This window comes from Adiantum capillus-veneris, chromosome 13, assembly GCF_014529385.1.
Source record: "Adiantum capillus-veneris isolate H3 chromosome 13, ASM1452938v2, whole genome shotgun sequence".
NCBI classification, from domain to species: Eukaryota; Viridiplantae; Streptophyta; class Polypodiopsida; order Polypodiales; family Pteridaceae; genus Adiantum; species Adiantum capillus-veneris.
In genome coordinates, this window is record NC_140943.1 from 159529520 (window position 1) to 159601608 (window position 72089).

A 72089-nucleotide genomic window follows, 5' to 3' on the forward strand; every position below is an offset into this window, starting at 1 on the left:
GCCACTTCGAGTTGTGAGGCTGAGTACAGGGCAATCTTCACAGCTACGGTTGAGTGTGTATGGCTCAGACGCCTTATGGCTGATTTGGGTGTTGGACAGGACACTGCCAACACTATCTACACTGACAGTCAGAGCGCATTGGCAGTTGCGAGGAACCCAGTTTTTCATACTCGCACAAAGCACATTGAGGTGCATTACCACTATGTCAGGGAGAGGCTCTCTGTAGGAGAGATCAGCTTGTCTTATGTGTCAACACAGGACAACCTTGCAGATCTTTTCACAAAGGCATTGTCTCGTGAGAAGCTTGAAGCTTTCCGCAAAGCTTTGGGCTTACTCCCCTTTGTGGACTGATCATGTCCTTAGTGCATGGCACTTCCCTTTACTAATGTGCCAGCTCTCGTTCACCGCATCACTCCAGGGGGGATTTGTTACCATATACATGTGGTAGTGATGTGTGTGAACACACTAGGACTGCCGAGGCATTTTTTCCCTCTTTAGGAGGTTTTTTCCCGCGAGCATTGTATATACTCCCATCACTCTAGGGCTATCTATCTTTCCATTGCACACTAAGTAACACACTCTCTATTGTGTGCCTTGAGCTTCCTTCGTCTTCTCCAAGCTGTATGTGTTTCTCTGCAACCCTAATTCCAACATAATAAAACATTTTCCAGGAAGATAAAAGAAGAGATTGAAAAACTAAAGGAATCCGAATTCATTTACAAAATTGAACACACAGATTGGGTGTCTTCAATTGTGATAGTACCCTAGAAGAATGGAAAATTACGAGTGTGTGTTAATATCAAAAATGTGAATGCATCTACCATTAGAGACAACTTTACTCTTCCGATAACTGAGCATGTTTTGGAACGAGTTGCAGAAAAAGAAGCTTACAGCTTCTTAGACGGCTTTTTGGGATACAATCAACTTTTGGTTGACCCAAAAGATCAGCATAAAACTGCTTTTGCAACAGAATGGGATTTATTTGCCTATCGGGTTATGCCGTTGGGGTTAACTAATGCTCCAACCACATTTCAAAGATTGATGAACCATGCTTTTAAAGGATATCTTAGGAAATTCTTAGAAGTATATATGGATGATCTATGCGTACATTCATCAATCCGGCCTGATCATTTTGAACACCTCAAAAAGGTATTCGGAAAATGTAGACTTTATAGGATTTGCTTAAATCCTGAAAAGTGCACATTCATGGGTAGACAAGGAAAAATTCTTGGACATATAATGTCTAAAAATTGCATAGCTACTGATTTTGAAAAAATTCATGTCATTGCTGATTCGCCTAGACCAACAACAGTCAAGGGGGTACAAGCCTTCATGGGGCATTGTGGATATTACCGACGGTTCATCTACATGTACGCTATAATTACAAAACCCATGTATAGCTTGATTACACACTTTCAGTGGACCGAGGCATGTGAAGAATCCTTCATGAAGCTTAAGCAAGCTCTCACCTCAGCTCCAATAATTAAACCACCATATTGGAATAAGACATTCCACGTACATGTGGATGCTTCCAATCTTGCTATCGATTGTATATTAGCTCAACCAGGAGAAGAAAAAATTGACTTTCCTATTTCTTATGCTAGCCGACAATTGAACATGGTGGAAAAGAATTACATCACCACCAAAAGGGAAGGGTTAGGAATTATCTATGTCGTTAAAAAGTATAGACATTATCTATTAGCCAACAAGTTTGTGTTCTTTGTGGACCACCAAGCTTTGTTGTACTTGGTAAACAAGCCATGCAGCAGAGGAAGAATAGTGAGATGGTTCATCATTCTTTTGGAATTTGATTTCATTGTGGTTGTAAAAAAGGGCACTACACATCAAAGAGCAGATCATTTGTCAAGGATTGTTTCAGGAGAATCACCTAAAGGGGTAGACGATGATCTACCAGATGCCTATCTGTTCTCCGTGGAAATGATACCTCGATGGTCGGAAAACATTGTGTCATTGATGACAATAGCTCAAGTGGATTCACAAATACCACTTCCTATCACGATCAGATTAATCGAGCAATTGGCTATGTATCAAGTACTAGCTGGGAGGCTATACAAAAGAAATCGAGATGAGATATTGCTCTTATGCATTAATCCTAAAGAAAAACAATAGTACCTGAGTCAAGCACATGTTACCATAGTAGGACTTTACTTTGCAGAAGACCAGACTATGCAACAAATCTTGAGACTTGGAGTATTTTGGCCGACTATGAGGAGCGATGTTTGATCTTTTATAAAGGATTGCCCTCAATGTCAAAAACAAACACCCATACCTCATGTAACATTGTTTCAAATGTCACCTATTCCTAAGTGGAGTAACTATCTAGTTACTTACTTATCGAGTCGAACATTTCCTGAGGATATGAGTAAACGCCTTCAAAGAGCAATTGAAACTGAAGCAAGAGACTATGCTCTTATTGGGAACCAATTGTATTGGAGAGGTAAAGATCAACATTTGCGTCTTTGTGAAAATGAAGACGAGTATATTCCAATTATAGAACAAGCACATGCTGGATTAGCTAGAGGTCACACTTTTGGTGAGACCACCACAAAAGCAATCTTGATGGCAGGCATATGGTGGCCAACACTTTTTGCAAATGCTAAAGAATATGTTTGAAGGTGTGATGCTTGTCACAACGAGCAAAAATGCCAACATGTGTAGATAGCATGCCCTTAAGACCAATGATGGGGGCTAGAGCTTTCGTAAAATGGGGTATAGATTTTGTTGGGCCAATACAACCACCTGCTTATAGGACCCAAGCTCAATATATCATTGTAGCTACAGACTATTTGACCAAGTGGACCGAGGCTAAAGCAACTCAAAAGAATGATGCCAGAACCACTGCTACATTCTTATATGAGTACGTATTCACGAGATATGAACTACCAATAGAAATTGTCAGTGATTGGGAAACTCATTCCCTCAATGAGGTAATCGAGTATTTGCGTAATGAGTTTATGGTCATCCATAACAAATCAGCTCCCTATCACCCACAAGCAAACGGACAAGTTGAGCATACAAATAAAATTCTTAGCTCGATGCTGACTAAAGTAGTTAGTTCAGGAAGGACAGACTGGGAAATGAATCTCCATGCTCCTCTATGGGCTTATCGAGTTTCATTCAATATAGCTTTAAATGCTACACCCTTTAATCTTGTTTATGGTCTTGATGCCATACTGGCAATAGAATTTCTATTGCCGTCATTACGGGTAGCAAGAAATATTGAGTGGACTAGACATGAATTGTCAGAAAGACTTGAAGAAATTTGGAAAAGCTAGATGAGAAAAGGCTAACTGCTGTAGCTCATATCTATGGACAAAACCACAAATAAAAACAAATTTTTAATTCCCACTTAATCACAAAAATCTTCAAGAAAGGGGACTTAGTTTTAGTCTATTCCCTTAAGCAACACATTCGCAAGTTCAAGAAAAAGGGAAACGGACCATTTATCATTGAAAATGTATCTCCAAGTGGAGCAGTAAAATTGTCCACCCTAGATGGTGAACCAAGCTAATTGGATTAGTGGATGTCGTTTAAAGAAATACAATTTTCCGCTAATCAATGAATTGCTAGAAAGAATGCATGCAGCCAAGCAAAGAAAAATTAAACGACAGCAGGTTATTGATGAAGCCTAAGAGGAAGCTCGGCTTCGGGTACTCAAAAGGAAAGCTGCTCTCAAGACTCAACAGATATCGATTCCCATCAACACTCTAGAAATAGATGACCGACAATGGGAATTACCTAAGGATGCAGTTTCAATAGATGATGACTGGTTAGACGGAATGGACATGTGCATCAAAGTACATCTCAACAATCATAGCACCAATGCTTTGGTCGTTACAGGAGCTAGAGTAAATGTAGTCAGTTATTCCACATACAAGAAGGCAACAAGTCAAGCATTGATAGCAGGAATAGCCACAATCAAACGATGCAACAAGAACCCAACCCCAACATTGGGAGTAGTCAACTTGAACGTGATAGTACATGGATGTTCATGTCCTCATCAGTTTGTATGCTTACGGATGAGCACATGAATGAGACTATGATTCTTGGAATTCCCTGGATGCGGACATACAAAGCAGTACCAGATTGAGATCAGCTAAAGCTATCACCTAAAGGCGGCCAACTCATTGTTCCAATTGCACCAAGCAGAGAGGAATGGAAAGGAAGCAATCAGTAGACCAAACCGCAAAGTATTCAATCTTCTCCATCCCCTCAACAAGCAAATGCTACAAGTAGCATGCAAGGAGTCATGAAAATTTGGGTACCAAAAGCACAGCTTAAGGATAAGCCGATTTAAATCTGGGTGCCTAAAACTTCATAGAAAAAACAAAAGAAGGTTCCAAGGGTGAAAACATAGAGACGAGCACCTCCGAGCGAGGAACCTAACATGAAATTGGTTTGGAAGAAAAAGGAGCACTTATCTTCTCCACAAACCGTAAAACCAATCAAGCAATGGCGAGTTAAGTCTGAAAAGACTCCACCACACCATACAACACAAAGCAGACCAAGCTACCAATGGCGAGAAAAAGCTCGACAACAAACAAAAGTGCTACCAACAGCTCAAGCAATCAGTGTGCTGAAGCATCCTAATGGTACAATCAAACAGAGAGAACACAAGCTACAAGATTTGCTCTTTAGAAGACATCAGCAACAAACCTCGACATCAAAAACCTTTGAGTTAATTACTCAAGACCCAGCTCTTGCACAGCATAGTGGTTTGAATTGCATTGATCTTCAAAGCATGGTAGAGCCAACCATGGCTATGCATAGACACGATTGTTCAACCCATGCACACAATCGTCCCGGAGTACGCCATCTAGGAGGGTGGAAAGGCACTAAGTACTAAGTAATTAAGAGCAATGTTTGAAGAGGGAGGAAAAAGTTTGATGTTAACATGTGATTTTTTACAAAATACCTAATAATGCCCTTATAATTCATCATCAAGGGAAAATTCATTGATAATATCTTCCCGATGAGTGTAAATAGTGTATATATTATCAAAACATCATCAAAAACTAGCCCTTTTTGGGTATTTTTCATCATTTTACTAATAATGAGACTTAAATAGAAAAATCCAACAAAAAACAATAAAGCTGTGTTTTTCAATGGATTTTCTTAATTATTGGATTTTCAGTTTACTTTTTTAAAGCATTTTGCTATTTTCTTTGAATTTTTCAAATAAACAGGTCAAAAATTAATAATAAATAGCAGGGAAGCTCAGATGGAAAAATGGAAGACACGATGGTGATAAAAAAGACAAGGTGGACAAGTGCAAAAAAATTCAATGAAATCAGAAGATGGAAGCGGGAAGCCTAAATTAGGCGGCCAGGGCTACTTTTGCAAAATTCTTGCAGAATGAGCTACAGGAATCCGATCAAGGAAATTTTTGAGTCTAACATAGATTTCACGGCCTAGTAGGACTAACAAGGAAATCTGGGGGAAATGGGTTCGGGAAGTCCGGGTATAGATATCCAAGGTAGGCTAAAACCACATCATTTCCACTTGCAGCCTTTGCGCGTCTTTTTCGACCTCTTTCGAGCGTCTTTTTTGGAGTCCACAGTTGCCCGTTGTCAGCGCCGTCTCACACGTGACATGAGGGGTAAGTTCTTTACACGTCAATGATCCATTTTGTACGCCGGTAGTTAGTCTAATCCCCTAGAAAAAACCCTAGAAATCGAGTAGTGCACGAAGACCTACGACCAAAAACTGACCCTAGCGGCCTGACAACTCTACCAAATCAGATGGGATTTGAAATGTACCATGCCCTAATATAATAGAACCTTTCTATATCATCAGTGGACCATTTGGCAGGGGTTGAGGGGGTCCTCGGTAGAAAAGCTAGGTTTTTGGCAAATGCCAGAATGTTGATCTGACTCCACAGATAGCTTGCCCACGAGGTTCTTATACAATGTATATGATTGGTTTAGTAAAATCAATCAAGCACAGCCCTCGAAAAGCAAAAAATGGCTCGAAGGCTACAAAGCGTCAAATTCAACATACGGGGTCAAACTGACTCCAAACTGACTCCAAATGAGCCAGAATTGGATGAGTTGCTTCACGACTATGTTGCGGACAAGTCCAAAGCCTCAAAGTTGACTGACCAACCCAACAGGCAGTGTAGTCACATAAAACGGTGATTTCAAAGTCGAAAAAGCACAAAGTGATGTCGGCATGACCAAACTTGACCACATTCAATTTAGGACTTGTTTTAGGTGTATAGAATGTGTCTAGGTCAAAAAAATTGTCCTCACTGTTGTAAATAATCACGATTATTTACTTTTGCACTATATTTGCTTGGAAATTGTCACATCACCTCACCTATCATGTGTACACACCTATTACATGCCAAAAATCAAGTATGAGCCAAAATGAGGACCTATAATTTGGAAAATTGCCAGAAAACACAGAGAAGTCTTTGCAAGCCAATTTTTGGGTTATGGACAACATTTCTTGATCCAAATCACCTCATATCTCATACACAGGGTCTATACAATGCCTAGAACCAAATTGTACCAAAAAATGTTGATTTTGATAGAAAAGTTAATAATCTCGATTATTTACTTTCTAGCCAAAATTGGGAAGTTTTGATATTTTGCCATCATACATCCAAAGTACATGATGTGCTAAGCCCACTAGCCAAATTTGAACCAAATTGCAGCTCAAAATCTCAAATTTCCTTTATATCTACTGTTTCAGAGACCTTAAAGCCAAAATCTGGTACCATTTTCACCCTATGCATCCAAATGAGCCCAGATTTCACTTAGAGTATGTATTTGGTATATACTTCAAGCCTATGAAGCTAAGTTTGCAAAAAGTTGAAAAAAATACTCAGCTGTAAATAATCGCGATTATTTACTTTGGTTGCAAAAATTTGTTTTGACTTTACAATTTTGTTCCTTGCATGTTTTTATGCATCTATGCTTGTTCAAAAATTGATTTGAAGCAAATTGGACCAAAATTGCCAGCATTTCAGACTAAATGACATTTTAGAGAAAATTCCGACCAATCTGCTAACTTTGCACTCTATCCACTGAACAGAAGCCATGCAAGCAGCAAAGAGGGCCAAGAAAAAGCTCAACCAGAAGGAAAAGTTACAGGAACTGCCCGCACATTGTTGTCGGTGTAGTGCGTGTACCGAGTGTGTGCAAGAGAGGGGGAGAAGAGAATGGGGAAGGGGATGATACACAGACAGCCTGTGTTGGGTTAGTGGAGAAGAAAGATAAGAGTCAACTCTATCTCTTTTTCTCCCTATATTGATTAGGTGAAAGTATGAATAGGGGCGGTTTCCCACGGCCACCTGGCCTACACCCCAACAACCTCCCACTTGAAGGTCACGGTGGCCAATAGTGGCATTAGTATAGTTAGTCTATACAAAATTGATGAAGCATTTCCGAGGCTTCATCCTACACCCATAAGTTCTATACAATGTGTAAATCGCTCCGAGGCTAGGCTCTTTGTGAGAGCATCTGCGGGGTTGTCGTCAGTGTGAACCTTGACAAGCTCGATATGCTTGCCAGCCAATGCATCTCGTATGACATGGTATCTGACCTCTATGTGTTTCGACTTTGAGTGAAACACTGGATTCTTTGCCAAAGCAATGGCAATCTGACTATCACAATGTAGTACTGGAACCTCGTGAATGCCCAAATCTCCCACTAGACGAGCCAACCATATGGCTTCCTTGCTGGCGTCAGACACAGCAACATATTCTTCCTCAATGGTAGATGAAGACGTGCAATCTTGGAGACACAATCTCCAAGAGATAGCTGCTCCAGCAAACATGAACACATAGCCAAATGTGGATCTTCTACGATCCACGCAACCCGCATAATCCGCATCTGTGTAACCTACAATAGATGCATCACTGTTTCCAAAGCGTAAACACTTGCTAGCTGTACCTTTCAAATATCTGAGGATTTTCTTCACTGCTTCCCAATGCTTCTTGCCAGGGTTTGCCATGTACCTACTAACCACTCCCACTGCATGTGCAATGTCTGGTCTTGTGGCTACCATAGCGTACATCAAACTACCAACTGCTGAAGAATATGGTACTTTCGCCATTTCCTCTTTCTCAGCCACTGTCTTGGGAGAGTCTTCCTTGCTAGGTTTGGAGTATGCTTGCATTGGGGTACTCAATGACTTCCCCCCCTGCATACTAAAACGTTGCAAGACTTTGTGAATGTACTTTTTTTGAGATAATTAAAGAATTACGTTGTCTGTCTCTCTTGATGTGCATACCAAGAAAGTGATTGGCATCTCCCAAATCTTTCATGGAAAACTGAGTGCTTAGCATCTTTTTCATTTGATTGATCTCATCAATTGATTTGCATGCGATAAGCATATCATCTACATATAAGATCAAGATGATTAAAGAACCATCGTTTAATCTTTTTGTGTATAAGCAGTGATCCTCTTGACTTCTTATGTAACCCTGAGACTGCATGAATTTGTGGAATTTTTGATACCATTGCCTTGAACCTTGCTTGAGGCCATAGAGTGCCTTTTTAAGTCTACAAACCAATTCTGTCCTCGTTGGTTTTTGGGTTTCACATACGAAGCCCTCTGGTTGTTTCATGTAGACATCTTCATCTAGATCCCGTGAAGAAATGTTGTGTTCACATCCATTTGGACAAGTTCCATGTCCTGGATAGCAACCAAGCCAAGCACGGTGCGAAGTGTAGTCATCTTGACTACTGGAGAGAAAATCTCATCAAAATCCACACCTTTTTGTTGCTTGAAACCCTTGGCAACTAGATGAGCCTTGTATCTAGGCTCGGGATCGTCCGCTGTATACTTCTTCTTGTATACCCACTTGCAAGGTAAAGCATTTTTGCCTTTTGGTAATTCAACCAAATCCCATGTCTCATTAGCCACAATCGAATTGTATTCTGATTGCATAGTCTGCTCTCACTTAACGCTATCATCCATTTGTGTAGCTTCTTTGTAGCAGGTTGGCTCTCCACTGTCAGTGACCAAAATGTGGTGTATACCCGCCTCAAACCGCTCGGGCACACGTGATACTCTCTCAGAGCGTCTCAGTTCCTGACTGTTGGACTCTGCTCTCTCCGGTGCAATAGTAGTATCTTTCACTTGAGGAGTAGGTGCAACACTACTGAACTAAGTTGGTTCGAAGGCTACATCCTCAAAACGAACACGTCTATACTCAACATCTTTGATGGGCTTCTTGTGCATTTTTGACTCATTGAAAATCACATGTGAGCTACGAATGACTTTGTTTGATTCTGGGTGCCAGAGATGATATCCCATCTCTCCGTTTGCACCATAGCCAATAAAGATGCATTTGTGTGATCTGGGATCTAACTTCCTACGAAGTTCTTTGGGCACATGTGCATATGCCTCACATCCAAATACACGTAAATGCTCATAGCTTGGCCTTTTGCCAATCCATAATTGCTCTGGAATTTTGAAATTCAAAGGAGAACTAGGTGACCTATTGATGATGTGCACTGCTGTCAGAACAGCTTCCCCCCAAAATTCTGGATCAAGCTTCGCCATAGACATCATAGAGACAACTCGCTCTTGAATCGTACGATTCATTCTTTCAGCTATCCCATTTTGTGCAGGTGTGTATGGAGCAGTAATCTGCCGCCGAATGCCTCTTCTATTGCAAAAATCCTTGAACTCTGTGGAGATGTATTCTCCACCATTGTCCGTACTAAAAGCTTTGAGCTTTGTTCCTGGTTGGTTCTCAACCATGGCAAGGAATTTTTGGAATGTCGAGAAGATTTCTTCCTTACGCTTAAGGAGATACACCCACAACTTTTTGGTAGAATCATCTATGAACGTGAGAAAGTAGTTCGCCCCCCCTAGAGTTTTATGTGGCATTGGATCACACAAATCACTGTGCACCAAGTCTAGAGGTTCGCCTAGTTTCTTATTCAATGGCGAAGATGTCAATCTAGTCTGTTTGCCATATAGACAATGCTCACACAATGGAAATTCCGTGTAATCTAACACAGGTAAGTAGCCAAAACGCTGAAGTGTTTTCATTCCCTTTTGGCTAATATGCCCTAGCGGGCTATGCCACAACTCAGGAGATGGCAGCTCGGCAACATAGATAGAGTGTTCGTCAACACTCGAAACAAACAAAGAGTACAGGGATCCATTTTTATTACCTTTCATCATGATAAGGTTGTTCTTGCGGATCATCCAAGAACAATTGCCAAAAACTGTACTGTAGCCAAGATCATCCAATTGCCCTATAGAAAGCAAGCTTTTTGTAATCTTGGGCACATGTCTGACATTTTGCAGCACAAAAGTAGTGCCATTATTCATCTGAAGTTTCACATCACCAATGCCAATAATGTCAAGCTCATAGGAATCACCAAGCTTGACTATTCCATGCATGGATGCATAAGAGGAAAACCACTCTCTATGCGGTGTGACATGAAAACTTGCACCAGAATCAAGGATCCAATTCTGTGCATAACCCTCATCATGTGCAACCAAAGCCTCTGGAGTGAGATCTGAAGTGAAAATGAGAACATCTGAGGCATCTGCTGTCACCTCGACATGAATCTCTGTGGGCATAATGAGCATCACTGGAGGAGGAGCATCCTCTACTGCAGTGATAGGTATGGGAGACTCAACAATATTGAGCTCCTCAATATTTACTGTACTTTTGCCTTTGCCAGAATTATCCTTTTGCATATTTTTTTGATCTCTTAGGAAACTGCCATAATCCTTTTTGTAATGACCCTTCTTGTGGCAATAGTAACACTCGACATTTCTAGCATTGCGGTCTCTACTTTGGTTCTTGTGTCTGCTAGGACTACGAGGATTTCACTCTCTACTTTTGCTTTTGTATTTGTTCCTATCACGGCCCCTTGCCTTTGTTGAACTACCAGCCATATATGCATCCCCATGACTAGCATTATCGAGAGATTTACGACGAATCTCTTCAGTGAGCAACGCATCTGTGAGACAGCATTGAACTCTAACTTGCCATTCGGAGCTGAATTGCTAATGGCTGTGCAAAAGATATCCCATGAACTGGGTAGAGAGCATAACAAGAAGATAGACTTGAGTTCATCGTCAAACTCCTTAAAGCCCTGAGATGTCAGCTAACTAAACAAGGAATTGAACTCATTTAAGTGACCACAAACTGTGCTATTTTCTTTCATGTTGAACTTCATAAGCTTTTTCATAAGAAAAACTTTGTTGGATACACTTTTGCTCTCCCATGCTGAACATAAGCTGTCCCAAAGTTCCTTGGTTGTTTTCTTCCCTATGATAGTGAAGAAGACTGACTGGGCTAGATGTAGACGTATCGTAGCCATGGCTTTTGCATCCAAAAGCTCCCATTGAGCTTGTGTATAATCATCATCCTATGCGCGCTCTTTCAACGGTTCTGAGAGGCCTTTGTTTATCAAAATATCTTTCATGCGCTCTTTCCACATGGTGAAGTTGCTGCCATCGAACTTCTGAATGAAATACTCCTCCTTTTTTGAAGAAGAAGCCATCACTGATAAGAGGGTTTGAGAGGTGCCAAACTATGGCGAGAAGCTGTAGAAATTTGGGCAGAGTAACCTTTGTATCGGGAGTAAAATCTCAACCAAAATAGACTCAAAAGTGCCAACTATGGAAGTCACGACTCGCGGGAAGTAAATCTGGCAGAATCTCCTTTGTATAAGGAGTCAAAACTCAACTCAAAATGCATATAAATGTGCCAACTGCACTAACTAGGCATCTGCTACACAAAACAACTGCTATGTGAGTGCCAACTCAGCATCAAAAGCATAAATAACCATCCAGATACATATCCTATGGCGAGGGTACCGTAAAGGGGAACTCCATCTACCTGTATCACCGAAGGTGTCTCAACATTCAAGCACACCCCAGATCAAAGAAAACCTCACGCTATCGACCCTCCAAAGGCTAATGCAAACACAAATGGACTAGCCACAGTCTCAGAAAGGGCTCTTCCGGTCCGAGTCTCAGAAACGGCCGGGAAAAACTGCCAAAATAGCCAAAAGATGGCTCCCCACATAGTACAGTGGGCAGTGTCCACAACTCAACGTACATGAGTAAAACCGCGCTCAAACACGCGCCAAGAGCTGCTGCATGCAATGAAAGTGATCCCTGCGGGGATATCTGCTCTCAAAAGAGCTCAGTAGCACTAGGTGTGCTCACAACAAAATGCAAACGACTGCCAAATCGCCTATGAAATCACTGTGTCTGGTAACTTGGAGAATCTCTGAGTGAATGGGTTGAAAAATCCCCCTGTAACATGTAGCCTGCGTGTCGGTGTCGCTATGTGCCGATTTTTGCCGCCGGGCAGAAATATGCTAGTCGAATAGACGCCAAAGGTGTCGTATCCGGAAACTGTGTCATATAGTGCGATCGGTGTGCTCGATGCCGATTCCGGGTGTCACTCCTCTATGACAGAGGTACCTCACCCGCGCATGTCGCAAGCACGGTCGTCGATCGCGGGAACGCGCTCGTCTGGGGAAACGCCCAGTGTGTGGGTCAGATGTCGGAGATTCGCCGCAATGAGCAGTGTCGAGTCTGTGCGCATGAGCGGTGTCGATGTCGATGTCGCCTTCCGCCGCCGGGCGGAAGTGGCTAGCCGAGTAGCCGTGAACGCTTACGCTCGAAGTGGAGAAGGACGTCGAGATCGGACTGATGCCAAATAATGCAGGGCTTACTCGTCCGCACCTATAGACGAGCATAATGTGTCTGTCTCGCTCAAGCTCTCTCTCTCACGCTTGTTTTTGGGACATGTATGTGAGCCGGTCAAGGAGTCGGGGGTCGGAGCATCAAAATGGGGTTTTGTCGAGGGCTTTGTGTGGGATTGAGCCCTTGCACACAAAGAGGTTTTTAAGGCTCAAAGAAAAATTGGATTTTTTATTTTTTACTCTGTTGAGTCTGCTTGTGCCAGCGCTAACGAGCAAGCACACACACAGTGAGCGTGTGTGTGTGTGTGTGTGTGTGTGTGTGTGTGTGTGTGTGTGTGTGTGTGTGTGTGTGTGTGTGTGTGTGTGTGTGTGTGTGTGTGTGTGTGTGTGTGTGTGTGTGTGTGTGTGTGTGTGTGCTGCTTGGCAATGGCTGTTGCCTATTCGACCTTGCTTGTTGTTACACGACCTTACAGCGTGTTGATTTTGACAGTGTGTGTGTGTGTGTATCCACCACCAAGCAATTAATGCTCTCGAGTCTGCTTGGCCACGCTTGCCTGCACACTTGCTTTTCCTTGCTTTTGACTGGTCCAAGTTCCTCCATTATCACAGCGCTGCCCTCGATGCCAAGATTTCAAACTCCAAGCCCTCAATTCGTTGTAGCCCGAATCTAGCACTGCCTCAATTGGCTAAAGCTCGATTCGGTTCTCTGGTTGCCCCAATGTCGAGCCAACTCGAGTGTGTGTTTGCTTGCTTCAAACCAGCTCGCTGCAGCCCCACTCCAATTGCCAGCACTACCTTTCTTGGCCTCACTTTGTAGCCGGCTACTGCTCAATGGATCCCCCACTGAGTGTATGTGTGCAAGCTCTACCGGTCTCAAGGGATCTCCCCCAATCGCCAGGGCCGTTGTTGCTCCTACCTCCTTGCAACAATTTTCCAGCACGCGTATGTGTATTTCCCCCCCCCCACTGCTCTGCTCACGGGACGAGTTCCTGGCTTCAATTGCTTGCCTCAATGTCGACTTGCTCACGGCTCTCTCTCCACCCGATTTGATTGTAGCCAAGGTTTCATTGGCTCCATTATCCTGCAATGGAATGCCTTTGAGCTCTACCTTACTTGGCCATGTTGCCTAGTTGAGCTGCTTAAATATTCCCTCTGTACCGACCTCCTGTTTTTCCTTTTCTTGATTTGCTTGCATCAAGCTTTACCAAAAGCTTGCTCCCACCCCTTGCTCGACTCAGTACCTGCTCAAGTTCCCAAGTTCCAAGATTTTTCAAGCTTTCTTTGAAAAAGAAAAACACGCCTACCAGCGCATCCGACAAGCACAAGGGAAGGACCCAGAGAAATGGGTGCCTAGTGGACTTAAAGTCCCAAGGACAAAGCATCACACGAGAAAGGAGGCTGAAGATCCAACGAAGTCTTTGGAAAAAATGTACCAAGAAGTAGAAGCCCTGAAGCTGAATGAAGCCCAAGAAGAGGCAAGGAAAGCAAAAGAGGCAAAGGACCAGAGAACCAAGGAAACAGCAAGGGAAGATGCACACCACGAACAAGGCTATGAGTCTCCCCGGCCCACTTCACAGTCTACTAAATAGCAAGAAAATCCTATGCCAAGCCCACCACCATCACCTGGAGGAGGTAAAGACACCACTAAAGAAGCTGAGCCTGAGAAAGAGACAGAATCTGAGTCAAAAGAAGCAAAGCTGGAACAAAAGAAATCTGTCAAAGCTACACAAGAGCCTGAACAGCAAAAGGCAGATGAATCTGCACAAGAAGCTACCATTGCGGAAGAGGCTACTGCTACACAAGAGCAACATCAAGAGAAAGAACCCGAGCCAAAAAAGGAATTGAGTCCTGCACCAAAAGAGACCACAAAGTATGAGCAAACACCCTCTACTTCCACACAGCAAGAAACACCCGAGGCATCCACAAACCCTCAGGAAGACAAGGCGGAAAAAAAACAGCCACATCCTCAAAGGCACGAAGAACCAACAGCCACGACACAGGAGAGAGACACACAAGAGGCTGCAGGCACATCAACTCAGCTAGCAAGACAGAAAGATTGGAAGTCTAATGACGAGATAATCCTACAAGTAAACGAATATGCAAGGCAAATGAAAGATATGATGGAGAGACTCCAATCAGCAGCACTTAGCCACAACTCAGAGGCTAAAGAACTCGAGATGGTGATTGACGCTCTCCAAGGAGAGTTAGAAGATAGAATGAACGCCATCACCTTCAAAGGCAAGTGCAGGAAATGAGGGCCAAAGATGAACAACATTAGCTAGCCAGAGATAAACAGCAGAAGGAGATGGAAGAGCTAGGTGATCTGCTCACAAAGTTATCAGATGCTTGCAAAGAAAAATACGAACAGCTGACAGAAGTTACAAACAAACTTCTAACGACAACCTTGTCAACACAAAAAATTCAAGTGCTGTTGGATGTAGACAACGCCTCTTTACAATACTCCGAACAAAGAATAAATGATCAGGCAATCTTCTTACGGCAAATAAGAGAGAATCCAGTCGAAGTCTCAATCAAGGGAACAAATGAGGTCTATAAAGCATTGTAGAAGAATAACAAGGACCTCGAGCTAGAGTTAAAGCTGATCAATCTCAGTGCAAGGACCTGGCTTTGATGCGGGTCCAGATAGAAGAAGAGCTCCTAAAAGAAATAGATGAGCTCAAAAGAGTTAACTAGCTCTTGAGAGACAGAAAGCTGGAAACGCAGGAAGAGGCAAGCACTTCAGAGTCACCGCAAATAAATATACCCTCGGTCTCATTTGCTGAACTGGAGACACAATCCACAGCAGAGCTGAGTGGTGAAGATGATTTCCAGGTAAACATTACAGATGCCGACACAGTGCCCATGGTCCAGCTCTCAAAAGCTGAAGAAGATGCACTAAAAGAAAAGATCACACAAGAGGTGGATGAGCAATGGGAAGTAGCGATGGATTGGGAGTTGAGAGTTCTTCACTCTGTCAATGTCACTCAACTCACTCCCAATCAGATCAATGTGTAATGGCATCAGCAATCCCTGCCATACCCCTTGATAAAGGTAGAGTTACTCCAAGTAAAAGAAAGGTTGTACACGGACATGCAAATAGATGGCGCAGATAAAGACCACCCAAAGTGGAGGTTGAGCTGGTTGAACAAGAATCGGAGGTATTTGATTTTGTTCACAAGAGCACCTACAACCATGCAAAGAGATCTCACTTTTTTTCATGTACCAAGAGTAAGGACTTGGCAAGAGCATGAGGCAGTAACAAAGAAGAGGCCAACCTGGCTGAACTACCCAAGAGTGCCAGCTCAAAAGAAAGGACAAGCCACAGAGTAATACATGGTGAAAACCCTAACGAGTGCCATGTCTTTCTTCAAGAGTCTACCGGATCTCTCCTGTGCAATGTTATATAAAATATGCTGAATGTTGCTCACCTGTATTGAAGTTTTTCATGAGCCAGAGCAAGCAGGCACCTCGTGGATGTCATTCCTTGCGGGAAGTAAAGGGTTATGCAATTATCTCAGTGGTCAGCCTTCTGAAGAAGTCCTCTATGGTTTCTACGCCCGGTGTATGTTCTTACCATCACATAATATGTTGGCATTCGAGGAAGATTTCTACACGGGATTTTTCACTTGGCGAACGAAGATATTTGCGCCAGTGATCAACAACCTCACCTCAAGAATTTTAGGCTACTCAGCGGTGGAGCTGAAGAACGGAGTGACCATGAAGTTTCTGCAAGTGCTAGATAAAGAAAGAAAAATCAGATACCAAAAGGCACTGAATGCGCTTAAAGACCGACTCGCCAGCTGTGAGCCCAAAGACTATTTCAGCCCATAAAGTTGTATCAAGGAACAACACAGGCGAGGAGGGGGGGAATGTTAGCAGCAGCAGCAAGCTAGCACATATACCATTTTTTGGAGTTCTCCTTGTAAAACACTTATTAGTTTGATAAATCGAGAATATTGTAACTCCTACTTTCTCGAATAAACTCTGTAATTAATGAGCTGGGGCTACAAGCTTCCAGATTATATCAACCTGTAATTACCCATCTTTGGTAGAACTCTAGATTATTAGTTTTGACCACCCAAAAACCTTGGCTAAGGTATAAAAGCCAATTTTTTATAAGTTTTGAATAATGAGATACACAGCGTGAGCTAACGGTGCTCACTCCTCTCCTTCTTGCGCTTCCTACTCCCTCCCTGGTTGTCACATTGCAATCGCGTTTGTTGCATTGCAACCGCATGTAAGAGCTCTACGCATTGACGTAAGCACATCACAGTAATTCGTAGCTTTTGGCATCGCCAAACCATGGCCTAATTTCATCATAACTAGGAATTTACACTTTCAAATCAAAAATTAAGCATAGGCGGGGCTTGGGGCATCATTGCTAAGCATTTAGATGCATTCTAGGTCGAAAACAACTAGGTCAAAAATCCACTGCTGTTAATAATCACAATTTTGGAACTTGACCTAATGTGGGGTTTGAGACCATAGGCATGCGTGCTTAGATCTTATAAACATGTCCTAGAAGTTTCGCTACGTTTGAATGCCATTTGATGCTGTAACGGATATGATTTGATTGCCGATGAGCAATTAGCTTTTGGTGATTTCAGTTACTTGAGTGTAGCTTGAGTTAGATGCGAATTGTTAGTTGTTTTCCGAGAGATTGACACCCTTTTGTAGCCTCTATGCACTATTCGAGTCACCTTCATCCCAAGGATTGACAAATTAATTGTGGTTCTAGCTAATACTGCAATAAATTAGCATAGTGAGGTTAGACATGCGTCCCACATTGACTATAGAGCACTAAATAGGATTACTATCAAGAATAGGTTTCCCGTTCCACGGGTAAAAGACCTATTTGATAAGCTACAAGGGTCCACCTACTTCAATAGGATTGACCTAAAAATTGGCTATCATCAAATAAGGATAGTTGATTAAGACATTGTAAAGACCGCATTTCGCACTATGTTTGGTCTTTACGAATACATTGTCATGCTTTTGGCTTGACCAATGCACCAACCACATACAATCGCTTGATGGAGAAGCTATTCAGGCCTCACTGAACCTTTACTGGAGTGTTCTTTGATGATTTCATCATCTACTCTAATTCATAAGACGAACACAAACAACACCTCTACGTAATATTTCAAGTTCTAAGAGAAAATAAACTTTATGTTAATCAAAAGAAAAGTGAATTTTTCTTACAAGAGATTCAGTATTTAGGTCACATTATCTCTCAAGGTGGCATCCAAATGGATCCATCAAAATTAGAGGTAATAAAAGGATGGCCTAAACCAAGGAATCTTCATGAACTAAGAAGCTTTATAGGTATGTGTGCATACTTTAGACGCTTCATAGAAAAGTTCTCACTAATAGCAGGACCATTACATGACCTAACAAAGAAAAACGTTAGGTATACATGGTCTACCAAGGAGAACAATGCTTTCGAAAAGCTTATCTCTCAACCTGTGCTTACACTACCGGATCTCTCAAAGCCATTTGAGGTCCAATGTGATGCTTTGTGGTGATTGCCTTGAAGCTGTTTTGCTCCAAGAAGGGCACGCCATAGGCTATGAAAGGCAAAGGCTCGACCCTGTTGAGCAAGCTCATGGCATATATGAAAAGGTACTCCTCGCAGTTCTACATGCCTTACACTCATGGAAGCACTATTTATTGGGGACTCCTTTCATTCTGCAAACGGATTACCAAAGTCTTACGTACTTCATGACGCAGACCAAACTCTCCGACAAATAAATGAGGTGGGCAAATTTTCTTTCACAATTTCATTTTCATATTGCTCACATTACTGGCAAGCATAATCAAGTAGCTGATGCACTCTCAAGACGATCAAGAGTGAATGCGGTTTCCATACCAACTCACAATGATCTATCTTCAATGATAGATGAGTATGCTATTGATCCCGATTTTAGAGATGTGATTTCAGCCCTTGCATTAGGGAAGAAAGAGGAACCATTCACTTTACAAGATGGTTATCTTCTCTATGGCAATAGACTATGCGTTACTAACTCACTCCGTATGAATCTCATGCTCCTCCTTATGTGGGGCATAGAGGGATTCAGTCTACCTTAAAGGAGATTAAAACATATTTCTACTGGCCTACCATGAAAGCAAACATACAAGAGTATGTTTCTAAATGTGTGGTATGCCAAAAGATGAAGATTCGATAGAGGGAAGCAACCTCGATTGCTTCAACCTTTGCCAATCCCTAATTCAACATGAGCATATCCATGGATTTTATCTTTGGATTGTCTAAGTCTATCCATGGAAATACGAGAATATGGACAATAGTGGATAGGTTTAGTAAACAAGCTCATTTTATACCTGTCAAAAACACTATCAAATCCCATCAAATGGCAACCCTCTTCATATCACAAATCTTCAAGTTCCATGGCTTGCCAATGTCCATAGTGTCGGATAGAGATCCTAGAATGACCAGTAATTTTTGGAAGGGTCTCTTTGAGAATTTAGGAACAAGGCTAAATCTCTCTTCAGCCTATCACCCGCAAACGGCTGGCCAAAGTGAAATAGCTAACCTAACAATTCTCGATCTACTAAAAGCCTATGTAACAGAAGTAGATCAAAGATCCCAATGGGAGAAGTACTTACCCTTAGTGGAGTATGCCTACAATAACACTGTACATACTTCCACGGGAAAAGCACCTTTTGAGGTAATAGAGGGAAGATCAAAAAGTCCCTTACTACTTCAGGTACACGGGAAGATCTTCGTTGCAGATGAGTATAGTAGAGACCTACAAGAATCTTTCCAAAAGATTAAGGATGATATTTCTATCTCAGAGTAAAGGCAAAAGGCTGTTTCTGAGAAGCACATAAGAGCCCAATATTTTAAAGAAAATGATTGGGTCTTACTCAAATTTCCCAAGGCTCAATTAAGGCACAAAACGGGCAAGAATCCTACGGGACACCATAAGTACTATGCTAAGTTATCAAAAAGGTACTATGGTCCCTTTCAGGTTCTTAGGCCAATCAATGAAATGGCCTATCAACTCAAGTTGCCCAGCCATTGGCTCCTACACAATGCTTTCCATGTGAGCCTACTAAAGCCTTACAAAGGAGAGCCACCTCAAGAACCAACTATTGAAGACCCACTGGAGATCGAGGACCAAGAAGAGGTGTTGCAGCCCGAGTCCATTCTCCAACATGAAGACAAGGTACTAAGAGGCGGTAAGACTATCCGACGATATCTTATTGAGTTTCAGAATTATCCTTTTGAAGATGCTAGATGGATGCAAGGCATACAATTAAACGATAACCTAAACCTTGTCAATGCTTACAATGATTCCCAAGAGTAAGCAAATGTACAAATGTTAAAAATGAACAAATTTTATGTCCTATAGGACTCTTTTTCTTTATTATTCACAAAAATGAAGTAGTATGCATGCTTAGATCAATTTTGCGAAGACGACGTCTCCCAAACACCAAGTAGAGCTTGTCACTCTACTATGGAAGATTGATAGGACTAATGTGCAGACATGCTTGCAACAACTTAGACTCTCAAGCACCAAATGGACTAGTCATCCATTCTGGAACGATGTCGTAGGGTAACATAGGGATCCTCTACCCGCTACGAAAAAGGACTAATAATATGATTTATCTTCTCTACCCCATAGTCGAGGACGAATATGATTTCAAGAGAGAGGTAATATCATAATAATCAATATCTAATTCTCCTAAATGATTTTCTCATGTTAAACTGATCATTAAATATGGGAAAGTGCTAAGGGAGAAAAGGCTAGAATATTGGTTAAGCTAGCAGACCAGCCCCACAGTAGGGATCCAAAGGAGGGAAAATAGGGATCCAACGGGGGGGGCATCTGCAAAAGAGCAATGTGGAACAGTGGGCTTAAAATACCCTAAGGTTTAGTCCATTAAGAATTCCAAAATGCTAAGGTTCCAAAATTCAAAGGTTGTGTCCAAAGGTGGAAAGCCTAGGGAAATTGGTTTCTTTGTGCGTGTCCCAAAAGTCTTTGTCAAGCCCTACAAAGGAGGGGGCGAGACCAAGAATTAGGGGGTCAGAGAGAAACTCACACACACATACACAAGCTTCCTTTGTACACAAGGGGAAAGAGGGACACATGTCAGTTCCCTAGCCCAAATGCCCACAAGGTGTACTCAAATCCTATTGGAGGGCCTTGGAAGTGGACCAATGATAATTAGGCTAGAGTAAGTCTAGTTTAATTAATTTAAAAACACTTAATAAAAGAAACAATAAGAATTAAGGTCTCTAGAAGACTATTGGATAGTCTCCCTAGGGGTCCAATGAGCATTCAACAGCCCATTGGCTTGCCTGATTCCTAATGGCCAAGAGACAAAGGGCTACAATGAGGGTTTAGTTGCAATAATTAATTAGCAAAAGCTTTCCCAAAAGAGGAAAGAGGGACACATGTCAGAAGGCTATCACTTATACTGCTTAGTTTCCATTGGTCGAGCCTGGGGAGGTCCAATAGGGAGTGAGCATGAGCAAATAGCAAGAGGGATCAACCAAGAGAGAGAGGAAGGTTATTTCTTAAAGGAATTATTCACTTACACACTCACACAATCTATGTGTGGAGCAAGAAGATTCTCTCTTTCTCCTTCTCAAGCTTTAATGGAAAACTTACCACACCTACTCCAAGCTTGTGAGAAGGGAGGCCTACACCAACAACTCTTGGCTTCGTGATGCAAATCCAGCCAAGAGCCAAGCTTCAGTGCATGCTCATCTCCTCTACCATGCTAATAACTAAGATAATCTATGCTAATATGAGTGATTATGTGAGTGTAAAGAAAGAGGATGCAAGAGAGCTACACAAGACAAGCACAAAGCACACAGAGATGGAAAGATTCTTCTTCTTCTCACAGAAAAGAGAGTACAAAATGACTAAGTGCTAAAGCTGAAAAAGTAGCACATATGTACATGCGGTCACTAAGTGTGAACACGCTAGAAGCGTACTAGGCTGGCACTATAAGTGTAGTCCAACTGTAGAATCACTGGCAGAGATCCTCTGTGTCGGTCACCTAACGCGCCAGTGAGTAAATGCTGTAAGCGGCCAAGACCCGTAGTGGATGCCAGCTCAAGATGTAGAGCTCGACATCTCAACACTCCCCCTCAAGCTCTGCATGTCGCAGAGTCCAAGCATAGTCTGGAAACATCAAATCTTCTCAGCTCTGAGGGCCTTGGTAAAGATATCTGATGGGATGACACCACCAAGCAATAGGTGTAGAGAATATTAAAAAATAGGTTGCCTAGTGCATTGTCACCCACAATAATAAGGTCATCTACACATATGGTAATGACCACAATCCCCACATCACTCTCACGTACATAGAGTGAATGATCAGCATGAGCTCTCCTAAACCCAATACTGACAAGATACTTGGCAATCTTCAAACCATGCTCTAGAGCCCTGCGTCAAACCATACAAAGCTTTGAGAAGTCTGCATACATAATCTGGGAAGCTGGATCGACATAACCAGGTGGCTAATCCATATACACTTCCTCTTGCAACTCACCATTCAAGAAGGCATTCTTTACATCCATTTGATGCATAATCCATCCTCTAGATGCAACCATTGCTATGACAGCTCTCACAGTCGTCATCTTTGCCACTGGAGAAAAGGTCTCCTCATAGTCTATTCCATACGTCTGTGCATAACCCTTTGCGACCAGCCTTGCCTTGTGACGCTCAATGTTACCATCAGCCTTATTCTTGGTTTTATACACCCATTTACAGCCAATAGCTTTCTTGCCACTTGGCAATGGCACCAACTCCCATGTGTCGTTTGCTTCCAATGCAGCCATCTCTTCATTCATTGCATCATCCCAATGCACATTTCCAATTGCATCCTCAAAACATGTGGGCTCCACATCTTGTATCACCTTAGCCATGTAGGCTTGGTGATGCGCTAGATACCCATCATAAGTCAATTTTTGAACTGGATTTCTGACTCTGTTAGATCTACGCGGTCCTGGGTCACTCCTTTGCTCTCTAGCATCTTCTTGTACTTTCCTTACACTAGGTGTCTTGACAGCCAGAATTCCAAATTCCTCATCAAGACTTTGTTCAGAACCATCTGAATCCATGTCTATATGTGAAAAGCCTGATGATGCATCATCCATAAAGGCAGGTTCATCAACCTTTTCCTTTCCTTTTCGTGATACATTCCCTGTACCTGCTGGTGGAGTAACCTGCGTACGTAGTCTACCATTCCATGGCTTCTCAACAGAGCCACGAGAAGAGGACTCTTGTGGTCCACTCAAAACCTGTGACTGTGGCCTCACATTTTGTACAACCCCATCATCTTTTACATCAGCCCCAATAGTGCCATGTGCATAATTGTACCATCTGCTCATCTCATCAAAGACTACATCTCTGCTCACTCATAATTCTCGTGTAGTAGGAGTGTAGCACCTGTACCCCTTTTGTTCAAGGGAATATCCCACAAGAATACATTTCTCTACTTCAGGATCCAATTTCCTACGCAACTCATCTGGTACATGCACGTAAGCTATGCAGCCAAACACTTGCCAAATCAGGCTTTGTACCTGTAAACTTTTTCTCAGGTGTTACATCATGCACCGCAGCTGTAGGTGTCCTGTTCATAATGTACACAGCTGTATTTACAGCTTTAGCCCAGAAATGATGAGGCATGTTCTTCTCATTCATCAATGCACGTGCAACCTCTGCAATGTGCCTGTTTTTCCTTTCTGCGACCCCATTCTGTTGTGGAGTATATATGCATGTAAACTGCCTGTGTATACCATGCATTCGTAGAAAATCTAAAAAATCATTGGAGAAGTACTCTCCCCCTCCATCTGACCTCAATGTCTTGATTTGCATATCTGTCTCCTTCTCAATCATGACTTTGAATTCTTGAAAGTGACCAAACACTTCACTTTTGTTACGCATGAAGTAGACCCATACTTTCCTTGTATGGTCATCAATGAAAGAGACATAATACCTGCAACTATGTATACTTGCAGTATCGGTTGGACCCCAAACATCTGTGTGCACCACCTCAAGTGGCTTTTTACATACATTGCGCTCATGTGGAAATGAGCCCTTTGACTGTTTTCCAAACTGGCATGTTGCACACACTTATGCATACCATCCACCTTGAATTTGGGCAAACATTTTACAATCTGTTTTGATTGCATGCTGCGCAATCTCTGCTCATTGACATGGCCAATGCATTTGTGCCAAATGTCAACATCAGCCACAACACCTATGCCCTGTGCAAATAATGTAGCTTTTACCTCAGGAATGTCTACATTCAGCATTAACATTATGCCCACACATTTTCCCTCTGTGATCAGATTACAGCCATTCTGGAAATCTTCTACATAACAGCCATTTGGATTGAAGCGAACCTGCAAACCCTGCTCAACCATTTGTCCAACAGAAACAAGATTCTTTGTAATGTTTGGGACATGAAGTACATCTGCTAAGTACTTTGATTTCCCACTCTTCGTATTTAGAGGTATGTCCCCTACATGAGCAATGGGGTGAGCTGTGTCATCTCCTGTCTGCACATAGCCTAACACATCTGGTTTGCGCATATCTCTAAACCACTCTCCACGAGACGTCATGTGATTAGAGGCACCTGAATCCACATACCAAACATCATCTTGGGTGGAATTCTCTGCAATCATTGTATTCATTACATGCTGCATAACAAACATGCGCTCGTTTTTGCTGTCATCTGCATCTCTGCTAGTAGATGCATAGTTTCCCTGTTCTCTCTTTCCACTTGCTTTTCCCTTTGGACAGTCATGTGACATGTGACCTCTTTCACCACAAGTCCAACATTCTCTGCTATCTGCAGTATATTGTTGCGTGCTTGATCCTGCATCACGACCTCTTTGACTCCCCCTACCTTGAGACTGGTTTCCCCTGCCACTTGTATTGTTTTCATTTGATTGACCTTCTTGAAATTGGCCCCTGCAACCACTTGGGCCTCGACCACGACCTCTAGCTCTACCTCTGTTGGAGTTAGAATAGAAGGCCTGTTGAGACCTATTTCTGCCATGAGAAGAAGATGTGTCAAGACCAAGGTTCCTTCTCCTCAAGAATAAGCATAGAAATCAAATCTTGGAACACGGGGATGTCGTCTCTTGTATTCATGGAAGACCTGAAATGTACATACTCATCTCCTAGACCATCCAAGCATGCACGGACAATGTCATCGTCTTCCACTAAGACTTTAATAGATCCAAGAGCCTCAATGATACTCTTGATCTTCAATGCATAATCATTGATGGAGAGGTTGTTCCTCTTAACCTAATTTAGCTCCGACTTTAGTTGAAGCTTCCTGGCCTTGGTGTTCACCTGGAACACTCTTCCTAAGTTTTTCCATGCAATGGCGGGGGTTTCAGCATCGTGTAGATAGCCCATCATGCCATTTGTGATGCTCATAGAAAGCCAATACATCACTTTGCTCTGGCCTTGTTGCCAGTCCCTCAAAGCTTTTCTTTGTTCTGCTATAGCATTTGCCTTGGGAATCTCTGGTTCCTTTTCATTGTCTCCTTCTACATAGTCCCAATAACCTTTTCCTTTTAGGAAATTTGTTATTCTGAACTTCCATGCAGAGTAGTTATTTTTCTCAAGCTTCTCAGTAACAATCTGAATGAAACCGTCAGACATCTTGAATCACTAAGGCAAAATAGCTGCAATCTGCAAAAACCTGCAAATCTGTTGCACCTGCTATCGTGGTACCTGTAACGCTTTCTACACTCAACGAGTGTCCACAATCAAGCGTACATACAACCGCTGTACTTGTACAGTAAATCTCTGTGTACTGCACTTTGGAGACCTGTTCAGAAACTTGTAGGAACGAAGGGATTGTGATGCTCTTGCTCTCTTAGCCTCTCTTGCCTGCACCAGGCTCTGATACCATGTAAAGAAAGAGGATGCAAGAGAGCTACACAAGACAAGCACAAAGCACACAGAGATGGAAAGCTTCTTCTTCTTCGCACAGAAAAGAGAGTACAAAATGACTAAGTGCTAAAGCTGAAAAAGTAGCACATATGTACATGCGGTCACTAAGTGTGAACACGCTAGAAGCGTACTAGGCTGGCACTATAAGTGTAGTCTAGCTATAGAATCGCTGGCAGAGAACCTCCGTGTCGGTCACCTAACGCGCCAGTGAGTTAATGCTGTAAGCGGCCAAGACCCGTAGTGGATGCCAGCTCAAGATGTAGAGCTCAACATCTCAACAGTGAGGAGATGTACATCTTTCTCGTAAGAGTACTCCTTCCTCTCAATCTACTCGCATACCCCGCTAGCTCTTAGCATCTTTGAAGGTGTGTGAGGTCTTGGGTCTGAGACCATGAGGGAATTGATGTTGTGTTTAATAAGTGTTGTGCTTTGTGCTTGAAGTTTCCATCTTCATAGCACTAGCTAGTATTGAAGGAACACAAAGAATTGCATTGTAAATTGTCTCCCTTGATGGGAGAAACCATAGTACAAAGCCTTTTGGAAGGGGGACTGGCTCCATGAAAATCCGGTCCTCAATTGTTGTCAATTGCTTAATTTATCTCTCTTTTGAAGTATTTTTCATGCTATCTAACTAGGTGTTATGCTTTTTGTTGCTCTCTCCACCCAAGCACTCTTGTTATTCTCATTAGAAATCTATTCTAATGAAATGCTCACTATGTTCATGCTATTTTCCGCTACACACAAGTTACTAGGCCATTAAATGTTACAGCCTTGTGACATGTGTCCCCCTTTTCCCTTTGTGGGAGCTTTAGGTAATTAAATAATGCAACTAAACTCTCATTGGACCCCTTTGTTTTCTGGCGACGAATAGGAAGCAGGCAAGCCATTGGGCAGTTGAATGCTCATTGGACCCCTTGAGAGACTGTCCAATAGTCTTCTAGAGAGCTTAATTCTTATTGGTTCTTTTATCAAGTGTTTTTTAATGAATTAAACTAGATTTACTATAGCCTAATTCTCATTGGTCCACCTCTATGGCCATCCAATAGGATTTGAGTGCACCTTGTGGGCAATTGGCCTAGGGAGCTGACATGTTTCCACTATGCCCTTTGTGTAAAGGGGCTTGCATGAGTATGTGTGTGTGTGTGTTTCTCTCTCATCCCCTACTAAACGGGCTCGCCCCCTCCTATGTAGGAGCTTGCAAAGACTTTTGTGTACACTCAAAGCATCCAATTTTCCCTAGGGTTGGACCTTTGGACATAACCTTTGAATTTTGGAACCTTAGCATTTTGGAAGTATTAATGGGTTGAACCTTAGGGTCTTTGAAGCCCATTGTTTCACATTCCTCTTTTGCAGATGGCCCCCCCTTTGGATCCCTACTATGGCCGGTCTGCCAGCTGAACCAATATTCTAGCTTTTTCTCCCCTAGTACTTTGCCATATTAAATGATCAATTTAATATGAGAAAATCATTTAGGAGAATTAGATATTAGTTATTATGACATAGCCTCTCTCTTGAAATCATAGCCGTCCTCGACTATGGGATAGAGAAGATAAAGCCTATTCATTAGTCCTTTTTCTAGCGGGTAGAGGATCCCAATCTTACCCTACGACATTGTTCCAGAATGGATGACTGATCCATTTGGCGCTTGAGAGCCTAAGCTGCCGCAAGCATGTCTGCACAGTCCTATCAATTCTCCATAATAGAGTGAGAAGCTCTACTTGGTGTTTTGGAAGATGTCATCTCCACAAACATGATTCTAAGCATGCATACCACTTCACATTTGTGCGCAATAAAGAAAAAAAGATTCTTATAAGACAAAACCTTTCTTCATTTTAAACATTTGTACATTTTCTTACTCTAGGGAAGCGTTGTAAGTGACAAGGTTTAGGTTATCCTTTAATTGTATGCCTTGCATCCATCTAGCATCTTCAAAAGGATAATTCTTAAACTTAATGAGATATCGTCAGATAGTCTTACCGCCTCTTATACCTTGTCTTCATGTCGGAGAATGGACTCCAGCTGCAACACCTCTTCTTGGTCCTCGATCTCCGGTGGGTCTTCAATAGTTGGTTCTTGAGGTGGCTCTCCTTTGTAAGGCTTTAGTAGTGTCATAATAACTAATATCTAATTCTCCTAAATGATTTTCTCATGTTAAACTGATCATTTAATATGGGGAAGTGCTAGGGGAGAAAAAGCTAAAATATTTGTTAAGCTGGCAGACCGGCCACTGTAGGGATCCAAAGGAGGGAAATAGGGTTTCAAAGGGGGGGACATCAAGAGCAATGTGCAACAATGGGCTTTAAAGATCCTAAGGTTCAGCCCATTAAGACTTCCAAAATGCTAAGGTTCCAAAAATCAAAGGTTGTGTCCAAAGGTCAAAGCTTAGGAAAATTGATGCTTTGTGTGTGTACAAAAATTCTTCAAGGAGGGGGCGAACCCTGGAAGTAGGGGATGAGAGAGAAACACACACACACACACACACACACACACTCACAAGCTTCCTTTACACAAAGGGAATGAGGGACACATATCAGCTCCCTAGCCCAGATGCCCACAAGGTGTACTCAAATCCTATTGGATGGCCATAGAGGTGGACCAATGAGGATTAGGTTAGAGTAAATATAGTTTAATTCATTTAAAAACAATTAATAAAAGAACCAATAAGAATTAATCTCTCTAGAAGACTATTGGACAGTCTCCCAAGGGGTCCAATGAGCATTCAACAGCCCAATGGCTTGCCTGATTCCTATTGGCCAGGAGACAAAGGGGTCCAATGAGATTATAGTTGCATTAATCAATTACCTAAATCTCTCACAAAAGGGAAAAGGGGGACACATGCTAGAAGGCTATCAGTTATGCTACTTAATTCCTATTGGCTAAGCTTGGAGGGATCCAATGGGAAGCCAGCATGAGGAATTAGCAAGAGGGGTCGACCAAGAGAGAGAGGGGGCTGAATTTCTGAAGGCATTATTCCTTACACACTCAAACTAGCTCATGTGTGAAGCAAGAAGACTCTCTCTCTCTCTCTCCTTCTCAAGCTTTAATGGAAAGCTTATCACCTACTCCAAGCTTGTGAGAAGGGAGGCCTACACCAACAACTCTTGGCTTTGTGATGCAAATCCAACCAAGAGCCAAGCTTCAATGCATGCTCATCTCCTCTACCATGTTAATTACTAAGCTATGCTATGCTAATATGAGTGATTATGTGAGGAGATGTACATCTTTCTCGTAAGACTACTCCTTCTTCCTCTCAATATACTCTTGTCATAATAACTAATATCTAATTCTCCTAACTGATTTTCTCATGTTAAACTGATCATTTAATATGGGAAGTTCCAAGGGAGAAAAAGCTAGCATATTGGTTAAACTGGAAGACCGGCCCACAGGAGGGATCCAAAGGGGTGGCAATCTTCAAAAGAGAAAGGTGCAACAATGGTCCTTAAAGACCATAAGGTTCAGCCCATTAAGACTTCCAAAATGCTAAGGTTCCAAAAATCAAAGGTTGTGTCCAATGGTTAAGCTTAGGAAAAATTGAATGATTTGTGTGTGTGTGTGTGTGTGTGTGTGTGTGTGTGTGTGTGTGTGTGTGTGTGTGTGTGTGTGTGTGTGTGTGTGTGTGTGTGTGTGTGTGTGTGTACAAAAGTCTTCATGAATCCTACAAAGGAGGGGGTGAGCCTTGCAAGTAGGGGATGAGAGAGAAACTCACACACACACACACTCACAAGCCTCCTTTACACAAAGGGAATGAGGGACACATGTCAGCTCCCTAGCCCAGATGCCCACAAGGTGTACTCAAATCCTATTGGATGGCCATGGAGGTGGACCAATGAGAATTAGGCTATAGTAAATCTAGTTTAATTCATTTAAAAACACTTAATAAAAGAACCAATAAGGATTAAGCTCTCTAAAAGACTATTGGAGAGTCTCCCAAGGGGTCCAACGAGCATTCAGCAGCCCAATGGCTTGCCTGATTCCTATTGGCCAGGAGACAAAGGGGTCCAATGAGAGTTTAGTTGCATTAATTAATTACCTAAAGCTCTCACAAAAGGGATTAGGGGGACACATGTCATAAGGCTATCACTTATGCTGCTTAAATTTCATAAACTAAGCCTTGCATGGACCAACGGGGTGATTGCATGAGGAAAATGGAAGAGGGGTCGACAAGCAGAGATCAGGGGCTGAATTTTCAAATTCATTATTTCACACACTCATACAGAAGCTCATGTGTGAAGCAAGAAGACTCTCTCTCTCCTTCTCAAGCTTTAATGGAAAGCTTATCATCTACTCCAAGCTTGTGATAAGGGAGGTCTACACCAACAACTCTTGGCTTTGTGATGCAAATCCAACCAAGAGCCTAGATTCAATGCATGCTCATCTCCTCTACCATGCTAATTATAATATGAGTGAAGGACCAAAGAACACCTAAAATTTGTTAGAATGGCTGACAATAGTAAAGAGAGTGAAATTAATGTGATAGATTTGATTTTGCTGATGAGACGGCTACTAATGATGCCCCTATGCTTTTTAACTACCTTGTTTCTAGGCTCCAACAAGCCATGGGCAATACATCCCTCCAAAGTGAAGTGCAACGGTAGCTTCGTGCTCATGCGATTCTCCAAACTCCCCATCATGACGAGAGAGTACCTAGGAAGCCTCCTTGTGAGACTCCCAAAAGAGGCTACTCTCCGATTCGGGAAGAAGAAGAGGATCCATACAAAGGGCTCAAAATTTTTCTTCTTGATGACGCATCTCCTTCTCAAAGGAGAACTCAAGAGCCCCCACCGAAGGAATGAGAAAGAAGTGAGTCTCCTGCCACCTCGGTGGAGATGGCTCCACAAAGACGGCGGGCTAAACGCTCTCCATCACCTCCTAAATGGAGAAGACCATCGCACACTTATCCACACCATAATTCAAGGAGGGATGACAAAAATCAAGAGAAGAAAAAGGCGAGAAAGAGGTCACCCTCTTCTCCATCTTCTTCATCCTCTTCCTCTTACGAAGAAAGTGATGGTGCAGACAAAGAGAACCAAGGCAAGAAAAAGGCAACAAAGAGGTCACCCTTTTTTCCATCTTCCTCAAATTATTCCTCAAATCCTAAATCCTATCTCCATCTTCCATCGCTTTCTTCATCTTCTAAAGAAAGTGATGGTGCAACTTTTGAACCATCAAAAAGAAGAGGCCATAGTAAATCCTATGCCACGTGGAAGAGGTTGTCCAAAAGAAGTTCAAAGAGGGAGGTAAGAGCATCTCTTTCCTTACCTACGATGTCACCTTTGGTTCTACAGACAAAGTCTTCGCCTTTATCAAACAATTTGATGCGGTGTTTGTAGATGCGGACTTTACAGAGTCCTCTAAGCTACACCATTCAGCTATGCACTTTCAAAATTCCACCACGCAATGGTGGTCTAGCCTACGGGTCAACGATGAAGCTCCACAAACATGGAAAGCTTTAAGAGCTACCATAATGAAGCAATTTTTGGCCACCGATGCCATAGACAAAGTACTCACCGAATGGTGAAGCTTGAAGCTCTCTCCCTACGAATCCATTCACAAATATGTAGACAAGTTTTGGAATTTACATCTTAAAGCCACTGTCTTCAAAAAGATGGATTTTGGAGAGAAAAAACAACAATTTTGTGCGGGTTTAATTGAAGAAATGGTGGAGTATGTCAACTCCCAAAGTCCACGCACCATATTGGCGGTTATACACTATAAAATGGTTGTTTCTCGAATCAATTTCCAAACAAGGACTAAAAGAAATTCTAAACCCATGGAAAACAAGGGTTCCAATGAGCCTAAGGGGAAGGACAATGCCCAAAAGTCTCCTAAGGGCAATTCCAACAAAGCTAAGGAGAAGGGAGTTTACAAAGGCAAAAAAAAACTCTCTCCCAAAGAGATTGAGTGTTATGGCAAGGATAACCGATGCTTCAAGTGCGGCGAGCAAGGGCATGCGTATCGTGCTTGTCCCCAAAAGAACACCTGCCATGAGCCTCCTAGAGCTACCTTGGTTGAAATCCAAGAAGAGTAAGCTCATCACAAAGGATCTCCTCTATGCCATGCTTGGGGAAAGGTAAGAGAACATGATTCTTTTATTCTCTTTGACCCTGGTTCTACTCATAATTTCATATCCACAGAGTTGGCCATGAAGCTAGGCATACAAGCAATACGAGATGGGAGATGTCCTACCCGCAGATGGTGCTTTCAAGGGGCAAGAAGCTTCAGTCACTCCCTTAATCGGGAGATTGAGGCTTCATTTCCAAAGCTATATGGACAAAGAGGACTTCTTTGTCTCTCCTCTCAAGCACGAGGATGTAATCGTAAGGGCACCATGGTTTGATCTCATGACTCCCAATGTTAAATTCCCTGAAAGGAGAATATACTTTAGGTTCAGGGAAAAATATATGTACATAGATGCTAAGGAAATGGGTAACACCATACCCATTGTACATATGCAAGCTTTCAATAAGTCAATAAAGAGCTCTATTTCTGTGTACATGATTTTTGTTAAAGATTCTCAAAATGAACCTAATGCTTTAGCAAAAGAAAATATAAAGATCACAGGAAATTAGAGTTATCCAATTTTCTCAAGGGGTTTCAAGATGTCTTTATTGACGACATTCCTTGTGAACTACCTCCTAAACGAGGCAATGACGACCATGCAATTGAAATTCTTCCAGGTAGCTCACCGCCTAATAAACCTCCTTATAGAGTTTCTCAAGCTCAACAAGAGGAGATTATGCGGCAAGTGCATGAGTTAATTGAGAAGGGCATGGTTAGGCCTAGCTCATCTCCATTTATTTCTCCTATGCTATTAGTGCAAAAGAAAGACGACACATATCGTATGTGCGACACCTATAGAGCACTAAATAGGATCAATATCAAGAATAGGTTTCCCGTTCCACGGGTAGAATACCTATTTGATAAGCTACAACAGTCCACCTACTTTAGTTGGATTGACCTAAAAAGTGGCTATCATCAAATAAGGATAGTTGATCAAGACATTGTAAAGACTAAATTTTGCTTAATTTCTCTCTCTTTTGAAGTATTGTTCATGCTATCTAGCTAGGTGTTATGCTTTTTGTTGCTCTCTCCACCCAAGCACTCTTGTTATTCTCATTAGGAATATATTGTAGTGAAATGCTAACTATGTTCATGCTATTTTACGTTACACACAAGTTACTAGGCCATTAAATGTTACAACTCTCATACCCCGCTAGCTCTCACCATCTTCGAAGGTGTGTGAGGTCTTGGGTCTGAGATCGTGAAGGAATTGATGTTGTGCTTTATAAGTGTTTTGCTTAGTGCTTGAAGCTTCCATCTTCATTGCACTAGGTAGTATTGAAGGAACACAAATAATTGTATTGTAAAATTTCTATCTTGATGGGAGAAACCTATGATACAAAGCCTTTTGGAGGGGGGACTGGATCTATGTAAATCCGGTCCTAAACTGTTGTCAATAGCTTAATTTCTTTGTGTTGTGAAGTATTGTTCATGCTATCTAACTAGGTGTTATGCTCATTAGGAACCTATTCTAATAAAAATGTTCACTATGTTCATGTTATTTTCCGCTACACACAGGTTACTAGGCCATTAAGTGTTACATTGGTATTAGAGCACAAGGTCTCTCTTTTCTTGCTCAAGAACGGAGGTCCTGAAGCTAGCTATAAATAGTTGTACTATTAATTGCAATTGAGTAAGTAGAATAGGGATTTTTCATGCAACCTCGGCTGAGATGGCTCCAGGAATACCGTGGGCTAAACACTCTCCATGACCTCCTAAATGGAGAAGACCATCACACACTTCTCCATACCATAATTCAAAGAGGGATGACAAAAAGCAAGAGAAGAAAAAGGCGAGAAAGAGGTCACCCTCTTCTCCATCTTCTTCATCCTCTTCCTATTATGAAGAAAGTGATGGTGCAGACAAAGAGAACCAAGGCAAGAAAAAGGCGAGAAAGAGGTCACCCTCTTCTCCATCTTCCTCAAAATCTTCATTTTTTGAAGAAAGCGATGGTGAAATTTTTGAACCATCAAAAAGAAGAGGCCATAGGAAATCCTATGCCGCGTGGAAGAGGTTGTCCAAACTCAAGAAGTTCAAAGAGGGAGGTAAGAGCATCTCTTTCCTTACCTACAATGGCACCTTTGGTGCTACAAACAAAGTCTTGACCTTTATCCAACCATTCAATGCGGCGTTTGGAGATGAGGAGTTCACAGAGTCCTCTAAGCTACACCATGTAGCTATGCACTTTCAAAAGTCTGCCGGGAAATGGTGGTCTAGCCTACGCGCGAACGGTGAATCTCCACAAACATGGAAAGTTTTAAGAGCTTCCATCATGAAGCCATTTTTGGCCACCGATGCCAAAGACAAAGTACTCACCAAATGGCAAAGCTTGAAGCTCTCTCCTTATGAATCCATTCACAAATACGTAGACAAGTTTTAAGATTTACATCTCAAAGCCACTGTCTTCAAAAAGATGGATTTTGAAGAGCAAAAACAACAATTTTTTGCATGCTTAATTGAAGAAATGGTGGAGTATGTCAACTCTCAGAGGCCACGCACCATATTGGCGGTTATACACCATACTAGGGTGGCTTCTCGAATCAATTTCCAAACAGGGGCTAAGAGAAATTCTAAGCCCACGGAAAACAAGGGTTTCAATGAGCCTAAGGGGAAGGACAATGCCAAAAGTCTCCTAAGGGCAATTCCAACAAAGCTAAGGAGAAGGGAGTTTACAAAGGCAAAAACAAACTCTCTCCCAAAGAGCTTGAGTGTCATCGCAAGGATAACCGTTGGCCTACCATGAAAGCAAACATACAATTGGCGTACCGTGCTTGTCCCCAAAAGAGCACCCACCATGAGCCTCCTAGAGCTACCTTGGTCGAAATCCAAGAAGAGGAAGCTCACCACAAAGGATCTCCTCTATGCCATGCTTGGGGAAAGGTAAGAGAACACGATGCTTTTATTCTCTTTGACCCTGGTTCTACTCACAATTTCATATCCACATAGTTGGCCACCAAGCTAGGCATACAAGCATTGGAGATGGGATCTCAAGCCGAGAGTGAATGCGGTCGCAACTCACAATGATCCATCTTCTATGATAGATGAGTATGCTATTGATCCCGATTTAAGAGATGTGATTTCAGCCCTTGCACTAGGGAAGAAAGAGGAACCATTCACTTTACAAGATGGTTATCTTCTCTATGGCAATAGACTATGCGTTACTAACTCACGACGTGAGAAAGTAATGTATGAATCTCATGCTCCTCCTTATGTGGGGCATAGAGGGATTTAGTCTACCTTAAAAGGGATTGAATCATATTTCTATTGGCCTACCATGAAAGCAAACATACAATTGTATGTTTCTAAATGTGTGGTATGCTAAAAGACGAAGTTTGATAGAGGGAAGCAACCTGGATTGCTTCAACCTTTGACAATCCTTAATTCACCATGGGAGAGCATATCCATGGATATTATCTTTGGATTTCCTAAGTATATCCATGGGAATACAAGAATATGGACGATAGTAGACAGGTTCCGTAAACAAGCTCATTTTATACCTGTCAAAAAGACTATCAAAGCCCATCAAATGGCAATGCTCTTCATTTCACAAATCTTCAAGTACCATGGCTTGCCAATGTCCATAGTGTCAGATCGAGATCCTAGAATGACCAGTAATTTTTGGAAGGGTCTCTTTGAGAATTTAGGGACAAGGCTAAACTTCTCTTCGGCCTATCACCACAAACGGATGGCCAAAGTCAAATAGCTAACCTAACAATTCTTGATCTGCTAAAATCCTATGTAAAAGAATTAGATCAAAGGTCCCAATGGGAGAAGTACTTACCATTAGTGGAGTATTCCTACAATAACATTTTACATACTTCCACGAGAAAAGCACCTTTCAAGGTTATTGAGGGAAGATCAAAAAGTCCCTTGCTACTTAAAGTACACGGGAAGATATTTGCTGCAGATGAGTATAGCCGAGACCTACAAGAATCTTTCCAAAAGATTAAGGATGTTATCTCTATCTCACAGCAAAGGCAAAAGGTTGTTGCTGATAAGCACAGAAGAGCCAAATCCTTTAAAGAAAATGATTGGGTCTTACTCAAATTTCCCAAGGCTCGACTACGGCACACAACGTGCAAGAATCCTACGGGACACCAAAAGTACATGCTAAGTTAGCAAAAAGGTACTATGATCCTTCCATATTCTTGGGCCAATCAATGAGAAGGGCTATCAACTCAAGGTTCCCATCCATTGGCTCATACACACTGCTTTCCATGTGAGCCTACTAAAGCCTTACAAACAAGAGCCACCTCAAGAACCAACTATTGAAGACCCACCGGAGATCGAGGACCAAGAAGAGGTGATGCAACCCGAGTCCATTTTGTGACATGAAGACAATGTACTAAGAGGCGGTAAGATTATCCGATGATATCTTATTAAGTTTGAGAATTATCCTTTTGAAGATGCTAGATGGATGCAAGGCATACAATTAAAGGATAACCTAAACCTTGTCAATGCTTACAATGCTTCCCTAGAGTAAGCAAATGTACAAATGTTTAAAATGAACAAAGTTCTTGTCTTATAAGACTCTCTTTTTCTTTATTGTGCACAAATGTGAAGTAGTATGCATGCTTAGATAAAGTTTGCAGAGACGACGTCTCCCAAACACCAAGTAGAGCTTGTCACTCTACTATGGAAGATTGATATGACTAATATGCAGACATGCTTGCGGTAGCTTAGGCTCTCAAGTGCCAAATGGATTAGTCATCCATTTTGGAATGATGTCGTAGGGTAACATAGGGATCCTCCTTTACAGAAAGGGAATGAGGGACACATGTCAGCTCCCTAGCCAAGATGCCCACAAGGTGTACTCAAATCCTATTGGATGGCCATGGAGGTGGACCAATGAGAATTAGGCTAGAATAAATCTAGTTTAATTAATTTAAAAACACATAATGAAAGAACCAATAAGAATTAATCTCTCTAGAATACTATTGGACAGTCTCCCAAGGGGTCCAATGAGCATACAGCATCCCAATGGCTTGCCTCATTCCTATTGGCTAGGAGACAAAGGGGTCCAATGAGAATTTAGTTGCATTAATTAATTACCTAAAGATCTCACAAAACGGGAAAGGGGGACACATGTCAGAAGGCTATCACTTATGCTGCTTAGATTTCATTGGCTAAGCCTGGCATGGGCCAATGGGGTGATTGCATAAGTAGAACAAAAGAGGGGTCGACCAAGAGAGAGAGAGGGATGAATTTTCAAAGGCATTATCTCAAACACTCACATAGAAGCTCATGTGTGAAGCAAGAAGATTCTCTCTCTCCTTCTCAACCTTTAATGGAAAGCTTATCACCTACTCCAAGCTTGTCAGAAGGGAGTCCTACACCAACAACTCTTGTCTTGGTGATGCAAATACAACCAAGAGACAAGCTTCAATGCATGCTCATCTCCTCTACCATGCTAATTACTAAGCTATGCTATGCTAATATGAGTGATTATGTGATGTACATCTTTCTCGTAAGACTACTCCTTCTTCCTCTCAACCTACTCTCATACCCCGCTAGTTCTCACCATCTTCAAAGGTGTCTGAGGTCTTGGGTATGAGACCGTGAGGGAATTGATGTTGTGTTTTATAAGTGTTTTGCTTAGTGCTTGAAGCTTACATCTTAATTGCACTAGCTAGTATTGAAGGAACACAAACAATTGTATTGTTAAATGTCTCTCTTGATGGGAGAAACCTATAATACAAAGCCTTTTGGAGGGGGGACCAGCTCCATATGAATCCCGTCCTCACCTATTGTCAATAGCTTAATTTCTCTCTCTTTTGAAGTATTGTTCATGCTATCTAGCTAGGTGTTATGCTTTTTGTTGCTCTCTCCACCCAAGCACTCTTGTTATTCTCATTAGGAATATATTGTAGTGAAATGCTAACTATGTTTATGCTATTTTCCACTACACACAAGTTACTAGGCCATTAAATGTTACAACTCTCATACCCCGCTAGCTCTCACCATCTTCGAAGGTGTTGAGGTCTTGGGTCTGAGATCGTGAAGGAATTGATGTTGTGCTTTATAAGTGTTTTGCTTAGTGCAATGAAGCTTCCATCTTCATTGCACTAGGTAGTATTGAAGGAACACAAAGAATTGTATTGTAAAATTTCTATCTTGATGGGAGAAACCTATGATACAAAGCCTTTTGGAGGGGGGACTGGCTCCATGTAAATCCAGTCCTAAACTGCTGTCAATAGCTTAATTTCTTTGTGTTGTGAAGTATTGTTCATGCTATCTAACTAGGTGTTATGCTTTTTGTTTCTCTCCCCACCCAAGTACTCTTGTTATGCTCATTAGGAACCTATTCTAATAAAAATGTTCACTATGTTCATGTTATTTTCCGCTACACACAGGTTACTAGGCCATTAAGTGTTACATTGGTATCAGAGCACAAGGTCTCTCTTTTCTTGCTCAAGAATGGAGGTCCTCAAGCTAGCTATAAATAGTTGGTACTATTAATTGCAATTGAGTAAGTAGAATAGGGATTTTTCAGCCTTGCAGTGCACTTGCCTTTGTGCAGATAATCGGGCATCACTGTCAAGAGCTATGGACTTAATAGTGGAGTCCTACGAGGCTTTCCTATAGCTTAACCACTATTGAGCTGTTAGAAGCTTGACAGGAGCTTATGCTATTTTGGTGTTGAAAGACCCTCTCTTCTATTCCTTGCAATTAATGGTATTTGAGCAACGGGTATAGTAGCTTGAGTGCTTTTCTAAAGGGGTAAAGAGGAGTAGCGACTAGGGCTTGAAGTGCCAAAGTACACCGAAAAAAAAATTGCACCTAAAAGTTGTTATAATGATTGACAATAGTAAAGAGACTTACCAGATTAGAGAGTTTGAGACTTTAGATCCAATTTGAGAATCACCAATGTCTTGAAGATTTGGCCATATGGAGAAATCTCAAACTGTTTTTTTAGACCAAATCCTTCCACAAGGTAGTACTTGAAAAGATCATCTGAGCCATGATCTCAAAACTTTGGCTAAGATTTGACCATGTGGTTAAATCTTAAGCTCTTTTTGAAAGTGGGAATTAGGAAATTCCCAAATTTACGAATATGGTGTTAAGAGAGTGAAATTAATGTTGATAGCTTTGATTTTGCTAATGAGGAGGCTACTAATGATGCCCCTATGCTTGTTAACTACCTTGTTTCTAGGCTTCAACAACTGTACTCTTTTGATGTAAGCATCTTTATTCTATTTTAGCCTTGTGCTCTTCTTAGCTCCTACTCAGATTTTCCACCCATGTATAAACCTTTATGAATCACCAAGTCATTCCAAAAAAAAAAAAAGATTGTAATTGTTTGTGAAGTGCAACGCAGCTTCGTGCTCATGGGACTATCCAAACTCGCCATCATGACAAGAGAGTACCTAGGAAGCCTCCTTGTAAGACTCCCAAAAGAGGCCTCTCTATGATTCGGGAAGAAGAAGAGGATCCATACAAAGGGCTCAAAAATTTGCTTATTGATGACGCATCTCCTTCTCAAAGGAGAACTCAAGAGCCCCCACTGAAGGAATGAGAAAGAAGTGAGTCTCCTGCGACCTCGGCGGAGATGGCTCCAGGAAGACCACCGGTTGAACGCTCTCCATCACCTCCTAAACGGAGAAGACCATCACACACTTCTCCACACCATAATTCAAAGAGGGATGACAAAAATCAAGAGAAGAAAAAGGAGAGAAAGAGGTCACCCTCTTCTCCATCTTCTTCATCCTCTTCCTCTTATGAAGAAAGTGATGGTGCAGACAAAGAGAACCAAGGCAAGAAAAAGGCGAGAAAGAGGTCACCCTCTTCTCCATCTTCTTCATCCTCTTCCTCTTATGAAGAAAGTGATGGTGTAGACAAAGAGAATCAAGGCAAGAAATAGGTCGCCCTCTTATCCATCTTCCTCAAATCCTTCATCTTCTGAAGAAAGCGATGGGTGAAACTTTTGAACCATACAAAAGAAGAGGCCATAGGAAATCCTATGCCACGTGGAAGAGGTTGTCCAAACTCAAGAAGTTCAAAGAGGGAAGTAAGAGAATCTCTTTCCTTACCTACAATGGCACCTTTGGTGCTACAAACAAAGTCTTGGCCTTTATCCAACCATTCAATGCGGTGTTTTAAGATTAGGAGTCCATAGAGTCCTCTAAGCTACACCATGTAGCTATGCACTTTCAAAAGCCCGCCAAGCAATGGTGGTCTAGCCTACGCACGAATGGTGAAGCTCCACAAACATGGAAAGTTTTAAGAGCTTCCATCATGAAGCCATTTTTGGCCACCAATGCCAAAGACAAAAGTACTCACCGAATGGCGAAGCTTGAAGCTCTCTCTCCCTATGAATCCATTCACAAATACGTAGACAAGTTTTAAGATTTACATCTCAAAGCCACTGTCTTCAAAAAGATGAATTTTGAAGAACAAAAACGACAATTTTGTGCGGGCTTAATTGAAGAAATTGTGGAGTATGTCAACTCCCAAAGGCCACGCACCATATTGGTGGTTATACACCATACTATGATGGCTTCTCAAATCAATTTCCAAACAAGGGCTAAGAGAAATTCTAAGCCCACAGAAAACAAGGGTTTCAATGAGCCTAAGGGGAAGGACAATGTCCAAAAGTCTCCTAAGGGCAATTTCAACAAAGCTAAGGAGAAGGGAGTTTACAAAGACAAAAACAAACTCTCTCCCAAAGAGCTTGAGCGTTATCGCAAGGATAACAGTTGTTTCAAGTGCGGAGAGCAAGGGCATGCGTATCGTGCTTGTCCCCAAAAGAGCACCGGCCATGAGCCTCCTAGAGCTACCTTGGTCAAAATCCAAGAAGAGGAATCTCACCACAAAGGATCTCCTCTATGCCATGCTTGGGGAAAGGTAAGAGAACATGATGCTTTTATTCTCTTTCACCCTGGTTCTACTCACAATTTCATATCCACATAGTTGGCCACCAAGCTAGGCATACAAGCATTCGAGATGGGAGATGTCCTACCCATAGATGGTGCTTTCAAGGGGCAAGAAGATTCAGTCACTCCCTTAATCGGGAAATTGAGGCTCCATGTCCAAAGCTATGTGGACAAAGAGGACTTCTTTATCTCTCCTCTCAAGCACGAGTATGTAATCCTAGGGGCACCATGGTTTGATCTCATGGCTCCCAATGTTAAATTCCCTGAAAGGAGAATCTACATTAGGTTCAAGGAAAAAGATATGTACATAGATGCTAAGGAAATGGGTAACACCATACCTGTACATACGCAAGCTTTCAAGAAGTAATAAAGATCTCTATTTCCATGTACATTATTTTTGTTAAAGATTCTCAAAATGAACCTAATGCTTTAGCAAAAGAAAATATAAACAATCACAAGGAATTAGAGTTATCCAATTTTCTCAAGGGGTTTCAAGATGTCTTTACTGACGACATCCCTTGTGAACTACCTCCTAAACGAGGCAATGATGACCATGAAATTGAACTTTTTCCAGGATGTTCACCGCCTAATAAACCTCCTTATAGTGTTTCTCAAGCTCAACAAGAGGAGATTATGCGGCAAGTGCATGAGTTAGTTGAGAAGGGCGTGGTTAGGCCTAGCTCATCTCCATTTTTCTCACCTGTGCTATTAGTGCAAAAGAAAGACGGCATATATCATATGTGTGTCGACTATAGAGTACTGAATAGGATTACTATCAAGAATAGGTTTCCCGTTCCACAGGTAGAAGACCTATTTGATAAGCTACAAGGGTCCACCTACTTCCGTAGGATTGACCTAAAAAATGGTTATCATCAAATAAGGATAGTTGATCAATGCATTGTAAAGACTGCATTTTGCACTATGTGTTGAGCCAGCAGAGGATCACACCCGCATTTTTGCTCACACCCATCATTTTGTAACCATTGATTGTAATAAATGTCTTTCCGACATTAATTTTGATTTGAGCCATTCATTAAGTAACGGGACTCAATTGAGTTTGCAGCTTGTAATCCCGAAGTAATTTCACCTGTTAATGTAAATAATTAGAGATGTTCTCACCTCCAAGGCTGAGGTATATAAGCCAAAGTTTTGTAACCTAAAAAAAGGATTCAATTATTAATCAAAGTGAGTTTTTTTGAGCGCCGTGACTATGTCTGAGAGAGAGAGAGAGAGAGAGAGTCTTATCTCCTTGCTACGCGAGCTACGGGGCTGCCATTGGAGAAGCGACACCGCCATTGTGTTAGCAACGGTGAGAGCTACGCACAGATACCAAGAGTGCGCGCTATCGGCTTCTACGTGTGGTAAGTTCCTACGAGCTTTGGTGTGAGTTTTCTTCCAACTCGTGTGTCGGAATAGAGCGTGCAGCATATCTATAGAACCACAACGAGTAGAGCTACACATTAGTACCATCGGGGTCAAGTTTCGGTCACCAGTATTTTTCGGCCTGTCTTCATACGCGTTTACCGCACGGAGTGGTTATAGGTTGATTTTGCAGTTCAAGTCTTTAGGGTGTTGTTCTTACCTAGTGTATAGACTTCCCCTTGAGTTTGAGATTGATTCAATGATTCTAGATCCTGTTTCGTATAGCATTCGTTCGTAGTACGGATTTCAGTCACTTGCGTGTTTTAGAACTTAGATTTGATTTCCTTAGTAGTGATTGTCATTAGAAGGTCGAGTAGGTGATTTGACACCCACCTAGTTGTTTCCATGCGCCTGCGGGTCAAGCTTCGTCCTCGTCTGACAAATTCTGTTGTTGGTTGAGTTCTCGCTATTTAGCTTCCGCTAGCGGCGTAACCGCCTTAACATTTGGCGCCGCTGCCGGGGACGAGAGCCCTAAGTAGGTGAGCTTAGACTAATCCTACGAGGTGAGTCGTATAAACTACTTTGTATACTTTAGTTAGAAAAGATCTAGGAGTGGTGGACTCCGAAGGTCTCGAGAGATACTAGGAAGTGGGGTATTCCTGGGTCTTCCGTGTTGACAGTATTTTTAGTTTAGTTTAGATTAGATTGTTTTTTATGGTGTTTAAGGGGTTGTTGACATAAAAAGCATTTGCTACTCCTTGTGTGGTAGTAAATCTCTTTATATTTTCAATTGCAAAAAAATCCATTTTATGATTAGAAGTAGCTTAGGTAGGGCCTGATTTGATCCTGATCTAGAGCTATCAATTGGTGTTCTATTTGCTTGATGTGTTTGATTGCATGTTAGATCACTGAAAAAGTCGCTTTGATAGTGAAATATGCAATAAACAAAGTTCAGAAAAATTTTCTGTGTAACTGATTGTTACTGAGCACTTAAAAGAGCTATTGGAAGAGTTCTGTGCTGAAAAACTTTAAATCTGCAACTTTAGACATTATACGCGTATGATGTCTTAGGACCTAAACAGAGACTAAAATTGAAAATTTGACATTTCCAGAGTGTTTAGAAGGGGGGTTTTACCCTAAGATCAACTTAAAACAAGAGCATTAACACTCAAAGAAACCCAAAAAAGACAAGTCGGAGTCCAAGAAACGCAAAGAATAGGAAATTTTGGATTCAGATCTTGTTTTTACATTCAAACCTGACAAAAACACTTGAAACTCAATTATAAACATTGGAGAAGGCTTAAAACCAAAAATAGTCAAAATCTGGGACAAAAGACATCATACGCGTATAATGTCTTTTGGCACTTCCACTGCTTATTTTTGAAATCTGACCTGACAAGATTGTTACAATCACTGTTGAAAGCATAAATATCAAGTTTGGACCCAAATTGATGAAAAAGACATCATACGCGTATGATGTCTTTGACCTAATTTTGGACATATTTTGATACTTTGCTAACACAGATCCATTGTAATAGCTGTCTAGAGGTTATATTTCAAGTTTCATACCATTTGGATCACAATTGACCCAAAAAACAAGTCAAAAGCGGGAAATTGCCAAGAAAAGCCTGAACTAGCCATAACTTGCTCAAACAGAGTTCAAACTGAATTTTGTGAGTGAACAGAGCATAAAGGGGCCACTGAGAGTGAGCATAACCAAAATAGTCAAAATCTGTGAAAAAAGACATCATACGCGTATAATGTCTTTTTCAGCATAACAGTAACAAAATTCTCACTTGATGAAACAGAAGTTGCCCAACTGACAAGATTAAACAATTGACCAAGTATCAGTCAGTTTGGATCAATTCTAACCACAAAAACTTGGGGAAAACAAATTGCCGAGACAGAAAAGTTACAGTCCTTTAGGGGAATTGATGAATTTGAGATCGGGCAGGAATCTCCGGAATAATCAACCAAAACAAGGGGAACCAGCAAGTGTCATATCAACCGAGGGAAGTGTAAACCAAAGTTGGGTGCAACCATTAGAGCCGATCTTTGAAGGAAGTGTTTCTGATACTTCTTCGGAGAGATCTTACGAGATTTTCACCGAAAACTTGGAACACTTGAACCTGAACAACAGAGAAAATATGGCAGCAGGATCATCAAACCCTTCCGCCACCATGAAGCTATTGTTCATAAAATACCAGTACGACAATGAGCAAGGTGCCAAGATCTACAAAGATGGAATGGACCGCTATTGTGTAAAGATAGAAGATAGACCTAGTGAGTTCAAGGACTTAGTGCCTGTGAGCTATAGCGGAGATAGATATCTAGATGACGAGGGTACCATGTATTGGTAGTCCTAAACCCTAACATTGTGGACAAGTGGGGATTGATGGGCACCAAAGCCAAATAGATGAAGAACTCGAGGAGAAAGCACCAATAATGAACTTCCCTAATGCGAGGTTAAGAAGAGAGAATGAAACTACAAGGATCAACACTGATAACATCTATGTGGGGCTGTACAAATATAATAATGGGGAGCAAGATCTCTATTATAGATGTGAAGAACCCTACACCGGAGAGTTGACAGACCAAAAAAGACTTTATGTCTTTACCTACACAGAGGGATCGGAAGTGAAAATTGCCGCTTACGATAAGTATGGCAGGCAATACTCAACAATGGGCAAGAAAGAATTAGAAGGATATACATACTTTGGGGGACCACTACATCAGTATTATGTTACTTCTAGCTCACATAGACCAGCACCAACAAATGGAGTGCAAAACTCAATGACAACAGGAGGACAAAGAACTCAGGTTGCTGACTCTTTCAGTCAACCTTGGGACTCGAAGCTCGGACCAATGGGATCATTACATTCCAGAGAGTCAATGGAGACGAATCGAGGTAGTGCAGTTCCAATCCCCACCTATACCACTCCAGGTCCAAGGTTTGAAGCGGAACCATCACATTTACCTCCTAGTAGTAGATTCAGGGCGGGGGAACCGACAAGGGTAACCCATGAAGTCCATGATGCTAGAGAAAGCTTTAGCCGAGACACAGGAGCAATGAGATTGGTAGCAGATCATAGACGTATGAGACCATCTCAAGTAGCCAAGTGTATGCCAAAGAAGTATGGTGGTTCAGGAGATCCGTATGCACATGTGTCACTCTTTAAGCAAGTTTAAGAGCTGAGCAGATAACAGATTTCCATACACAATACGAGGGATTTGGTCTTACTCTAGAAGGTACTGCATTGACATGGTTTCAACCAATGAACATTGGGGGATTCCATGACATTGACCATTTGCTAAGAGAGTTTGCTGAGGAATTCTCAAAACGAGGGATTAAGCACAATACGGTCTCACAAATATATGCTTTTAAACAGAGAGAACACGAAAAGGTGAAGGAAGCTTCACTTCGCTTCAAACAATACATTGAGAGATGTCCAGTACGTGAACGACCACAAGATGACAGACTATCTGTTCTCTTTATTGAGGGACTGAGGAACGACACTCTCAAGAAGGACTTGCACTTGAAAGCTTGTACAAGTTTCGAGCAAGTAACGAGAGAGGCATTGTACTTAGTGGATAACTGTACGGTTTATGGAGAAGTGTCAGCGGATACAGATTTTGCATCCAGTAGCTCCTCCTCCGTAGCGAGCGAGACTACCACTAAAAAGAATGTTCAAACAACAACCATGCCAAATGTAGAGCAAATGATAGAAGATGCTCTAAAAAGGATGGCACCATACCAAAAACCATTGCCAAAACCCCTGAAATGGTGTGCTATTGAACAAAAATGGACAAATCATCCAACAGAGGAGTGTTATTACAACAAAGGGTATGTAAGGGAGCGCCAGTATGCACCTCCTGCTCAATTAGCACCACCTCAGATACATCCAGTACCTCGATACCCAACGGGAAATGTACCTGGACCTATGGGGATAGAAAGACCGCAACCGGTATTGGGACAACAACCACCTTTACCAGGAGCAAGACCAGTGGGCATTAGATATGCACCAACCTTAGAGAATCAGGAAGAACAAGCCTTAGTGCCTGTTCAAGCCTATTACAAAGAATCGGGTGCACACATGTCTCCGACAGTTTATTACCCACCAGAAGAACCAAAACAACCAGAACCATGGGGCATGATGGGGAATGTTGGAATACCAACAATTACAAGTGCTTCTGATGAAGAGAGATACAATTTGGACGCAAGAACCTTGATGTTCATAGCTCATGGAGGGTTAACAGGACAAAGACCATCCTATCCACAAAGGACGAATCAAGCGGGACCAAGACCAGCACTAGGACCCTGTTACAAGTGTGGAGGTGACCATCTGATGAATGTTTGCCCACATACAAATCATTAGAATTAACGCTTATTGCACTGAGTGTGGGGTTACTCACTTCATTGAGGATTGTTCAAAGAATCCAAACAAAGTGCAAAAGACGACATTGAATATGCTAGAAACTATTCCTACCAGCAGTGGGTCTGAAAATGAAACTCTGATACCAACGCAAGTTGTTACTAGAGCTCAAGCTAAGAAAACCACTAGAGAACCTGAGAATGGAAAGTTAGCGACTGAAGTGGTTAGTCAAGGACCGCGGAGTCAGAAAAACACATGGAAAGCTAGAAAAGCACGCATGAAGTTGAGAAAAGAACGTGAAGACGCTATTCTAGCTGAGGAACTAAAGCAAACTAAAGCTAGATTAGAAAAACTTGAGAGTCAAAACGGGAAACGAGAGATGAGCCCGGAAAGAACGAAACAAAAGAGTATCAAAGAAACAACGAGCTTAAGCTCAGGGGGATCAGTGCTAGTCGACAAGGTACACGAACCATTGGACGCACTGATGAGAGCTTACGAAGCTAGGTTAAAGAACAACCAAACACAAGAACAGAGGTGGATGACATACCCAAACGCGGAATTGGAAAAGCAGAGACTTGAAATGTGCCAGAGAATGATCGAGACTGCACAAGCCTTATTAGAACCACCAAAAGAAACAATGAATTGTGGAAAGGAAAACCCAATTCAGCAAGAGACTATCGTTTCACGGGTAGCTGAAAAGACTCCCAGTGCACAAAAGCCTGAAAATACACAAAAGGATGACCGCATAGTGTTGAACACAACCGATCAGGAGATAGAGAGTTTTCATCCAGTCATACAGAGGTCTTACGGAAGAGATGAGGATTACAATGAATTTTGGAAACAAGTGAGAGAGGCAAACTTTGCAAACGAGCTAAGTTGCCAAGCTAATCAGACAAATGGGAAAGGGACATCAGAAATCCTCCCATAGTGGAATTTGAGGCAGGATCTCAAGTGGACTTGGATCTGCAATCTTACTGGGGAGATGGGGGCTCTGTTAGAACAATGGAGAGCAAACCTCATTCACTGAAAACCTTACCTTCATACTTAGGAGAGTATGAAGCAAAATCCGAGATTAGAGCACTTCCCTCACGAAAAATCTCATCAGAAAAAGTCATGGACTCGCAAGGATTGATAGAGATTTTGTCAACACCAGTGACATGCACTATCACTCTAGCTGAGCTTTTGAGGCTAAGACCACATATGTGGACCACTGTAGGAAAATGCTTGGAGAAATTCGGGATAAAAGATCCAACATTGAGATTGCAAGAGAGCATTGAGGAGCTGAGCAAGCCACAAAAGAACGCTAAGCCTGTACCCTTAAACAAGGTTGGAGAGTATTGCGAAGGTGAAGAGGGGAATACAACCTTACCAGTTGAATTCCAAGGAGTGAACACAATAGCAATACTAGACAGCGGAGCTGGGGTAGCCATAGCTACAAAAGAAATCTGGAAAAAATGGGGGAAACCAGCAATAAGGAAGACTAGGTTGAAACTCCAATTAGCAGATGGACACATGGAGAAACCTATGGGGTTATTAGAGAAAGTTGTAGTGACTTCTTGCGGCATTGAATACGAACATACTTTCGCTATTGTCGATTTTGGCAAGGAGAATAACTATGATATCATATTGGGAAGACCATTCATGAGACAGTTGAAAATGGTCCAGGATTGGGGATACGATCACATATACCTGAGAAATATGGAAACCACTACACGTGTGAACCTGAAAGACCATAGCTACAAAGATGTGAACCGAACACCGGTAGAGGAGTTTCATTCAGCTACTTTGGCGGGATCCGAATTTCCAGCTTGGTTAGGTAAACCCAAGGAGTTATGGATGTGTGGAGCTTCGAAATGTGGAAGTCTGAAACGAGAAGAATGTGTTCTAGAAAGGGCTATCGAAGACGAAACTTATGTAGGAGAACCCTTTCCAGAGGATACGTTTGAACCATTAGAGTGGACACACATTCTAGCAACCCTAGATGTTTGTGCAATTCCGGATGGTCCCACAACGAAATTTTGCGACAAGGACGGGTACGACGTGGTTCCGTATTTCATGTTGAGAACTGTGCTCGAAAAGAAACTGAAAAGAACGATACACTGGAAAAGGAAGATGAAGAAGAGGTGTTTCACGACATTCCCAATCATCCAGAGTGGGGAAATGAAGCAGACAACGAGTCAACGGACAATTCAAGCGGAAACGAAGAAACTATAATGGATGTCCGATTTTATGATTTTCCGAACCAAACTAAACAACGCCAGAAACACTATAGAGCAAAGAAAAAAAACAAAAGGGGTTAGAACCAATCCGATGCCTAGAATAAGAGGAAAAAATCAATTCCTAATGCTAGTAAAGGCCGAAGATTGTGTTAAGGATAAGATTTCTGGAAGAATGAGAGGCAGTGATCAAAAGAGCTTACGAAAAGACAAAAGAGGCTCAAGAAATCAAGTTCAAAATAATGGAACGAAAACTGAAACAAAAAAATCAGAAAAGAACAAGCGCAACAGAGAATACACGGAGTCCAAGCTAGAACGTAGAAACAAGTACAGAGAGCTCAAGAAAACTCTGAAAGAAGTTTGGACTACAAAATTGAGAGTGGAGAGGACGAAAAACGCCAAAATCAAGGAAAACATGGATGTTCCCTCTCACTATAGGAAATTCACAATAGAGGATAGGAAGGTGATATTAACCCCACCTATTCGAGAGAGGAAGGAGAACGAATCTTATGACGGACCGGAGGATGCAAAAAAAGTTGATTTAGCAGCTCCAGGTGAGCCACCTAGACCGGTCTACATAGCCACAGATTTGTCTCCAGGCGAGGAAGAGAGACTTTTGAGTCTTCTCAGAGAGTATAGGGATGTGTTTGCATGGTCTTATAAGGACTTAAAGGGAGTTGACCCATCGATATGCCAACACACAATCCCACTGAAACAAGACGCAAAGCCTAGCAGACAGAGACCATACACATATAATGATACGTTTGCTAAGCGAATCAAAGAAGAGATAGATAAGCTAATGGAAGCTGAATTCATATACGAGATTGAACACACTGATTGGGTATCTCCGATTGTGGTAGTACCTAAGAAGAACGGAAAACTCCGAGTGTGTGTCAACCTAAAGAAAGTGAATGCTGCAACAATCAGGGACAATTATCCCCTGCCGATAACTGATCATGTTCTAGAGCGTGTATCAGGGAAAACAGCATACTCCTTTCTTGATGGTTTTTCAGGATATAACCAGCTAGCCATAGCACTGGAAGATCAACATAAAACAGCTTTTGCAACGGAGTGGGGAATTTATGCTTATCGGGTTATGCCTTTTGGTCTAACCAATGCTCCCGCAACCTTCCAGAGGCTGATGACGCATGCTTTCAAAGAATACTTAAGGCTGTTTCTCGAAATATACATGGATGACTTATGTGTACATTCTCTACTGAGAGATGAGCATCTAGAACACCTAAGAAAAGTATTTGAGAAATGTAGGACATATCGCATTTGTCTCAATCCTGAGAAATGTGTGTTTATGGTCCGACAGGGCAGAATTCTGGGACATATTGTCTCACAAAACGGAATATCCACGGATTTAGAGAAGATAAAAGTTATAGTGGATATGCCTAGACCAACCAATGCGAAACAAGTACAGAGCTTTATGGGACATTGCGGATATTATAGACGATTCATTTACATGTACGCTATAATAGGCCAACCACTTTACAGGCTAATAGTGAACTTTGAATGGACAGAGGAGTGTGAGGAATCATTCAAGAAATTGAAAGAGGCACTCATTACTGCTCCAGTCTTGAAATCACCAGATTGGGAGAAGATATTCCATGTGCACATAGATGCTTCTGCATATGCAATAGGATGCATTCTGGCTCAGCCAGAAGAAGGAAACATGGATTTTCCTATCTGTTACGCCAGTCGACAGCTCAACCATGCAGAGAAGAATTACACCACAACAGAGCGAGAGGGATTAGGAATGATATATGCTGTGAAGAAATTTCGGCATTATCTTCTAGCCAACAAGTTTGTGTTTTTTACAGATCACCAAGCCTTGCTCTACCTAGTGAATAAACCATGCAATACCGGGAGAATAGTGAGATGGTTCATTATCTTACTGGAATTCGACTTCACGGTAGTAGTAAAGAAAGGAAAAACACATCTTAGAGCTGATCATCTTTCGCGATTGACGAATGGAGAAGACCCTATAGGAGTAGATGACGACATGCCAGACGCGTACTTGTTCAATATAGAAATGATACCGAGGTGGTCTCAAAATGTCGTTGACCTATTAACCTATGGAGGAGAGTTCGATAGAAGAGAATACAACCTGAAACATATTGCTATTCAGCAATCCAAGAATCTTCAATTGATTGCAGGAAGGTTGTATCAATTGGGAAATGATCATGTTTTACGACTATGCATCAATCCTGAGGAATATAGTATATATCTGCGCGAAGCACATGTTCAGGAATGTGCATTTCATTGTTCAAGAAGGAACACATATAGGAATTTGTTACAATTGGGAGTCTATTGGCCAGGAATGAAAGAAAGCGTACATGAATATGTCACTGTATGTATTGTATGTTCATCAAAACCGCCAGCCGAGTATTCGACATTATATCAGATAATGATCGCTCCAGAATGGAGTCAGTATATTGTTGAATATCTCACAAATAGAACTTTCCCAGAAGGAACGTCAAAAGCTCGTCAGAAATCTGTAGAGACAGAAGCTAGAGATTACGCTTTAATAGGAGATCAACTCTATAAGAGAGGTAAAGACAACCAGCTTAGGATTTGCGCATCAGAGTCTGAGTATGTGATAATCCTGGAGCAAGCTCATGGAGGAGTAGGTGGAGGCCATTTTCAGGTGATAAGACAGCAAAACTTGTCTTAGCCGCAGGAATATGGTGGCCAACATTACATATGGACGCTGAGGAATACGTTAAACGGTGTGATGACTGTCAGCGGACCAAAGTACCACTTAAAAGAGATGATATGCCGCTTAGACCAATGATGGGGGCAAGAGCTTTTGCAAAATGGGGGATTGATTATGTCGGACCCATTTCACCTCCTGCATATAAGACTCATGCACAATACATCATTGTGGCTACAGACTATCTAACAAAGTGGGTCGAAGCAAAGGCAACTCAAAAAGCAGATGCCAGGACCACGGCACAATTTCTATATGAATACGTCTTTGTACGATATGGATTGCCAATAGAAATTGTGAGTGATCGAGGCACACATTTCATAAATGAAGTGATAAAGATCCTTCTAGATGAATTCATGGTAATCCATAGGAAATCAGCCCCGTATCATCCACAAGCAAACGGACAAGCTGAAGCAACAAACAAAACCATATGTACGGTCCTCACGAAGATTGTATCTGAGTCGAGAACTGACTGGGACCAGAAGTTGCATTCAACATTATGGGCATATAGGGTAGCATATAAAACATCCATAGGAACGACCCCATATAACATGGTTTTTGGGCTAAATGCTATCTTGCCAATAGAATTCTTGATTTCAACCTTAAGGGTGGCTAAGGATCTAGAGTGGACAGGGCACGAGCTCTCTGATAGAATAGATGACCTGGAAAAACTAGATGAGCTTCGCCTAAAAGCAGTAGCTTCCATCTACGCTCAAAAAAGACGACAAAAGGAATTTTTTGATAAGCATGTGCGGACTAAAGAGTTTAAAGTTGGGGACTATGTCCTAGTTTACACTCTGAAACAGCATGCTAAGAAGCTTAAAAAGCGAGGGATGGGTCCTCTGGTGATTAAAGATCTATCACCAAGTGGAGCTGTCAAGCTTGCTACATTAGACGGAGAAGAAATGCCCAATTGGATTAGTGGATGCAGAGTGAAAAAGTATCTGTTGCCGCTAACACAAGACATGCTTCTCAAAATACATCAAGAAAAGCTGCGTGTCCAAAAAAAGAAAAAGATTGTAGAGGAAGCGCAAGCCGAGGCGAAGGAAAGAATGGAGAAAAGAAGACTACTGCGTCAGAAACAGCGCAATGAAGGAGCAATACGAATAAACGCAGTCAGTATAACAGAAATGGGGAATGACAAAGAAGAACCCATCATTGAATGCAAAGTAGGGACCAACCAAATCAAAGCCAGAGCACTATTGGATTCAGGAGCTCAAGCTAACCTACTTTCACTCAGTTTGTATAGACAATTGACAAATGACACTAAACTACAAACTGCCAAGCAAGAGTTAAAGAGTTACTCTGAGAATGCAATCAAAACTGTCGGATGCACAGTTTTACATATACAGATTAACCAATATGTGTATCCTCATATGTTTTACGTGGTTGAAGACCAAGCTACACAACATCCATTATTGCTAGGACAACCATGGCAAAGCAATACAATGCAATGATTGACTGGAGTTCTAAATCAGTGCTTATCAAATACGAAGGTGAAAGTCAATCAGTTAAGTTCACCAAAGGAGCAGAGCCAACTCCAAAGGAAGAATCCACGGACAAGGGCAAACAACAAACAGAGGAAAAGAAGAAGCAATGGCAACCAAAAGTTTCTATACAACCGGATTACTCTTCGACGAGGAATTCTCAACAGTGGATAAGGAAGACAAGCAATAATATAACAGCTCAACCTTGGAAAAAAACGGAGTCAAGTTGGTATGGAGACCAAAAAAGGTGGTGCCAGAAAACACAAACAGAGTCTTCAATACCAGACAACAGAGTGATCCCCGACAATCAAGGACAGTGAAACAGATCTGGATTCCAAAGAAGTTCATGACGGCACAAAGCTACAGCAAGCAAATTTGGATCCCAAAGATTTGTAAAAAGGAACTCCCTTCAATACAATCAACGGAAACTCCTAGGTATTTCAAGGCGAGGAAATCAACACACAGAACAAAGCAGGTTTGGGTCGCAAAGAGTTTGTGGCAAGCACAAGCAAAGCGGAAGCAGATTTGGATTGTAAAAAAAGACAACAAGGTAACGAAGAATCCATCTACTGATTCTACTACCGAAGTGCCAAAACCAACCCAAAACCCGACCACCAATCCTTCAATCAAACAAAGAGCAGCTTTATTGGAAAGAATGTTGTATCGTCGCTCTACAATTGCATTGGGAACTTATGACCAAAACAACTACAATGCTTCACCCACAGACACTTCATAGTCGTCCGGGAGGACTCAGACTAGGAGGGGGGGAGGTATACAGGAGCTACAAAGCAGCTACAAGCGGAAAAAACAAAGAAAAACAAAATTTATATTACAAGGGCAGTGTCTTACATGATTTTGCAATTTTTATGTTTGATTGCGGATATTGATAATATTTATGCCCTTATATACCTTGTTTTGCAACAAGAAGAGATCAAATGATGAATTTGGGTCTCTAGATGTGTAAATATCACTAAATAAGAGTGTTTTTGGAGCTAAAAAGTGGAAAAAAGTGGTAATCCAAGTCCAGAAATCACAAAGAAGTGTATATTCATATACACAGGGTTACCAGCTATTTATCATGTATGTTTTAAATTTTTTGGCTTCAATTTGCTATTTTCCTTTATTTTTTATGATTTTCTTAATAAAAATAAAAGAAAAATAAAAAAGCAGGTGAAATGAGATCGGAAAAAAGAAAAGAATAGACGGTGATGATCCTAATGACAAGGGAAACCCAGGATAAAAATTGGGTACAATTCTGAAAAAGTTGCGGAAAGCCCGAAATGACAGAATTTTGGCAAAGTGGACAGATTTCTCAGAAACAGGTCAAACGGAGTCCAAATTGAGAAATTTCAAATCCTAAAGTGCATTTCACGACGAGATAGGAGCACATGTCAAATTTGGTAACAAGTGATCCGGGAAGCCCGAAGTTAAGTATTTTTCACTTCACTATCAAGCTCATTTCCACTATTACCTTCTTGGAGAGAGCAAAGAGCACACAGGAGCATCCGACCTTCTACCGCCTTCTACGACTGCTACGAGAGCTCAGAGGACACCAGACATGAGAGGTAGACTCGTTGCCATAAGCTTTTGATGCTTATCGTTAACTTTTGTCGCGAAAACTCACCAAAACCAAGAAACAAGAGCAGACGGGGAATGGGGAAGAACGCTAGGTAGGGGCACAACCGCCTAACCAAACTTTGCAAGAACTTAGAGGTGGGTTACCCTAGTATAGGAGATGAGTTTCTAGCACTCAAAGCTCGAGAAAGAACGACTGGAAAAACCCTAGGTCAACAGAGCCTGCAAGAGGCAAACAGAAAAAGTTGTCGGAACGACACAAAACTTCTCAAGAAGCTTAACAACATCGAGGGCAATGCAACCATGGAGTATCTCCAGGTTTGGACCACCAAAAGTAGGTCGGAACAACCGATTCGGCTGTGGACACACAAAGCGTCATTTTGGCATAACGGCTAAAATTGACGACCAAATGACATGAAACTTCACAAGCAGCTTCAAAATATACATGGATGACTTATGTTTGCAAGCAAAACCCAAAAGAAAGCTGATTCACTTACCGATGGTGAAAAAGACGCTTTCGGGCAACCAAATGGAGAAAGATGGAGAACGGGGAGCCAAAGTCAAGTTCAACCAATAGGTGGCTTCACAACATATCCAATGAGCTGGAAATGCAACTCTCCAGAAGAAAAGTTGAAGAAATTCAACTCCAAGGCAAAAAGACGACTTCGGAGACTGAAATGCCTATAAGGGGGCTTTTTAGCTAAACTGATGACTTTTTAAGTTGAAAACTAGTTAGCAGGGCTTAGGGCACTAGCACAAAGCATTCTTTGCACAAAAAGACCAACATTTCAAGAAAAGACATCATACGCGTATGATGTCTCACAGCATATTTTCACATCCATTTCAACATTTGAGTGCATAGCCTCATTCCACATGTTAATCACATCCTATGAACCAAGTATCATGAGAATTGGAGTTAGAAAACCCAAGGAAAACCAAAAAGACGCAAAGTAGGCCATAAAATTGATTTTTGGTCCTAATTTTGTCAAAATAACTCCAAACTCATTGAAACTTTGTAGGATTGTTGATTAACACATCTACAAGCTATCTGGAACCAAAAAGCACCATTTTGACACAAAAGACATCATACGCGTATAATGTCTATTTGCACTTACAGAGCCAAAAATGCTCATTTGTCATCATACATCCATTATATATATCTAATACATGCTACATATGAAGTTTGGAACCATTTGGTCAAGTGGATCACCCCATTAGCCCAATTAAGAGAAAATCCTTCATACAAAGCCTATTTTTGTCCCAAATCCAACATATTCAAGTCCAAACCAAGATTTGAGTATAAACAGTCCTTCACTAGCACATGGAGAGTCCACAGAACCAATCCCATGAAAAATTGATGAAAAAGACATCATACGCGTATGATGTCTCCAGAGCCATTTTTAGCCCAAAATCTATCCAAACTTCATAAATCCACTGAATAAGCCTATCTAAAGCCAAATCCAAGCTTATAGAAAAAATTGGTCCAAAAATGCACTAAAAGACATCATACGCGTATGATGTCTCACTATGTGATTTTGGCACCTCAGGGCTTCAACCACCAAACAGAAGTGTTCTACATGCCATTTGAAAGTAATCCACCAAGTTTTACCCAATTTGGATCATAAAATCCAATTCCCTTTCAAAATTTTGCCAAGAGCCTGAACTGGAGTAAACTGGCCAAAACTTGACCAAATGGGATCCAAACTCAAATCCAAGCATATGATACTCATGTATACACTATCAGCTACAAGCACAACCAATATGAAGTCATTCTGACACAAAAGACATCATACGCGTATGATGTCTCAAGCATGTTTTTGAGCCCAGTTTGCATATTTTTTCACCTACATTGCATCCTTAGGCCCTGAATAGCTCATGTTTCAATTTTCAAGTCATTTGAATAGTTAAAAGCTTCATTTCGGCTTTCAGTACTAAAAAGACGCTAACTTCTGAAATTGGAGTTACAGGATCCATGGATTCCGCTAAGTCATCGGCAACTAAGAGAAAAAGACCAACCATCAAGGATGCTCTTGCAGAAGCAGAACCTTTTGATATTCCAACAGAAACCCTCAAGCCAACCAAGACTTGGGTGGAGGAAGCAGTACTAGAAAAAGAGGGAATAAAGATCTACCAGGGGACTTTCAGAGATCCTCAAGGGCAATCGGTCGATGTACCTATGATCCCACGAGAATTAGTGGATTATAGCAGATCAGAGAACATCAGCAGATACCTGGAAAAGGCTGACTTACACAGGTTCTTCACCTCGAGACCATCAGGTGTAGACACAAGAAGAGTGTATGAGTTGGCAACATCCATTCAGAAGGATGGGAAAGCCACGTTGACAGCCATGGATGGAGAAACAGTTGAAGTACAGATCACTCCACAGCTCATTGCAGATGCATTGAAGCTGCACAACAAAGGGAGTTCTGTCAGAGAAAGAAGGGAGGCCATAGAGGTCTATGGATAAAAGAAACAAAATACAACCTACGCAGATATGGCAGATCAACGAGCGGCAACCCTTTGCCGGTTATACAACCAGTTTTTCCATGTGTGCAGTAAAAGACCGCAGAAGTATACTACACCACCCCATGCCATTGCGACAACCATCACATGGGCACTGAAGAGCAACATGCCAAAAGAGGTGAACTATGCTCAATACATCCACGAGCAAGTAATCGCCATGCACAACCAGAAGCCAAAGTACATAGGAGGAGGAGAAATCCTAACAAGAATAGCTTATGAAGCTATTGGAGCTAGAGATCAAGGGCCACGGGTTCCCTCCCAGAATGAGTGGCTTAGAGAAGCTGATGAGGAGGAAGAACAGCAAGAAGTATCCAAGAGGGTGTCCACAAGAGCACACCGAAAACTAGAAATAGTTTCAGAACCTGAGGAGGCCGTGGACGAGCCGCTCAAGAAGAAAGTGAAGAAGAAGGCTGATCCCAAGCAAACCAAAAGTCAAAAAGCCGCAAGAATGGAAAGGCTGGTGGAGCAGTTTAGAGCGGAAAGAGCTCTAAAGGGGGACTTCGAAGAAATGTGGGTGCCAGACCCCAGTAAAGTCGGAACCAGCTCAGCCAGGCCACATGTTGATCAATATGATCAATATATTAGAGCTTATGAGGAGTCGGAGGCCATACTGGAGCAGCAACCTGTCGAGCCTTATACTGAAGAGGAAGTACAGCTTTTAAAAGCTGAGCTGAAAAAGGACGACAAGGGGAAGAAGAAAGTAGATGAGTCTACTGAACCTAAAGAGAAGAAGGCAAGCAAACAAAGGGAAAGCCAAGATGACTGAGGACAATCAGCCCTCTTTTACTGTTGTACCAAGCTCGAAGAAGATGGAAATTATTGTGGAGGAAACCACAATAGAAATGGAAACAGAAATTATGGAAAAACCGGAGGCCGGGACCAAGGAAAAGAGGATAGATCCAGTTCAGCAAAAGAAAGATGATTATGAGGATCTGGTCGCGATCGGATACAGTGAAGAAGAGGCCCTGGAGGCAGTTTATGGGATATCCCTACGGAAACAAGATGATTGGAAAGGGACGAAGGAAAAGACAAAGGGTACAATGGAGAGTAAAGAGAAAATGGACGAGCCGAAGCCATTGGAGGTGGTGGCAGAAAGAGCTGTCAAGTTGACAGATGAAGATGAAAAAGACATGCACATGGTGCATGAACTGCTCAGCAAGATTAAAGAAAGATCCAGAGCAAAGGAAGTAGCACTTGAGACAGCAAAACAAAAGGAAGCAGAGTTGCAGAAGAAGTTAGAGAATGCTATGACTGAATCTGAAAGTCATAAAGCATCACTCTACGACGCAAAAAACGAGAGAGACGGCTTGATACTCCAACTAGCCGAAGCTTCAAGAGAGGTAACAAGTTCACAGGAAGCAAAGGAGCGAATAGAAGATGAGCTGGAGGCAGCCAAGGATGAGCTCATTGAGCTAAGGGAAAGAGTCGAACTTCAAGAAAGGACAATCATGAGACTCAGGACCACCCCTAGAGCTAGCAGAGCAGGAACAGAACAAGAGGGAGCCCTCGTACCAGCTCTGGAAGAGCAGGTCAGAAGTTTGCAAAGAGAGCTGAGGTTAGAGCAAGTACAAAGATTGCACATGGCGGAGGGATCATTGGCTGCAGAGGAGAGGCTCACATCAGAAAACCAAACACTAAGGACAGAAAATGAGGCCCTCCGCAAACAGCTCCAAGACCTCCAAGAGCAACAAAGAAGAGAAACAGAGACACCACAAGAAGAAGCAGGGGGAGCAGCCATAGAGCTACCAGAAACTGGAGAGGCAACCATAATTGAAGATCCAGCCCCAGTTCAAGAAGTGGCCTCGACTTCAGGAATCTCTGAAGAAGAAGAACAAAGGCTCCAGGACCAAATAGAAAAGTCAACAGAGGAAAGTGCCAAGGCCGAAATGGAATGGGAAAGGAGACTCCTCATCTCCATTAGACTTCAAGGTTTAGACACAAAAGTGCTCCACGAAGAGTGGATGCAACCCAACCTGCCTTTCCCTCTGATGAAATTTGAAGTGATAAAGACGAAAAAGAGAATAGAGGAGGAGCAGTATGTCGCTCTTTATGAAGGCGACATTACAAAGGATGAACAATCAAAGAAGATTGTAGATTCTCAACCTAGATGGAGAAAGGGTTGGCTAAACAAATACCCAGCTTACCTCATCTACTTGGTAGAGGCTCCAAAGGAGATTCGGGAGGATGCAACCTTCTGCCCGGTGCCAAGAGTCAGAAGCTGGAAAGAGCATGGCAGGATTGCAGAAAAGAAGCCAAATTGGCTTAATTACCCAAGGATGCCAGGACCAAAGGAAGGAGAGAGAATAGGTAAAGCCTACATGGTGAAAACCCTAACGGGCACCATCAAACTCTTTACTGGCTCTCCTGACCTTTCGTGTCAGATGCTAAAGAAAATCTGCAGGACTCTATTAGCATGCATTGAAGTGTTCGCGCCAGATAAAGCCACGACCTCGAGTCTACTATCGACGGCCGACACAGTGACGGATATGATGTATGATCTTTCATTGCAGCCATCACCAAAGGTGTTACATCTCTTATACCAAAGAATTATGTTTTTGCCTAGCTTCCACATGCAAACATTTGAAGAAGCTTTCTACACCGGTTTTTTCACTCACGAAAGCAAAATATTCGGCCCAACCTTGACCATCGGCAACCTACGCTACGAATCACATTTGCAGATGCTCAAGACGACAGGACTCTATTGATCAAGCCTAAAAGTCATGTCAGGGACGACATGAACGCGGAGGGGGGGAGTGTTGAGCCAGCAGAGGATCACACCCGCATTTTTGCTCACACCCATCATTTTGTAACCATTGATTGTAATAAATGTCTTTCCGACATTAATTTTGATTTGAGCCATTCATTAAGTAACGGGACTCAATTGAGTTTCCAGCTTGTAATCCCGAAGTAATTTCACCTGTTAATGTAAATAATTAGAGATGTTCTCACCTCCAAGGCTGAGGTATATAAGCCAAAGTTTTGTAACCTAAAAAAAGGATTCAATTATTAATCAAAGTGCGTTTTTTTTAGCGCCGTGACTGTGTCTGAGAGAGAGAGAGAGAGAGAGAGAGAGAGAGTCTTATCTCCTTGCTACGCGAGCTACAGGGCTGCCATTGGAGAAGCGACACCGCCATTGTGTTAGCAACGGTGAGAGCTACGAACAGATACCAAGAGTGCGCGCTAAGTTCCTACGAGCTTCGGTGTGAGTTTTCTTCCAACTCGTGTGTCGGAATAGAGCGTGCAGCATATCTATAGAACCACAACGAGTAGAGCTACACATTAGTACCATCGGGGTCAAGTTTCGGTCACCTGTATTTTTCGGCCTGTCTTCATACGCGTTTACCGCACGGAGTGGTTATAGGTTGATTTTGCAGTTCAAGTCTTTAGGGTGTTGTTCTTACCTAGTGTATAGACTTCCCCTTGAGTTTGAGATCGATTCAATGATTCTAGATCCTGTTTCGTATAGCATTCGTTCGTAGTACGGATTTCAGTCACTTGCGTGTTTTAGAACTTAGATTTGATTTCCTTAGTAGTGATTGTCATTAGAAGGTCGAGTAGGTGATTTGACACCCACCTAGTTGTTTCCATGCGCCTGCGGGTCAAGCTTCGTCCTCGTCTGACAAATTCTGTTGTTGGTTGAGTTCTCGCTATTTAGCTTCCGCTAGCGGCGTAACCGCCTTAACACTATGTTTGGTCTTTACAAATATATTGTCATGCCTTTTGGCTTGACCAATGCACCAGCCACATTCAACTGCTTGATGGAGAATCTATTGAGGCCTCACCAAACCTTTACTAGAGTGTTCTTTGATGATATTATCATCTACTCCAACTCACTAGATGAACACAAGCAACACCTCTAGGTAATATTTCAATTTCTAAGAGAGAATAAACTTTATGTTAATCAAAAGAAAAGTGAGTTTTTCTTACAAGAGATTCAGTATTTAGGTCACATTATCTCTCAAGATGGAATCCAAATGGATCCATCAAAGTTAGAGGTAATAAAAGGATGGCCTAAACCAAGGAATCTTCATGAACTAAGAAGCTTTATAGGTATGTGTGCATACTATAGATGCTTCATAGAAAAGTTCTCACTAATAGTAGGACCATTACATGACCTAACAAAGAAAAATGTTAGGTATACATGGTCTGCAAAAGAGAACAACGCTTTCAAAAAGCTTAAAGAAAAGCTTATCTCTCAACCTATGCTTACATTGTCGGATCTCTCAAAGCCATTTGAGGTCCAATGTGACGCTTGCGGTGATTGCCTTGGAGCTATTTTTCTCCAAGAAGGGCATGCCATACCCTATGAAAGTCAAAGGCTCGACCCTATCGAGCAAGCTCTAGGCATATATGAAAAACAACTCCTCGCAGTTCTACATGCCTTACTCATGGAAGCACTATTTATTGGGGACTCCTTTCATTCTGTGGACAGATAACCAAAGCCTCAAGTATTTCATGACGCAGACCAAGCTCTCCAACAAACAGATGAGGTGGTGAAATTTCTTTTCGCAATGTCATTTTCATATTGCTCACATTACTGGCAAGCATAATCAAGTAGCCGATGCACTCTCAAGACGACCGAGAGTGGATGCGGTTTATTTGTGTGAGAAACAACCACACACAAGGAATTCCATTACAAAGGAAGTCAAAGACAAAATCATAGCCTTTTGGACAAGCAATACACGGGTGTTTCCAAACTACAAGGATGTATGTTGAAGGCGTATTTCACAAAAAGTGTACAAGAAACATCCAGTACATCTGCTAAAAAAGCTTGAGGTTTGGTTTTTTGTTATTGCATTGATCCTGAGGCAAGCTTTTGATCAATTCCATGCATTTAGTTGATGCTTTAGGCTGCTATTACCCACCAAATGATAACTACCAGGTATCACCTTCCTCTATGTAACAGTAAGATATGACTACCTACATGATATCTCATAGCCTTAGAGGTACCAGTCAACTATTTCTCAACCTGATAACTACCGACCAACTTGATAGCCACCTGAGAGCTACCACTGATCCTGATAGCTTCCTAATAGCTTTCTTCAAGTCTCCTACACACTTTCTGACAGCTACCTCTCATGCTTTCAGCTTCCTTCAAGCTTGTCCTTCAAGCTTGAAAGCTATCCACTAGCTACCTTCTTTCCTGAAAGTTACCCACCAGCCACCAACTATCCACTCCCATCCTGATAACCACAAATATCACCTGGATGGTCTTACTAGGTAGTGTATTGGCAACCATGAAGTAAACTTGAAGCTTCCATTTCCATCTTGGTGACCTCTCATCCTCATAGATACCTACCTTTTAGCTTCCTTCAAGCCTGAAAGCTATCCACCAAAGCTACCTTCTTTCCTAAAAGTTATCCACCAACCACCAGTTATCCACTCTTGTCCTGATAGCCACCAATATCACCTGGATGGTCTCACTATGTAGTGTACTGCCAACCACGAAGTAATCTAGAAGCTTCCACTTCCAGCGTGGTGACCTCTCATCTAGATAGCTACCTTTCAACTTCCTTCAAGCCTGAAAGCTATCCACCAACTAACTTCTTTCCTAAAATTTACCACCAGCCACACCAGCTATCCACTCCCATCTTGATAGCTACCAATATCACTTGGATGGTCTCACTAGATAGTGTATTGGCAACCTGGAAGTAATCTAGAAGCTTCCAGTTCTAGCCTAGTGATCTCTCATCCTGATAGCTACCTTTCACCTTCCTTTAAGCCTAATTTTTGTCAACAATCTCAAGTTTTTCCCTCTTTTCATGCAGGTGGACTTCTTTCTTGACTTCAAACAGAATCATCTAGAGTTACAATATTCCAAAGAGCATTTGAGAAGCCAAAGCCTTATTTTGTGCAGAAGCTTTGTAATTTGTACACATGTTGTTTCATCACACATGTGCAAATGTCATTTTTGTGGGATTCTTTAAATCAGGCAAGGCATGTTGCTAAAGGTGTGCATGGAAAAGAGTGTGCATGTCGATGAGGCGTATGTGGTGCACATGGGAAATGCGAAGCACATACACAAACTTACTCAAGCCTTACAATGCTGAGGGAATCAATTTTATGTCCAAAGGCTACAGGTGCATACCATTTAATTTGAAGTGTTTGTTGGGGGACTTCCAATCATGTGGACCTACAAAGAAGCTTCCAGTATGTCCAGTGGAGGATTCAGATGGTGTACAAGTGAATGTGAAGATATTTGAAGATATTCAAACTAGTCAAACTGAAACTGGCAAGAAAAAGAAAAGAAAATTCATGTCTCATAAAAATATGTCAAGCAAAAAACTTCTTGATTTGTTTAGGGATCATTTGAGCAAGTTCATAAAGCACAATTGGGTCTACAGATGGCAAGCTGAACAATTCAAGGAGAATCTATGTCACTTCCTCGATGACATGGTAGTGTAAGTTGTGGACTTTGCTTAGAACTACACATTCAAGGAACAAAATGAGATTTAATCAATGCACTGGTTCTCTTGCCAGGTTACAATCTTCGTTCACATTACGTATTTGTGAAAGTATTTTTTGTCATGGGTTGTATAAGCTCACTTTGTATGACAAGTGGGGGACAAGTGCGGGCAGAATTTTGCAAATGCAGTTGTGGATTCAAAGGCTATTTCAGATGCAAAACTTTGGCATGCACGTTTTGGTCATCTGAATTTTGCCAGTTTGCTGCGTTTGCAGAAATTTGATATTGTTGCTTCTTTGCCACTTCTTGCACCTATCAAACATGTTTGTGAAGGTTGTATTTTGGGTAAGATGTAGCATTCTAATTTTTTGAAGGATGGCTCAGTTAGGGCCACATGCAGGTTGCAGCTTGTGCATAGTGATGTTTGTGGGACCATGCAAACTCCATCCTTGTGCAATTACCTTTACTTCATGACTTTCATTGATGATTACTCCAGGCATGCATGGGTATTTCCGCTTAAATCAAAGTCCGAAGTATTTATGTACTTCAAACAATTTTTGGCTATGGCTAAAAATGTCTCGAAATGTACTATGGGCACCCTCCGTTCCGATCAAGGGGAGGGAGTATATGTTTCATAAATTCAATGCATTTCTAGCTAGTCATGGGATAAAACACCAATGTACAGTGCCTTATATGCCTCAGAAAAATGGTGTTGCTGAGAGGAAAAATGGGTCACTTACAAAAATGACACGATGTATGGCCAAAAGTCAAGCTTTGCCGCATTCCTTTTGGCTTGAGGCCATCATGTGTGCCACTTATGTACTTAATAGGTGTCCTACGAAAGCTTTGCAGTCTATTACTCCATATGAAGCATGGCATGATAGAAAGCCTTCTATTGAGCACATGCGTGTTTTTGGCTGTTTGGCATATGCTTTGGTGCCACGAGTGCAGCGCAAAAAATTGGATGATAAGGCTGTCAAATGTATTTTTGTTGGTTATAGTTCTGAAAGCAAAGGTTATAGGTTGTATCATCCACAAACAAAGCGTACTCTATTTTCACAGGATTTGTTGTTTGTGGAAGATTTTGTTCATCCATTGTTGTCATGTACTAGAGACAGTAATGTAAGCTCATAGGACATTTATGACACTTTGTTGCCTCCTTTTAATGGTGGAAGTTTGAATGTAAATTCCAATGAGGCAAATGTACCGCCTATGGGGGTTTTTGAAAATGTTACAGATCAGCCTATTACTGATGCAGATGTACATGATGTACTTGATGAGGAAAGGGATGAAAATGAGCAGGCTAGAGGTATGCCAAAATGGCTGGTGCATACATTGCGTGACAGTAAATTGGATAGACCTTTGTCTAGTGGCACTCTTTTAGGCTCTTGCCATGCATCTTATGCATCAGATTGTTATGCTTTGGCTGTCTCTAGCTTACATGATGTTGAGAAACCTCTATCTTTTGATGAAGCACAGAATTTAGAAAATTGGATGGCTGCCATGCAATCAGAATATGATGCACTTATAGAAATGACACATGGACTTTATGTGATTTTTCATAAAAACTAATATCTAATACTCCCAAATGATCTTCTCACGTTAAACCGATCATTTAATATGGGATAGTACCAATGGAGTAAAAGCTAGAATATTGGTAAGTTTCCAGACCGATCTCTGTCAGGGATCCAAAGGAGGGAAAATAGGAATCCAATGGGGAACAGTCTGCAAAAGAACAATGTGCTTCAATGGGGCTTTAAATACCTAAGGTTTAGCTCCATTAAGACTTCCATAGGCTAAGGTTCCAAAAATTAAACCTTTTGTCCAATGGACAAAGCATAGGGGAATTGGATGGTCATGGGGAAGACTAAAAAGTCTTCCCACATCCCTAGGAAGGAGGGGCGAGCCCATTTTGTAGGGGATGAGAGAGCACACACACACACACATACACACACACTCTCCAAGGCTTCCCATTTTACACAAAGAAAATAATGGACACAAGTCAAGCTCCTAGGCCAGTTGCCCCCAACCTCCCCTCAAATCCTATTGGATGGCCGTAGAGGTGGACCAATGAGAATTAGGCTATAGTAAATTTAGTCTAATCAATTTAAAAATGCTTGATAAAATCCAATAGAAGTTACGCTCCCTAGAAGACTATTGGACAGTCTTCCAAGGGGTCCAATGAGCATTCAGCAGCCCAATGGCTTTCCTAGATCCTGTTGTCCAGCAGACTAAGAGGTACAATGAGAGTTTAATTGAATTATTTATATACCTAAAACTCTCACTAAAGGGGAAAGAGGGACACTTGTCACAAGGCTCTCCATTTGACCTCTAATTTCCTATTTGCTAAGCTTGGCATGAGCCAATGAGGGCCAAGAGGAGGAAATAGCAAGAGGGGTCGACCAAGAGAGACAGAGGGGGGGCTGATTTTCCAAGGCATTATGGCACACACACTCACACAAACTCATGTGTGAAGTAAAGAATACTATCTCCTTCTCAAGCTTTAATGGAAATCTCATCATATACTCCAAGCTTGTGATAAGGGAGGCCTACACCAACAACTGTTGCCTTTGTGATGCAAATCCAACCAAGATCCAAGCTCCAATGCATGATCATATCCTCTACCATGCTAATTACTAAGCTATGCTAAGCTATTAAGAGTGATTATGTGAGGAGAAATACTTGTTTCTCATAAGATACCTCTTCTTCCTCTCAATCTACCCTCATTCCCTACTAGCTCTCACCATTTTTGAAGGTGTGTGAGGTCTTGGCACTGAGGCTTGGGACACTAGGTGTGATTTTCAAGCATAATTTGGTGCATGAAGCTTCCATCTTCATTGCACCAACGACTTTTGTCAAGGAACACAATAATTGTATTGTACAAAAGTCTCCTTTGATGGGGGAAGCTATAATACAAAGCCTTTATGAAGGGGGTGTAAAGAATGAGGATGCAAGAGAGCTACACAAGACAAGCACAAAGCACACAGAGATGGAAAGCTTCTTCTTCTTCTTCACAGAAAAGAGAGTACAAAATGACTAAGTGCTAAAGCTGAAAAGTAGCACATATGTACATGCGGTCACTAACTATGAACTCGCTAGAAGCGTACTAGGCTGGCACTATAAGTGTAGTCCAGCTGTAGAATCACTGGCAGAGATCCTCCGTGTCGGTCACCTAACGTGCCAGTGAGTAAATGCCGTAAGCGGCCAAGACCCGTAGTGGATGCCAGCTCAAGGTGTAGAGCTCGACATCTCAACACTCCCCCTCGAGCTCTGCATGTCGCAGAGTCCAAGCATAGTCCGGAAACGTCGAAGCTTCTCAGCTCCGAGGGCCTTGGTAAAGATATCCGCTATCTGCTCCTCTGTGCTGACGTAGACCAAGTCGATGTCGCCCGCCAACACTCGCTCTCGAACGTAGTGGTAATGGACCTCTATGTGTTTGGTCCTGGCATGGAACACTGGGTTCCTAGCCAACTGCATGCTGTTGAGGTTGTCACAATGGATGAAAATCTGCTGGTCCACCTGCACTCCCAAGTCCTCAAGTAATGTGCGTAGCCAAGCTACCTCGCACGCCGCAACTGCTGCACCTATACTCGGCCTCTGTGCTCGATAAAGCAACCGTAGGCTGGTTTTTGCTGCTCCAAGTAACAGCAGCACTCCCAAAAGAGAACATGAAGCCACTCGTAGATCTCCTATCAACAATGCTACCTGCCCAATCTGCATCTGTATACCCATACAATGCTAATGGTGCATCTGCTGCATAGAACAATGCGTAGTCAAGAGTACCTTGCACATACCTAAGTGTGCGTCGTACTCCATCCAAATGTGGCTTCCTCGGAAGTTGCATGAACTGACTCTCCAAGCCTACTATGTAGCTCAAGTCTGGCCTTGTGATAGTCAAGTAGATTAGACTACCCACAATCTTCCTGTACATGTTGACATCCTCAACAACATCACCCTTCTCTGCACTCAGCTTTGCATTCACATCCAAGGGAATAGAAATTGGCTTACAATCAGCCATACCATACTTTGACAACATGTCCAAAGCATACTGTCTCTGTAATATCCATACACCCTCTGGAGTCCTGATCACTTCAATGCCAAGAAAGTAGGGCAACTCGCCTAAATCTTTCATTTCAAACTCCTGTTTGAGAAGACCCTTCACATGGTCAATCTCCATCGCATTGTCACCAACAATAATAAGGTCATCTACATATATGGTAATGACCACAATCCCCACATCACTCTCACGTACATAGAGTGAATGATCAGCATGAGCTCTCCTAAAACCAATACTGACAAGATACTTGGCAATCCTGTCATACCATGCTCTAGAGCCCTGCTTCAAACCATACAAAGCTTTGAGAAGTCTCCATACATAATCTCGGTAACCTGGATCGACATAACCAGGTGGTTGATCCATATACACTTCCTCTTGCAACTCACCATTCAAGAAGGCATTCTTTACATCCATTTGATGCATAATCCATCCTCTAGATGCAGCCACTGCTATGACAGCTCTCACTGTCGTCATCTTTGCCACTGGAGCAAAGGTCTCCTCATAGTCTATGCCATACGTCTGTGCATAACCCTTTGCGACCAGCCTTGCCTTGTGACGCTCAATGTTACCATCAGCCTTATGCTTGGTTTTATACACCCATTTACAGCCAATAGCTTTCTTGCCACTTGGCAATGGCACCAACTCCCATGTGTCATTTGCTTCCAATGCAGCCATCTCTTCATTCATTGCATCATCCCAATGCACATTTCCAACTGCATCCTCAAAACATGTGGGCTCCACATCCTGTATCACCTTAGCCATGTAGGCTTGGTGATGCGCTAGATACCCATCATAAGTCAATTTCTGAACTGGATTTCTGACTCTATTAGATCTGCGCGGTCCTGGGTCACTCCTTTGCCCTCTAGCATCTTCTTGTACTTTCCTTACACCAGGTGTCCTGACAGCCGGAATTCCAAATTCCTCATCAAGACTTTGTTCAGAACCATCTGAATCCATGTCTACATGTGAAAAACCTGATGATGCATCAACCATAAAGGGAGGTTCATCAACCTTTTCCTTTCCTTTTCGTGATACATTCCCTGTACCTGTTGGTGGAGTAACCTGCGTACGTAGTCTACCATTCCATGGTTTCTCAACAGAGCCACGAGAAGAGGACTCTTGTGGTCCACTCAAAACCTGTGACTGTGGCCTCACATTTTGTACAACCACATCATCTTTTACATCAGCCCCAATAGTGCCATGTGCATTACTGTACCAGCTGCTCATCTCATCAAAGACTACATCTCTGCTCACTCGTAATTCTCGTGTAGTAGGATTGTAGCACCTGTACCCCTTTTGTTCAAGGGAATATCCCACAAGAATACATTTCTCTGCTTTAGGATCCAATTTCCTACGCAACTCATCTGGTACATGCACGTAAGCTATGCAGCCAAACACTTTCAAGTGTGCCAAATCAGGCTTTGTACCTGTAAACTTTTCCTCAGGTGTTACATCATGCACCGCAGCTGTAGGTGTCCTGTTCATAATGTACACAGCTGTATTTACAGCTTCAGCCCAGAAATGATGAGGCATGTTCTTCTCATTCATCAATGCACGTGCAACCTCTACAATGTGCCTGTTTTTCCTTTCTGCGACCCCATTCTGCTGTGGAGTATATCTGCATGTAAACTGCCTGTGTATACCATGTATTCGCAGAAAATCTGAAAAATCATTGGAGAAGTACTCTCCCCCTCCATCTGACCTCAATGTCTTGATTTGCATATCTGTCTCCTTCTCAATCATGACTTTGAAGTCTTGAAAGTGACCAAACACTTCACTTTTGTTACGCATGAAGTAGACCCATACTTTCCTTGTATGGTCATCAATGAAAGAGACATAATACCTGCAACCATGTATACTTGCAGTATCGGTTGGACCCCAAACATCTGTGTGCACCACCTCAAGTGGCTTTTTACATACATTGCGCTCATGTGGAAATGAGCCCTTTGACTGTTTTCCAAACTGGCATGCTGCACACACTTTATGCATACCATCCACCTTGAATTTGGGCAAACCTTTTACAATCTGTTTTGATTGCATGCTGCGCAATCTCTGCTCATTGACATGGCCAATGCGTTTGTGCCAAATGTCAACATCAGCCACAACACCTGTGCCCTGTGCAAATAATGCAGCTTTTACCTCAGGCATGTCTACATTCAGCGTAAACATTCAGCCCACACATTTGCCCTCTGTGATCAGCTTACAGCCACAGCTTACAGCCATTCTGGAAATCTTCTACATAACAGCCATTTGGATTGAAGCGAACCTGCAAACACTGCTCAACCATTTGTCCAACAGAAACAAGATTCTTTGTAATGTTTGGGACATGAAGTACATCTGCTAAGTACTTTGATTTCCCACTCTTCGTATTTAGAGGTATGTCCCCTACATGAGCAATGGGGTGAGCTGTGTCATCTCCTGTCTGCACATAGCCTGACACATCTGGTTTGCGCATATCTCTAAACCACTCTCCACGAGATGTCATGTGATTAGAGGCACCTGAATCCACATACCAAACATCATCTTGGGTGGAATTCTCTGCAGTCATTGTATTCATTACATGTTGCATAACAAACATGCGCTCGTTTTTGCTGTCATCTGCATCTCTGCTAGTAGATGCATAGTTGCCCTGTTCTCTCTTTCTACTTGCTTTTCCCTTTGGATAGTCACGTGACATGTGACCTCTTTCACCACAAGTCCAACATTCTCTACTATCTGGAGTATGTTGCTGCCTGCTTGATCCTGCACCACGACCTCTTTGAATCCCCCTGCCTTGAGACTGGTTTCCCCTGCCACCTGTATTGTTTTGATTTGATTGACCTTCCAGAAATTGGCCCCTGCAACCCCTTGGGCCGCGACCACGACCTCTACCTCTACCTCTGTTGGAGTTAGAATAGAAGGCCTGTTCAAAATTATTTCTGCCATGAGAAGAAGATGTGTCAAGGTTCTTCTCCTCAAGAATAAGCATAGAAATCAAATCTTGGAACACGGGGATGTCGTCTCTTGTATTCATGGAAGACCTAAAATGTACATACTCATCTCCTAGACCATCCAAGCATGCACGGACAATGTCATCGTCTTCCACTGAGACTTTAATAGATCCAAGAGCCTCAATGATACTTTTGATCTTCAAAGCATAATCATTGATGGAGAGGTTGTTCCTCTTAACCTGATTTAGTTCCGACTTTAGTTGAAGCTTCCTGGCCTTGGTGTTCACCTCGAACACTCTGCCTAAGATTTTCCATGCAATGGCGGGGTTTCAGCATCCTGTAGATAGCCATCATGCCATCTGTGATGCTCATAGAAAGCCAATACATCACTTTGCTCTGGCCTTGTTGCCAGTCCCTCAAAGCTTTTCCTTTTGTTCTGCTGTAGCATTTGCCTCGGGAATCTCTGTTCCTTTTCATTGTCTCCTTCTACATAGTCCCAATAACCTTTTCCTTTAGGAAATTTGTTATTCTGAACTTCCATGCAGGGTAGTTTATTTTTCTCAAGCTTCTCAGTAACAATTACTGAAACCGTCAGACATCTTGAGCACTAAGACAAAATAGCTGCAATCTGCAAAAACCTGCAAATCTGTTGAACCTGCTATCGTGGTTCTTGTAACGCTTTCTACACTCAACGAGTGTCCACAATCAAGCATACATACAACCATTGTACTTGTACAGTAAATCTCTGTATACTGCACTTTGGAGACCTGTTCAGCATCTGGTCGTGGATTGCGAACGAAGGGATTGTGATGCTCTTGCTCTCTTAGCCTCTCTTGCCCGCACCAGGCTCTGATACCATGTAAAGAATGAGGATGCAAGAGAGCTACACAAGACAAGCACAAAGCACACAGAGATGGAAAGCTTCTTCTTCTTCTTCACAGAAAAGAGAGTACAAAATGACTAAGTGCTAAAGCTGAAAAGTAGCACATATGTACATGCGGTCACTAAGTGTGAACTCGCTAGAAGCGTACTAGGCTGGCACTATAAGTGTAGTCCAGCTGTAGAATCACTGGTAGAGATCCTCCGTGTCGGTCACCTAACGCGCCAGTGAGTAAATGCCGTAAGCGGCCAAGACCCGTAGTGGATGCCAGCTCAAGGTGTAGAGCTCGACATCTCAACAGGGGGGACCGGCTCCATGTAAACCCTGTCCTCAACTGTTGTCAATTGTTCTATTTCTCTCTCTTTTCGAGTATTGTCAATGCCAAATTAGCTAGGTGTAAACTGCTTTGTTGCTTTCTCAATTAAGTACTCTATCTATGCTCATTAGGAACTTGTTCTTAATGAAATGCTCACTATGTTATCAATTTCCGCTACACACAAGTTACTAGTGCATTAAATGTTACATGATTTGCCTCCTAGAAAAAAGGCCATTGGTACAAAGTGGCTTTAAAATTTGAAATGCAAGTCGGATGGTGAGATTGATTGCTATAAGGCTCGACTTGTTTGTAAAGGGTTATGCACAGCAAAAAGACATAGATTATGAAGAGACTTTTGCTCCCACTTGTTGTATGACTACTTAAACATTGTTATTGCTTTCTTCAATGGTGACATATATGAGGAAGTTTATGTAACGCAGCCTCGCGGTTTTGTCAAGAAAGGACAAGAGGATAAGGTGTGCAAATGTAACAAAGCTTTGTATGGGTTGAAGCAATCTCCTCGTGCTTGGTATGAGAAGGATGACACTCATTTGGTCAAATGAGGCTTTCGTATCAGTCCAATAGAAAGCACATTGTATGTAAAGCATGAGGGTGATGTATTTCTCATTGTGGTTCTTTACATAGATGATTTGCTGATCACTGAACCAAATGAGAGATATATTGCTGAATTTAAGGCTGATTTTTC